The 72,089-nt window shown below is 37.2% G+C and overlaps 3 protein-coding genes across 3 annotated transcripts; all 3 read left to right on the top strand.

Moving 5' to 3' along the window:
- Positions 1-19,099: 19,099 nt before the first annotated feature.
- LOC128856497 (uncharacterized) lies at positions 19,100-22,813 on the top strand. The gene is made up of 3 exons (XM_054091799.1): positions 19,100-19,237; positions 21,227-21,390; positions 21,464-22,813. Exons 1-3 carry the CDS (start codon positions 19,192-19,194, stop codon positions 22,595-22,597), a joined length of 1,344 nt encoding a protein of 447 aa, XP_053947774.1. The 5' UTR covers positions 19,100-19,191; the 3' UTR covers positions 22,598-22,813.
- Positions 22,814-23,823: 1,010 nt separating this feature from the next.
- Positions 23,824-29,906, top strand: LOC128856496 (uncharacterized). The gene is made up of 3 exons (XM_054091798.1): positions 23,824-23,989; positions 24,058-24,221; positions 28,246-29,906. The coding sequence occupies exons 1-3, from the start codon at positions 23,917-23,919 to the stop codon at positions 29,377-29,379; spliced, it is 1,371 nt and encodes a 456-aa protein (XP_053947773.1). The 5' UTR covers positions 23,824-23,916; the 3' UTR covers positions 29,380-29,906.
- Positions 29,907-40,353: 10,447 nt separating this feature from the next.
- Positions 40,354-42,008, top strand: LOC128856495 (arabinose-proton symporter-like). Its single transcript, XM_054091797.1, has 3 exons — positions 40,354-40,515; positions 40,570-40,733; positions 40,825-42,008. The coding sequence occupies exons 1-3, from the start codon at positions 40,440-40,442 to the stop codon at positions 41,959-41,961; spliced, it is 1,377 nt and encodes a 458-aa protein (XP_053947772.1). The 5' UTR covers positions 40,354-40,439; the 3' UTR covers positions 41,962-42,008.
- The last annotated feature ends 30,081 nt before the right edge of the window (positions 42,009-72,089 follow it).

The raw sequence follows: 72,089 nt of genomic DNA, 5'->3' as shown, positions 1-72,089 counted from the left end.
AGCTCACGTTGAAGTGGAGAAACTACCATGGAAAACATGCTAACAAGTTTATTATGCAACGGTACCGTCAAATAAAAACTCTTTACACCCTTTCGTATTCCGCTCACAATTGTGGGAAGTACCTGGGTCACACACAAAAACCGCTAATGTAAATTTACTTATTGGGAATAGAATAGAAAATAGAATCGCCCTACTTAGCATAATCCATGCCCACAATTAAAAACGTTGACGACTTCTCCGAGCGAGGCTCAAAAAACAAACCTCCCCAAAGCAAGATCAAAAGCTCATTGATTTGTTTGTGACAAAGCCGAACTTATCGATTCGTGAAGCGGATGCAGTTTTAAGAAAAAGTGTTGTTAATGTATCCAAAGACACGATTCGAGGACGTACAGAAGACCCCAAATTCGGAAACACATCGAAGAAAACTACTGTTCTCATTATCACACATTGAAAAATGACTTGCATGGTCTAAGGCAAATTCAGAACGGAATTAGGCAAACGAATGAATCTTTCTTTTGAGCGAATAGTTGCATATGTCGGTTCTGGTGCACTGCAGTCGGCAACTTCAACGAACTGTTAAGCATTCAGTTAAGGTTCGTGTTAGGGGTTGCATTTACCGAAGAAAGATTTGTCCATTTATTTGAGTTTGCCGTCAATTTGAATGCAGTTTTGATACAAAAAAATCTACCAAAAAACTGATAAGATGTTTGGAAGGACTAGCCAACCTTGGATTTTACCAGAAGCCAACGATCCCAATCATCGAAGCCGAAGGTGAAATATTGAAAATGTTTTGGCAATCGTCAAGCAAAAACTCAAAGAGAAACAAATATGGACGACCAAACAGTAGTTTGGAGTCGATTGCCTCCCCCACTTGTGCAGAAATTATTACAAATTTTGACTCGAAAGTGCGAAGCCATTGTAGCTAATGGTGGCGGCTCTACATTTCATTGAATTCAATGCTGTTTGTTAGAACCGAATTGGTCAAATAGTTTTTAAGCGCTTCCATTAGACAGGCTATATATTCAGAAAATAGATACGTTTTATAATAAGTTCAGAAAGGCTAAAGTATAAGTGCAGTCTCATTTTATTAAATATATGTGGTATCAGTGAAAGAGAAAATTTATTTTGCCGTTAAGAGTTTAATCTCACATCACCAGCATGGCTTTGTCGCTGGACAGTTTACGCTTACCAACCTAGCCGTCTTTAGCGAATACTGCATTAATACGTTTTTATCAGGGCTCCAAGTGGATTGTATTTACACTGATTTTTATAAAGCATCTCATAAAGTATCCCATTGCATTCCATTGATCAAGCTAGCCATCTTTGGACTCCACTCTATATTTCTGAAGTGGCTGAATTCCTATTTAGTTAATAGTGGCTGTGTGGTCTCAATAAAGGGGGCTGCTTCTATTCCCTTCATTGCATCTTCTGGCGTGCTTCAGGGAAGTACATATCTTAGGACCTATACTCTTTGACCTTTTTACAACTGCTTTCCGTTTTCTAGATACATACTTACATTACGCGGACGACCTACAAATTTTCTCTTCGATTGGGAGTTCTGAAGATGCTTCAAAGATTCAATTAGAGATCAATAGATTGCACTTATGGTGTTGTCGGTCTCACTAACATCTCTATATCAATAAGTGTTTTTCAATTACGTTCTCCAAACTGTGTAACGTAGTAGGATCTTCATAGAGTATCTCTGGTACTTATGCAGCAACCGCATTTATTTTATCATATCTACTTCATATGCTGTGTCGGGCTTTGTTCGTCAAAATACTCCCAATTTCACAGATTCTGCCGTTCGGAGTCGGCTTGAAATTGTAGGTCCCTCCATTTGTGGAACAACATCAAGACACACACCACAAATAAGAGGAGGAGCTCGGCCAAACACTCAAGAAAGAGTGTAAGCGCCAATTATATGTATATAAAAGGTGATCAGGGAAAAAGGACCAGACTGATTACTCGTAACTACCGTCAAGCTGAATACATTTTTTTTTTTTTCAATATTCATTGGCATTTCTTCACGGAAAGACTTATGCTTCAAAAAATTGCCATATTTGGGCTGAAGAATAACCCCAAGCCATTCAAGAACGCCGCTACTTGCCATACAGCCCGTGAAACAAAGGATTTACTGCATCGTCCTTTCGGTGAGCAATACATCTCTCGTCTCGGACAAGTGGATTAGCCACCAAGATCGTGTGATATCAAACCATTGGACTTTCATTTGTGGAGGTACGTAAAGTCTAAATGCTTTGTGGATAAACCAGCTTCGACTGAGGCATTGGAAGCCAACATTACTAAAGTTGTTCACGAGAGACCGACCGAAGTCCTCCAGCGAGTCATTCAAAATAGATGTTTATGGATGGCCAAACTACGGCGCAATTACGGCCAATATTTTAAAGCGATTATCTTCAAAAAACAAATATAATGAATGGTTCTATACAAAAATTATAAAGATTGCCCAATCAATTTGAATTTTCGTTGTTTTATTTCAATTTAAAGCATAATACCTCTAAATTTATCGCCTTTTATATACTTACATAGAAGTCCTTTGAAAGCAGAAGGAATATTCTTTCCTTGTCCTTTGTTCACGGTCTGGTAAGTAGTATAATTGATTGCTCGGCTTTACTGCTAGCTATTCAATTTCTTATTCCTGCGAGAACACTTCGTTTTAATTTCCCTTTTTATGTGAAGTCCCTTAGTACAAATTAGCGCGTTCACTTCAAGAACTTAACGAAAATTCGAATTACATTATGCTTGAATTTGTTTTGCCGAATTTTTTTGAAAATTAATACAAGATAACATCGATTAGAAACAAACGCTTTGGCTAAAATTATGATTTTATAGGGCCTACGTTTAGCGTTCTGTGTGACTTTATGCATGAAGGAACTATTCGGATTATATTTATTAAATATTTAAAACCTCGAACAATTTCGCTGATCATAGAATTGAACTCTATAGATAGGGAATTGACATGGAAGTCAAACATCTTAGAAAGAGTTAGGAAAGCGAGCCTAGCTTTTTATGCCTATAAGAGAGCTTTAGGTGATACTTGGGGAATTAAACCTAAGATTGCTCATTGGCTTTATACTGCTGTCGTCAGACCCATTCTCCTATATGGAAATCTTGACTGGTGCTGTGCTATGCAGAAAAAAACCTATTCTAGTTTATTGAATAAGATGCAGAGATCAGCGGAATTAGCAATATGTGGTGTCATGAAAACCTCGCCATCCATGGCTATGGATATCATATTACAGCTACCACCCCTAGGTCTCTTCTGCAAATACTCAGCGGCCTGTTCCGCTTTAAGGCTTAGAGCGAGCTCACAATAGAAGACTGTCACACATGGACAATGAACCATCTTAGACTCCTATATGGATATACCCAGTGATTGTGACTATCACCCTCCCATTCTCTACTGCGAAAAGAATTTCTTAATGAAAATCCCTTCTAGACAGGAATGCCTAGAAAAAGATCCATTACCCAACACATCCGTTAAGATCTACACGGACGGATCTAAAATGGACACCGGTGTAGGATCAGGGTTATATTGCGAAGAGCTTTCTATCAGTGAATGCTTTAAGCTACCGGATCACTGTAGTGTTTTACAAGCGGAAATAAACGCTATTCATGAAGCCTTAAAATGGTTAGAAATAACCCGAATATCATCAACAGATATCTGCATTCTATCAGACAGCCCTGGATGCATTCCAAATAACATCAAGGAGGGTCTTACATTGTTGCCGATCCGTTAATGAGATGGTCAAATAATATCGTATTATCTTATGCTGGGTTCCAGGCCACAGAGAAATACCTGCGAACTGTAGGGCTGACCAACTTGCAAGAGAAGGTACCTGAATGCCAAACATAAGTAATTTTATGGGGTACCACTCGCAATTTGTTAGCCTCTTATTAAGGACGCACTAATCAATTATGTAAATCAAAGATGGATTAGTGCCAATACCTGTGGAACTGCTAGGCAAACATGATGAAGGGTAAATCTACGCCTGGCCAAGAATATTATAAAATTGAGTACACTTCCTAATTTGATTTTAATTTTCCTTAGTAATGAGGGCCTCACAGGGCATTGTCTCATAGGAAATCATGCAAGGAGATTAGGCGTTTACATGCATGATTTCTGTCGTAATTATAGGAATGAGGAGGAGTTGGAAACAATTCAACACTTTTTTTGCACATACCGGCTCAAGCCAGGAGCAAGAACCGATATTTAAGATCCTACTTCTTAATGAATATAGATAATCTATACTCTTTAGATATCAACAGCCTTTTACGCTTTGTCAAAAGCTCAGGATGGTTCAATATGGAGAGGGAAATGTAGCTCAGCCCTTGCGGCACACAACGGACCCATTTCATGGTCTAAGTGGCATTGCTGTCTCTATGCCAAACCTAACCTAACCTTTCCCGCGAGTGCCGAGCAAATTTCGAATACATACGCACAAACATGTGTAGGTTTGATCTAATCTCACCTGTTTAGTTTGGTTCCCATGTCTGCTTCCCATACTTTCATATATACATATAAGCAACAACAAAAAAATAATTACATATGAACAATATGTTTTTTGTGCACATTTTCCAAGAAAAACGAAAACTATTGTTCCAACAAGATCAACGTTGTTGTAAGTTTGTTTGTTCTTTGTTTTCCTTTTTTCAGTCTTTACTCTTCTTTAATACAAGTCCCGAAAAGAAGACCACCGCACCATTGCATGCCACTTGTTTTTTGTTCTTTAAACAACATCTAAAGATGTGTATGAATTATTAGGAAGCGTTTAGAATTAGAGTTATTATGAATTGTTGTTTATTTGTTTTTTCTTTTTCTTTTTTTTCCTGCTGGCGGCTCGCTTGATTTCACTTTGCCTATTGCGGCAGCTGCCTATTGTTAAATAAATTCTGGCCACTGCTTCTTGCTGGTGCTGCTTGAAACACAAAAACACCAAGAAAAAAGATACGTAATCTTAATCATTTTCATCCCACGCAATAATTTTTCGGCTGATTTTAGACAGATAGGTTGAGCGTGTAGGAACAACCTTTTTCTAATATTTGTTAAATGAACAGCGCACACTCACACATGTACATATGTATGCACTCTAACACACAAACAATTGTACGAGCTTTGCTTTTGTGAGCTACTTGCGCACTTTATTTAGAACAAAAGTAGCGCTACTCTTTTTTCGAAGTTGTACACACTTCACAAGCTCACTTAAGCAAATACAAAAAAAAAATAAAAAATAGGAAAAAAGCATGGAGATAAAACGGCTTTCACACGATTTGTCAGACGCTGAGACTTACGCACACATCACAACCCATCATGCGATACCATCAAATAAACTGACAAGCAGTCAACCTACGCGGAAGTTAATACGCCAGATCAGTGTTACTCAAACTTTCCTAAAGGAGGGCCAAAAAATCACTGATAATAAAGCCACACAGACCAAAGAAAAACAACTTTTTCACGTGTCGGAATGCGGGGGTCTGACTACGTATTTTGTATTTTTTTGAGTATTTCCTGTAAGAACAATGACGACAATCTGGGGACTGATATCCAGAGCGTACTTAAATTAAAGAGGAAATACTTCTCGAACTTGTTAAATAGTGACAACTCCGCATGTCACAGAGGATGTGAAGAACCCGATATCGCAATCGTTGACGACGGGACTGTTGTTGCGCTACCCGACCATTAAGAGGTGAGAATAGCGATAACGCCGCTAAAGAACAAAAAAGCCGCGGAGCTATTCAAACATGGCAGCGAGGAACTTGTAAGGTACTTGCATCAGCTTCTATGCAAAATATGGTCGTATGAAATCATGCCTGCTGATTGGAATTTAAGTTTGCTCTGCAAAATCCATAAGGATCACGCACCTGCAATCTGTGTCAATTACTGCGGAATTGGTTTTCTAAATATCTCGAAGTTCACCATCAATCAACTTATTGGAGCTTATAAGTGCCAACTCACCATATCTTCACAATACGCCAAGTCTGGAAAAAGCATTCATGCAAGGATAATTGCGACATATTAGCTTTTCGTCGATTTTAAAACCACCTTCGACAAAAGAAAAGAAGTTCCCTATATGCTACGATGTCTGAATTTGGTGTTCCAGCAAAACTAATACGGCTACGGCTTTTTTAAACTGATACTTGAAATGAGCCGCAGAACTTAATCGCGTAGGCACTTATAAGAGTCTTAATAGTCACGCTGTTAGAGCTGACTTTCTAAGCTGGATAAAGAAGCAAAGCAAATGGGTCTGGTTAATTACAAGGGCAAAACGAAATGATTCCTGTTATCAAACAAACTGTCGATGCACTCGCATATCAGCCTTGAACTCCAACAAACTAAGTAGACAATTGAGTAGTAAAGTCCTCTATCTACACACGAAACTAACACTTTATTAGTTTCTTATTATGCCCGTCCTATTATAAGGCGCAGAAGTTTGGACGATGACAACATTCAATGAGGCGTTCCTCGAAGCGTTTGAGAGAAAGATTTTGCGGGAGATTTTTGGACTTTTACACGTTGAATATGGCGAGTATCGTAGGCGACGGAGCAATGAGTTGTATTAGCTTTACGGCGACATAGATATTTTGAACCGGATAAAACTCCAGTGGCTCCGCTGACATGGCAATGGTGAATAGTTTGAGACGCGCTGCTCAGTCAGTTAGAAAGTTCAGACAGTTGATCAAATTACGAGTAAGTAATAAAGAGTATAATATTATTTGTTACGGAACTATAACTTAAACGTTTAAAGCCTCTAGATGAAAAGTGTAGATTTGTTGTTTTGATTTCCAATGTGAGATTGTAAATATTTCAAAGCCTTTAGTAATGAAAAAGTAAAGAAAGGAAATTGAAAAGGTTGCATCAGAAAAGCTTTTTAATTGCATTTATTAAGAATTGGAAAAAATCGGTAGGCGTAGTACCTCTTCACTACCGTTGTTTTTTGCTAAAAATGAAGTATATTTTTATAAGAAAGATGCGGGCTTGCTTAGCTATATATTTCTATTGGAATCTGTAGGGATTAAAACTATCTATATCGCCCCGCATATCTGCTTAAGGTGCCCCATTAAGTCCTGTCCACCCCTCTCTATCAGTTCTTTTTTGTTGATTTTAGCCACTCAAGCACATTTTTAAGCAATTGTAGGTTTCATACCATCACTCAATGTTTCAAGTATATTGCGCGCATGAAGGCACCGCACTCGATTAGCTGATATGTTTTAGTACACATATGTTCTGACACTCCGACATGAACGCAAGGACAATTGATTACAATGTTTTGCCACCCAAGGCAAAATTGTGAGAGCAAAATTGTGAGGGTGCCACGTCACCGGGAGCACACACGTTCATTAAATACGTATTCACACACTCGTCCAATCAAACGTTGATTCTCTTCATATATCACCAATACAATCACAGTTTTTTCGTAAACGAACAGCTTCCATGACCCCGACTACGTCAGCTAATCAGGTGATTGCTTCAAAATCGCTGAGAGCTGATTAACGGTCTAATGTTGGCCACACCGGTGGCATGAACGAAAACCACTTAATTCGGGCATGCAGACGTTTCTGGAAAAGAATTGAAGCCATTATTGATACAGATTTTATTGAATAGATCTTTAGAGATCGTTTAGAAGAAATTAGTCCAGTAAACATTATTTCGCTCCAATATTATAATTAATTTAGGAGTTAGACGTGATAAAATGGTGAAATCATAAGGTACTCATTTAACTTGCGTCCGTATATATATTTTATAATTGGCTCTTTATTAGGTATTTGCATGAGCACCTCCTCCTTTTTGTGGCGAACAATTTGATGTTGTTCCGCAAATGGAGGGGCCTACAGTGTTAAGCCGTTTCCGAACGGCAGATAGTTTTTATGAGAAGCTTTTTCATGCCACAAATACACTCGGAGAAGATTCGAAACCGAGCGCTTTCGAATGCTTATCACTCACTAGCCCATTCGCCTACGGCGGTCGCCTGCACGTCCTGTATACCGATAAAAAATCTTCATACCCCTAGCATTTGTTTTTGTTACTTCAATTTATAATATTTATCTTCTTCTGGATAGGCGCAGTAGACTCTCAACCGATTTCCCAATCTAACTGGCGCCAATTAGAAACACGTGAAGCGACACGACATCCTTCCCTGTTGCTTCTTCCCTCGTTCAAAACACCACTTACATACATACCGAAGTACATACATATGAACCACAAAGCTGCGTTAGACTCTATTGTTCACTTAATTAATTTGAAAAAAGTTTGGTGAACATTTTATGTCTTGTTTTATGTCTCGGAAAGGTTTCTCTGTGAGATAGTTGTATTTCATAAATTTACATTTTGTTTCACTCCAAGTCACTGTAGTTGCCAGCAAAATAAATAAAATAATTTGTTTACTGCTCTTCTCTTGTAACATTTTCCACAGAATTTGTTAGATTTTTTCATCTCCTCCTTTGTATATACTTGTAAAGATTTACGATTAAACTCATTAAAAGTTTTACGCTAACTAATTATTTTGTTCGTATGTAGGTAGAGACGCTTCAAAATACTAAAAAGTTCAGCTGTCATGTTTTTGGTGAATAAGTAAAGGTGTTGCTGTGGGAAATGAATGACCAAATGAGCTAAGGTGTTCAGGGCTTATCAAGCAAATCTAACATCGTAATTTAGGGCTCATTCTCATTTATTCATAAATTATGCTCGAATTAAATAATTTTGTCTTACATACATAAATAAAAAAATTATGTCATCTATCATCAATAAAAAATCAAAGCAAGAATAAATGGCAAACTAGTATTCTGGGAAGAATCACTGGATTGAAAATGGGGGTGATTTCCGATTCCCTTCATTGTTAAGAGGAAACGACCTACAGTATTCTGCCAGCGGCAGCATACACATTTCGCATGATTTGAAAGCCGTGTGTATTGTCATATTTTCCAAAAACCATCGACTATCAGGAACTTATCCAATCAGACTTTCGCTTATAAGCTAATAGGAACACTATGAAACTCTTCATCTGACATAACGGAAATTTTTTCTTTTCAAGAAAGCCAAAATGCAGGCTACCGGACGGGTCACCTGCGATTGCGGATGGTGAAGGACAGTTCGATTTAGTAAAAAACAAATAAGTAATCCCGGGAAAACAGCGGCGGCTGTATTAGTTCGTAGTGTAGATGGCTAGTGGGCCATCCAATTAAATTCTACAAGGACGAAAACAGCACCGACAAGGCGAGAAGATGCCGCCTTCAAATAAGCATCAAGCCCAAAACGCAAACCCCGCAGCGTCTGTTCTATAGTGAGCGGCAGCAAGCAGGGTCTGATTTGTAGGAAGCGGCTGAATCGGAAAAGCTGCTGCCTCCAGCTAAATCAAAGATGCTAGCTCCATCATGTGGATTGAGACTCTAGGCTAACAATCTATCGCTTCGGAAACTTAATTCTTATCGAAATCGAATCGAATAACAGAAAATAGAATCGGGTTTTCGCAAAGAATTTTGGAATGAAAAATGGATGCATGTATTTCTGACATGAAAAAACTTCTCTTGAAAGCCGTGTGCCATTTAAAGTTGACACTTACTTGTAGGTCTATTCATTTGTGGGATTATATAAGCACTTACAACACAAACTGGAAGAGCAGCTCAGCCAAACACCTAGTGGCAATTACTGGAGTTTATTACAAGGCCTCTGGAAAGCACACCTTTTTGAAGACCACTTTAGCTTGCCAAGAAGAAATCTGCTGAATTAGTTTCAGAGCTTCCTACCCGGTCATCGGCATCTTTTTGACTATTGTTAAAAAAGTATTGCGCTACTTACTTCTCAGGAAAGCACAGATCAGATGCAGCTCCATTTCTTCGAGTGCTATTTCGAAAACCCTTTGGCCCCAGTACATTAGACGCAGTACGCAGATAGTTAGTTCTGGGGACTCCTCGCCATTCAATCTCTAAACTCGTAGCTCTAGTTACCGGTTATTGTATGATCGCCAAACGTGCGGAAAAGCTAACTTTACCATTTGCAAAAGCCGCGGGGACGTTTCAGAGAAGGAGACTGTTGAGCACTTTTACTGTAAATGTCCAGGTTTGGCAGCTAGACGATTAAGGTCACTGAATGCTCCTTTCTTCAAAAGCTCTGTTGTTGTTGAGGAGGTTGAACATTTCCACTGAAATACTCCTAATTAGTGACCAGCACCGTTTTACTACCACTATCTCGTGTGACGATGTATTTGTGTTTTCTTTTTTGTCTCCAAGTCAGGTCCATTTAGTGAGGTCCAAGTATAACAGCAAATCCTTTATCTCGATGTCTGAGATCTCCTTAATTTGCTGTAGAAAAGGCTTACTAAAGGAGCGGAGTCATGCCCTAGCTAGCCCCGGACATTCACATATATAGTGGAAAAGACATACCTTCACCCCTTCCGCTTGACAGCTTCTGCAGATAGGATTGAAGGGTAAATTGAGTCTAGCTGCATGATCCCCTACTTTAAACTAGCCTATAAGGGTTGCAGTGATGAGTGAGATGTTTGGCCGAGAACATCCTAACAGACATTCGTCCTTTGGATTTTGTATGACGGTCATGTGCTTTTTGTTGTAATGCATGTAGTTAGTTGCTTCCATCTTCTTTCGGCTAAAGCATGATAGTGTGAAGCAATGAATGCTTTTAATGTGTTCAGTGGGGTGGAGACTGCCACCGCCTCTGCTATTTCTAGTGTCGAACCTTTTCTTGCTAGCTCATCCGCTATCTCATTGCCCCGTATGTTCCTATGACCGGGAACCCATATCAGAGTAATTTCAAGCCAATGGCTGAGCAGTTCCAGGTCCTCTCTACACTGTAAGACCAGTTTGGATGATATGTAGTTGGAGTCTAAAGCCTTAATAGCTGCTTGACTGTCTGAGAAGATAGCTACTCTTGCACCAACTTCCTTATAGAGTTCTAGGGATTTGCATGCTTCTCTAATCGCTAAGAATTCTGCCTGGAACACGGTGGCATAGCTCATAGCAAAAGCTCTAGTTGGCTGTAGGTATCTGCCCCTTTGAGATCTCTAAATGGTATCAAAACGGCACGTTAGTGCTACTTGGAGAGTGCCAGAGTGGTACTTCAACCATTTCACCAACCTACCCTTAGTAAGAATAACATAAACTGATTGGATAAAATCCAGTTAAGGACACGCACAGGTGACCTCGCCGGTGATAATCGTCTGTGTTCATTTCTACACCGAATAGGTCTACCTACTGAAATCTGATTGTTGAAATAGATTTCGGACTACGTCTGGAGATCATTGAGACACATTTTACGTGAATGTACAGGCTGAGCTGAAACTATATTAGCATTCTTTAAGGATAGTTTAGCTGATGCATTGGATTTAAAATATTTACCTTGTAATGATATATTAAACTTCTTTAGAAAAGGTGATTTAGGTAGTGTGGGGTTAGGAATGTGACGTCGAGATACAGATAAACTTTTAGGTAACATGAAGGGTCGTCTATATTTTTGGGATTTTAATTTTCATAGTGTACCAATCTCTCTCGCATAAAGTTTATGTGGAATTAACACCTCATCAAATCTCAGTTTGATTTTTATGTACAAGGGCGCATACGCCCCTTTTGGGTGTTGTGCCGAGCTCCTCCTCCTATTTATGGTGCGCGTCTTGATGTTGTTCCACAAATAGAGTTTCACGCCGACTCCGAACGGCAGATATTTTTTATGAGGAGCTTTTTCATGGCAAAAATACACTCGGAGGTTTGTCATTGCCTGCCGAGGGGCGACCGTTATCAGAAAAAACGTTTTCTTCATTTTGTTGTTTCACCAAGATTCGAACCTACGTTCTCTCTGAACTCCGAATGGTTGTCACGCACCAACCCATTCGGCTACGGCGGCCAATTTTCATGTAAACAGCTTTAAATTTCATTACATTTGAGTCTACTGCGGACATTTTTGTGATACCTAAATAGAAAATTCTATCTCTTAAAAACAGGTAAGCGAAGAAATTAGACCTTATCATTTGGTGGCTACACGCAGCGAAATACTACAATAAGGTCCTCGGTAGGACACTCATACCAAGAGTCTAACGCCACTCTACGAATCTACAGGCTCTACTTCTGATAATCCTTATAAAACTCGAAGGCAAAATTCCGAATTCAAGCTACGCAGGTAACTTATTATACTGTCAATCACTACATTGCAGGAAAATAGAATTTATTTTGAAGCAAGGTTAAATAAAGACTGCAAAATTTATAAACAAAATAACCTTTCAATTTCATAACGGGGGTATGCCTATTTGTGTACGAATACTTAGGTGCTATATTAAACTCTTCATTCAAACGCCGGTTTACCTCTCTTCAGTGCATTTAACGCACTCATGATTTTTCCAAAGTGACTCATCAATAAGAAGTTGATTGAACCGAAGAAGCTCCAACAAAGCAATGAAAGCCCAGGCGCCAGATTGTTAAAGTTTTTAACTCAAATTTCAACTTAGCTAATTTAAATATCTTCAAATAAAAAATACAATGAACAAAAGTAGTTCATTAACATTTTGGGGCGTACGAAGTGGAGCTAAAAATACCAACACAGATGCTTACAAACGAGTATGGATGTACCGGCTAGATATGACAATGCAAGTATTTAGTGATTGGCGCTCCCGGTGTTTCGGGATATTTTCAATGTAATCCCGCGATTACGAGACATAACTTTGTAAAAAATTTAATAGCTTAAATGATGTTTATAAAGACTAGATGCATTTGAACTTTCTATGTTATGACATTTTAAATAAATTTTGCTGAGACTATATATACATAATATACATGTGTAGCACTTGTGCTCTTTTTTGGACCGAGCTTATCCTCCTATTTGAATTCACAGAGAGAGCGTATGTTCGAATCTCGGTGAAACACCAAAATTAAGAAAAACATTTTTCTAATAGCGGTCGCCCCTCGGCAAGCAATGGCAAACCTCCGAGTGTATTTCTGCCATGAAAAAGCTCCTCATAAAAATATCTGCCGTTCGGAGTCGGCTTCAAACTGTAGGTCCCTTTATTTGTGGAACAACATCAAGACGCACACCTCAAATAGGAGGAGGAGCTCGGTCAAACACTCAAAAAGTGTGTACGCGTCAATTATAATAAAGTCCCCTCTGGCATCGATGCACTGTTTTGCGCAATCTAAAAGCTTTTCGAAAGAGTGTTTCAGGTCACTGACCGGAAGGTGCTTCAATGATTGGACTAATCGTTAGAGACAAAATAAATTTCAATGATTAAACAATTATATTGCGTTTTACTGAACAATTCCCGGTACTTTTTAGACGGAATGTAATAGTCTGTAAAGCTAGAAAGTTTCGTTAAAATAGTTTTTGGCTCAACAAAAGGCGAGCATTTTTTTTCATTTAAATTAAATGGAATTTTATTTTAATAAGATTTTATTTCTAAAAAGACAAAAAAAAATTATCTCAGACTTCTGAGATTTTCGTTACTTAAAAATTACCTGGACCGCGGGACTCCCATCCCTAGTAGTAGTGCACCACCATACAGCTCTGCTACATATCATCAGCGCTAATACAACTTCATACAAACCTTTACTATTTTGTAGCTTATCTTCCCCACTCCACCATTGTGTACACATTATTGCTCATTAATCACAACTTCCGCCCCAAAAGTCCAGCTAAACGATATTCTCAACATAAACTCTTAACCAAATAGCCTGGTGGTGAATGTAGCGAAGAACTGACCAGCCACATAGCCAACCCAACTGCACACTCAAGCCGCGTCCAAATTTAAGCCTTTTTAATGGCTTCACTTATTTTTACCAAAAACTAAATCACTTCAGTTAAAGCCCGATATTTTACGAAAACCTTCATGTGTGTGTGCTTGTGTGTACTCTTGTAACGCAATAATCACTTTAATGTGAATTCATAAAATAGTTTTACGAGTATGTCTAAGATGGAGGTAGCCAGAAATTGTTCAAAAAACTTGTCTAGAAAAGCGAAAGCCATAAAGCAAAGAAAAGTGTTAGATTGTAATGAGATAAGCCGCAATTATTGGTATTAAAATTGTGCATTACCCTGTCCAAATAAAAAAAAGAAAAACAAAAAACACACAAATAGAAATAGAAAAAGAAAAAATAAATAAAAATTATGTAAGTGCGCAAGGTTAAAGTGTAAAAGCATTATTGTGTTTTTACCTTTTGTATATAAATTTGTCTTCCACAATAAATGAAAATTTACATTAAATATTTTTGAGAAAATTGTTCAGTTACAACGCTGTGAAGTGTTTGAAAAAGATATCGCTTTATATTATTCCCAGTAAGACCTTTCCATTAACCAAGAAGCTAACGATAATTGTAAATACGAAAGTTTAATAATTTGAGAACACCGTTGTTGATCTTTACAAACACTCATAATGCCCTATTGGCCACTTTAAAGGCTGGAGCATTTGCGTTTACTTAGTTATGTGGCGCTACAAACGTTTGCCGGTTTTGGCCGAATCCATAATAGCGCGTCAGCTAACAGGTCATGCAGCAATTTGTGCTTCCAACGAAGATGTGGCCTTCCGCTTCCTCGTCTTCTTTTTTCGGGTACCGAGTCGTAGATTTGGCAAAGTCAAGCCAGCGTAGACGCTGCATTTTTACACCCTCAACAATATCTAAGCCCCTATAGAGCTCACACAGCGTCCTGTTCTACCGTACACGATACTCCCCACCATCGCGAAGGTAACCGGAGATCTTACGGGGAATTTTTCTCGCGAAAGTTCCCAACACTTTCTCACCTGCTGCTGATATCGTCCATGCTTCTGCAACATAGAAAGGGTTTTCCAATAACAAGTGTTACAGGTGAATACATGTCGAGAGGTGGTTAACGATTTTTTATGGCCGCAATTGGATGATATTGATCTGGACAGCGTTTATTTTCAACAAAACGGCGCTACGTGCCACACAAGCAACGAAACTATTGATCTTTTATGGGAATAGTTTCCTGACCGTGTTATCTCTCGAAGAGGTGTTCACAATTGGCCACCGAGATCTTGTGATTTAACACCTTGTGACTTTTTTCTTTGGGGTTACGTGAAAGAGAAAGTCTATGCCAACAGCCCAGGGTCGATTCAAGACCTCAAAGATGGAATTCGTGAGACTATCGAGGACATAGGGCAGCCACTTTGCAATTCGGTTATGGAAAATTTCATGAAAAGGATATTGCCCTGTAAGCGTGGTCGTGGTGGTCATTTGCCTGATGTTATTTTCCACTATTAACGGCATACCTTCTTCTTTATAATGAAATAAACATCCGATCATTTATATTAAAAAATAACACTTTTCTTTGAATATCAAAATAACACCTCTTATTAAAAACCCTTTAGTAGGGCGGGAATGATGAGCCTTTTTTAAAGTGTAAGATTGGTCCTCAAGAAAGAGCTCTACTTCTCAATTGCCTACTGAGCCCAAAGTAGCACCTGTTGGCAAGAGTTATTCTCCGCTTGATCTCCAGGCTGATGCCATTCTTGTTGTTGATGCTGGTCCCAAGGTAGACAAAGTTCTACCAAAGTTCATTTGGATTTACTCAGAGTCTATTCATTGTTAGGTTCAGTGAGGTTAAAGGCATTTCTCTCAGAAAGCGTTCATTTGATAGTCACTGAGAGTAAGAAAGGATTTATTCAGTCCTATACCACCAAGCACTTAAGCCTTGCAGATTTTTTAACGAATCCTATTAGCATTTAGCATGCCCAGATTTTCGAAGAAGTGGTTGGCTACAATTCCGAAATGCAAATCTATAGATCTAAACCTTTTCAGAGAAAGTGCTGAATGGGCCCTTTTCCTGCAGAAATTGTTATGGAGGTCTCCAAATCTGGTGACCAAATCTGATCAGTATTTCAGTGTCTCTATAGGAATCACATGAGAAGCCGTATATTCACTTTTAAGGTCTCAATAAGTTCTGCGTTCTTCGTTCAATGATCATTGGTCAAAGCAAAGGTGACCCGTTTAGTTCATCCAGTGCTAGTAGCGACTATAGCCTTTTCCTCAGCTTGTGAAAATAGGCGATTATATGCCTTGTTTCGAATCTCAAAGTCCCGCCCCGGAACCTCTGCGCATTCATTCCTTTGTTTCCTCATTTCTCGAAACACTTTTAAGTTCAAGTTACTCAGACAATAAATATGTAAGTATATATAAAATGAAAATAAAATCCAGTTTTGTGGTTTGATTATCACGAGATTTTAAATTATTGCAATATTTCATACATTTTTCAAGTTATGCGCACTTACAGTAGGCACTGGTTGAAATTAGCCGCTGTACTTGTATTTAGAACTTTAAGTTACGTCAAAGCGTTATGACTCATTACCCACAAAATTGAGATTCCAAACGTGATATGCCAATATTTTGTATGACGTGATAAGTATGTATGTATGTATGTATGTATGTATGTATGTATGTATGTATATGTACACATGTAATCGTACTTTACCTCCAGTGAGTAATCAAGCAATTAGTAAGCTGCAAGTGATAAGCCTGATAGCCAAATTTGGTTGACATTCTTCCACTTTTTAGCAGAGGTGGTTTTTTTCTGAATTTGAACTAAAATAAACTAAAAGTATGATTTTTTTTTTTAATTTTTAAAGGGTACCACCTAACCAACCAAGAAGAAGCATTTGTTTTTGCTTTGCTTTGAATATGGGTCTGAATAGGGTCATAAATGGGATTTTTAGAAATATGTCGAAGTCAACGCCCCCTGCAGGGAGATATTTTAAAATAAAAAGGAGCTTAAAACCTTTGTAGAAAGTTGCATGGCTTTTCAGCCGTCGAATTCGGTTCATATGTTCCAAAGATTGGCTCGCTCTTAGAGAAAAGCAGGCAGACAAAGCTTTTAAAAATCGTCATTACACGTTTTTATACTCTCTACTGTAAACAAATTTTTTTTGTTCTTGATAAAGATCTCAAAATTCAAACACGACGCACAGTGTGATATTTCGGCAATGTAGTTTTATGAACGCTCCGGCTCTGAAAGTATTCGATGCGGTATCAGCTGGTGATAGCAGAAGAGGAGGAAAGATCAGGTGACGAAGTGGCGCCAGTTAGCAGGAGAAAGAAACGACTGGAGTTCTTTATTAAACTTGACCAAAATCACGTAAGCAGTTATCGCACCAATCAAAAAAGAATAAGAGGTAGACAAATTTATTTCCTTAAGTTAAATAGAATATAATTACAATTAAATCAAATTATAAATAAATCAAAGATATTAAATTGTGTGTTTTCATTACTTTTTAGAAAAATATTGATGCTCAAGGCATTTCAGTTTGAGAAGAAAGTATACTACCACCTTACGAATAACCTGCTAACTAGGCAGCGATAATTTACAGCCCTGCTTTTGATTTGAATTGCAAGCGTCAAAACTATTTTTGCGCCTAACTCAACCACTATTTGAGGTGTAAGATTGTGATAAAGGGTTTCCTAAAGCAAATTGCCATTATCTGGCATAAACTTGAACTCCGAAGCAAAAAAGTATAAATTCTTACTTTGATTGAGAGTGGGGTCCGGTCTGGTAATTCAAAGTAATTTACTACTTTTAATGTTAACAATGAATCAAACCTAGTCGAAGTTAGGGTCTTAGCCCGTATATCAAATATAGTCTGGTTTGATGTTTGTAGAGCCATTTCTATATAAGCATAAATATTGGCAAAGCGAAGAGTTTTTTCTTCAATTTATATAGTAGATGTACCCAGTTGTTTGCCAAATGTAATTTTAAAGTTCAATAATGCTACATATATTTGCAGAGTTAAACTTTTTCACAACAACAATAATATTTTACTCACTTATCGGAAGAATAAACTGGATGCTTTCTCAAAGAAAATTATTAAATGGTTTGTTAATATTTGGTGTCTAATATTTGTGACTACTTCGCGTGGGTGAGAATCGAAATGCACAGAAAACAAATTAAATTGCGCAACCTTACACATTAAAAAAAATTGTTACGAAAATTTTTGAAGTAAAGGGTGGTTAAATTTTAAGAGCGGATGTTGAATGTGAACCACACCTAAACGTCAAGTTTTTTTCTGCATTTCATTTGAGATTTTTCAATTTCAGACTAACTCAACTTGAACCATGGAAAGATAAATCACCGAGCAACGCGTTAAAGTTATTCAGGCTTATTATGAAAACGGACGTTCGAATCAAAATGCATATCGCGCACTTCATGAAGAAAATCATCTTCAGTGATGAGGCACACTTTCACCTCAGTGGATTCGTCAATAAACAGAATTTCCGCATTTGGGCGAATGATAATCCAAGAGTGATTGCCGAAAAACCAATGCACCCACAAAGAGTGACTGTTTGGTGCGGTTTATGGGGCGGCGGCGTCATTGGACCGTACTTTTTTCAAAATGAGGCCGGTCAGGCAGTTACTGTGAATAGTGTTATGGCCCGAATTGGAAGATATGGATGTGGACGATATGTGGTTTCAACAGGACGGTGGCACTTGTCACACAGCTATCGAAACAATGGCTCTTTTGCGCGAAAAATTTGATGACCTAATAATCTCACATCGCGGCGATGTCAATTGGCCGCCAGGATCATGTGATTTGACACCGTTGGACTTCTTTCTTTGGGATTATTTGAAAGAAAAGGTGTACGTCGATAAGGTACCAACAATTCAATAGCTAAAGGATGAGATAATTCGGCACATTAACGGCATAGAACCTCAATTATGCCTCAGCGTTATCGAAAATTTGGACCATCGGATGGAGATGTGCCGCCGAGGACACGGCGGCGATTTGGCCAATATTTTGTTCTATAAATTGAACCATACCAATATTATCATTATAAAGAGGTATGACAACAATTTCTTAAAAAAACTTGCATTTTATTCAAAATCAACACCGGCCCTTGAAACTTAACCACTCTTTATATATGCATATTCATGTTTGTTTTAATTCTACCCACAAATATTGTTTAAAAAATAATTCAGGCAAAGCACTTTAGTTGGCTATGGCTTTCTATAAAAAACTCTTTATCATCAATGTGTACATAGTTAACGAAATATTGTTAACCATAATACCACTGATAAGGCTGGGAGCTTTCGATACATTCCCATCTGTTAAATGTATCGGCCAATTCAGTTCTAAGTTGTTAACACACAATAGTGCACGTATTGCCATTACGGTTTAGTTGGCTATAAAACTTCATATTTACTTCCGTACTCATTCAGTAATAGTATTTTGGGTTTAAAAAATGACATTTTGGGAAGATCGACCGCAAACGATCGCCGTAATTCCAGGTAAGTGGCACAACCAGTAACCCAGCAGGAAATCTACGAGCACGGAACGGGTGCCCTTCTAGTGAATTCATTACCAAAAGTAATGCGGGTTCTTCTATCTATGATCTAAAAGCAATTCTTAAATTTTGTATGCATAAAAGCTTGCCACGTTGCTAAATCATACAATCATAATTTTGTGGTGATTTCTTACTTTTTCACTTTTAATGGCACTGAATCGTGATTTACAGTGCTTGCCAATTGAACCGAAGCTAAGACTTATAAGAAGATAATAAGGAAAAATTATGATTATGAATAATGAAAACGAATTGCGGTGCGTCGGACTTACTTTTATTAATTTAGAACAGCCTGCGATTAAGGAAAGTCTGCCGTTCGTGCAGCTCTTTGGTTTCATTAATTTTAAGGCGAGCGCTAGTTGGCTTGATAAACATAAGGCAAGTTATTGAAAAAAGTATAAGCGAAAAAAGTGTTCCATCAATGTCGTTAAACATGATTTTAAAGCGATAACAATTTGAGTGGTTAATCATAAGAATCCATTTAAACAGCAATACCTCTCTAGTGGTCATTATTTTTCAAATTATCTACTTTTTACCATTCATTTTGGGAGTTCGGAAAGCAGACTATATAAAATGGCGGTAAAAGAGGTAATCTTTTCATTCGCATTTTTTAAAACTTCTATGTACATAACAGGTTCGATTCTTCCCAAAGTGTAAAAATGAACTAATGCAAGAAAAATGCCTTAATCTATGCAGATTAAAAAAAATGTATATATAGAATAGTAAATTTCTTTAAATTAGGTAAAATTGTTTGGCTCAGTTGCGAAATGACCATAAACCTTTTGAATTAGGTAGCCCAGTCTTATGGCCAATCGTGGAAGTTGAAATAACGTTCGCAATCAACAAAATCAGAAACAACAAAAACTGTGGACCCGACCAGATACCGGCAGAAGAGTGAAAGCATCTGTTTATCAGAATATCAGATACGTGAGCCATATAGCGTTTGCTTTTTGAACCACCTATTTTTTTGAGAATGGTTACACAAATGACATGCCAAATGTGTTCATAATTTACTTAAAGGTTTGACATTTGCGAAATGGGACGCTATACGCTTGAACAAAAATGGGAAATATTGAAGTCTTCTTCTTCTTTTCTGATTTTCACACCGGTGGCTATGTCAATAAGCAAAATTGTCGAATTTGGGGCTCAGAAAATGCACACGTTACTGGAGAGAAGCAAATGCATCCACAACGAGTCACTGTTTGGTGCGGTTTTTGGTCTGGCGGCATCATCGGGTCATTTTTTTCGAAAATGAGCGAGGAGCCGCGGTTACAGTAAATGGCGAGCGTTACCGTGACATGCTCAACGAGTTTTTGTTTCCAAAAATTGAAGAGGATGACATGGACGACATTTGGTTTCAACAGGACGATGCAACTTGTCACACTGCCAAAGTTACATTCGAACTTTTGGCTGCCGTTTTTGACCGAATAATCAGCCGAAATTCCGATATCAATTGGCCGCCTCGGAACTGTGATTTAAGCCCGTTGGACTATTTTTTGTGAGGAGCCGTTAAAGACAAATGCTATGCGAACCATCCAGAGACGATTGATGCTTTAAAACACGAAATCGAAGTTGCCATTCATGAAATTGGAGCCCAAACAATCGAAAATGTGCTTAAAAACTGGGTTGATCGAATGGCCAGTCGTGGCAGTCATTCGAACGATATTATTTTTCATTCATAAATGCCAATGTTCAATCTTCAAAATAAAAAAAAAAGTTTGAAAAAATATTGATTAGTTTTTTTTTTTATAGCCGATTCAAAAAGCAAATTTTACATGGCCCAACGTATATTAGCAAGAGTACAGTGTTTTTTAAATATAGGGTGTATGTATATGTAGACTCCCCATATCAGGTGCATATTATTATTATTTTTCTTCTTGAAACTTAAAAAATTATAAACACCATTAAACCCAATATCTCTTTCTCTTCCACTTAGATGCCTTCATTTTTCTGACATCTGGCATGAACTTGGCGCTTAGCTTAGGCTATAATTATTACTCCGTCACAATTCACTTCCAGTTCTCTTGGTTCATTGGTGTAGTAATTGGCGCCCTCCTGTCTGCGCCTCTTGTTCACATTTTTATCAAACGCTATTTTGTGGTAAGTGAAACTATTTAAGGAGTAATCAAACAGCAATAAAATTTAGTATAACATTTTTGTTTTAATCCCATAGCTGCTCAGCAGTTTCCTGGTTGTGGTGTCTGGAATTTTGTACACTGTTTGTCCAGATGATCCCACAGCATTAATGGCAGCGCGTTATCTAAACGGCATCGGCACAGGATTCATCACGGTTCCCTTCATCGTGCATTGCAGTGAAATCAGCGCCACCAGGAAGCGCGGTTTCTCTCTGGGAATCGAACAATTTTGCACCGCTGTGGGCATCTTTATACAGGCTACTTACATAGCACTTTGGAATGGGTCTATCGGCATTTCACCGACATGCGTACACGGCATTTTTTGTCTCAGTTTCGGCTTGATCGCATTGGGTTTAGCTTTCGTTGTGATCGAATCGCCTATTTTCTTTATACGTCGCGCAAATGACGCAGCAGCGATGCAGTGTTTGACATATCTACAATTGCCCACTGTGCTGTCGGACGAAAAAAAGTTGTTGTTGGACGAGCATAAAACCTATGTCTTAAATAACGAATATTTGGGCACAAGTGGTAGTTTTGTGCGTGGTGTGGGACCACTTTTGAGAATGGTTCTATTGTCCAGCATAATTCCATTTACATTTTCGTTGCCCTACACCAGACAACTGATAATTGGAACTGTTTTTGGCATGAACACTACTCGCCAATGGACATCGGTTGTTTGCACTGCACTACGTGTTTTGGGGGCACTCGGTGCCATATCAATGCTGGACATTATCGGGCGCAAAATCGTCAACTTAATTGGGCTGTTGGTGATGGCTGGTCTCGGGATTGGTGTAGCTGTTTTGTTTGCTTACATCGGCAATTGGCAAAACGATTATCAGATGAGCATGACTTGTGTGTTCCTGATAATTATTCAGTTTTTCGGAGGTTTGTGCGCACCCACAAGCACTGTTTATTTGGGAGAGGCCTTTCCCATGCTGTTGAAACCATATTTCATAGCATTCTGCATTTGTGTGCAATGTGCGGTGCATATTATTGTAATCTGTACATTCAGCATAAATCTTAACTCAATTTGTGTGTACGACACATTTACCTACGCCTTTTTATTTGTATGCTTCCTTCTGTTCATATTCACAATACCCGAGACGAAATTAACGACACTGAGCGAGGCTCAGGAACGTTTCCATGCCTGGAATCACCTGCGCTCTTGGTGAAGTGAAAACACAATCCATTTCGAGTTCCGAGAATTAGAATTTTCGTTCAGTGAAATCTCGATTATTTTTGATTACAAAAAAGTTCTATAAACCGTAGCAAGATTTTGTATTTTTTTATTTGTTGTACTCTGACTTATTTGTTATATCTATAATAAATTTACATGATATTGAAATAAAATTTTTGCGAATAATACTCAAAATACGAGATTCCATAACTTAGTTCAGCTGCCAGTGGAGATATTAGTGACACAGGCGCGGAATCAGAATTTTTTTTCGGGGTCGGATTTGTATAAAATCCTCTCATAAATATAAATATTTATTATATTTCTTTACACATAAAAGGAAATAAAAAACACGCTAAATGTTCGAAAAAAAAAAAACATTTTTCATTAAACAAAAAAAAAACATTTTTTATTGAAAGCAAATTAAATCTAAATCACAATGGATGATTGAATCCTTTGCAAGTGAGCGATGAGCAACGACCTATGTATATGAGATGTACGATAACGGAGCGAATAAAGATCCAGCGGTCAAGTCTTCCGAATGGAAACAAACGCTCCGGCTCTGAAAGTATTCGATGCGGTACCTGCTGGTGGTAGCGTAGGAAGCAGAAGATCTCCTCAGTGTTGGAAAGATCATGTAGAGAAGGACTTAGCTTCACTTGGAAGAAACGACAGGCGTGGCATGCTTTGTTAAACTCGGCCAAAATCGCGTAAGCGGTTATAGTGCCAATCAAGAAGAAGAATAATATGATGCCGATTGTAACCGTTTAGAAAAAATCGTATGTGAACTTAATTAAAGTTTAATATTTTACTTTATATTTATTAATTTATTCTACTTTAATTTCAACCACACTGTTTGGCTCAGTGTACATTCCTCGAAATTAGTTTAGTGCTTCCTATCAATTTTCAATTAGAGTCTTATGCAAAATATATTTCTTGTTGTCAGACGTGTAGAATGGGCGTAAAGTCACTAGGATTCAGTGTTCAGCTTAAATGTAATCAGTAAAAAGGATTTAAGGTATTTAGCATAAAATCAGAACTTCAATGAACTATGACGTTTGCTGCATTCTTTAACCAATGTTGTTAACTATCAAAATATTGGCAGGCGTTTCCATGTGTCGCCATATTTCTTGTACTTACATAGATAAACGAAAAAAAACTAAATAAAAAGGCATTTATATAAGAAGACTACCGAACTGACTATCAGTTCTTTTTTCACGCTTGCGGTGGTAGCAACTAGCGAAGCTGCCCTTACCAGCCGGCTAACGGGTGGCATAACAGTTTTTATAGTAGAGGTTTTTTTCCTTGTCCATAAAGATGACCGTAGAAAACGTGAATAGTTACAACCGCTTGTGGGTAGATCGCCCACAAACGTTAGCGGTCATATCGGGTACGTAGTTGTTGTTACGTTTCGTTGTGGTCAAGTGAAGTGAAGTAATGCGATAATTTTTTGTACAGATTTCTTCATCTTCATGACTGGTGGCATGAATCTGGCTGTCAGCGTCGGTTGGTCAAAAAGAGAATACACTCAACAGTTCCGCATCTGTTGGTATATTGGCGTAGCGATTGGGGCCTTCATTGCTCCGCCACTTGTCCAGTGGAAACGCAAACGGTTGTTTATTGTAAGTTATGCGAATTTTTTAGGTTGAAGAGGTCAAAGTTATTGAGTTTAAGGAGGGGGAAGTTATTGAGTTTAAGTTTTGCAAAAATGATGGGTTTTCAAAAAGGTTACATCTACTTAGACATTGTATTGGAAGACTAGAACTTACGTCGATGATACTACTAATTCAAAGTGTACAATATAAAAAAAGAAAAAGGGAAAGAGAGTGACCAAAAATTATTAAATGATTAATCTCCAAATCCTTAATACAGAGCTTTGGACAATTATCTCAAGTATAAATAAAGTGGATAGTGAAACTGCAGAGGACTTACATAATTTCAAAAGGTCGTTTCGGCATCCATCTCAGCTACTAACACAAAAGTGCTAAAAGATGATATCAAATCTTACCTCATGGACTTCCATCTGAAATCGTTCGATTAAGGAAAAAAGAAAACTGCGACTTGGTTAGTGTGAGCCTCCAACCTAAGGTCAAAAAAATACCATTCTTTGTTGGTATGGGTTCAGCACTTGCTAAAAGTTTACTTGAGCGCAAGCAAAGAAAAGTAATCCTCATAGGCCATTTGCTACAAATAAAATCATTCCAGGGCTGCTGAGTCCACTTGGGATTGTGTTTGTCTACAGGTCAAATATACTGCACTAATCTGAGGTTGCTAGTAGTAATGCTTCTAGTAAAATAAACCTTCAATTCTGCCATACCAATTCAAGTGATTTGCGACTAGGTTCCATTGAACTTTGTTCAAAATATTCTACTTCACCGAAACGGAAGTTAAAAGAGTGATTGTGGTCAAGAAACGGATTGAGAAAGACGCTGGTGCAATCTGATTCATTTTAGCTGTGAAGAAGTTGAAGGTTCATGGGATTGCTGACTGTCCATCCTACGAGTTCAGTTCACAATCGTTTCCCTTTTTAATTTTTATTTGAGGTTGGATTGACCTGGCTAGCTGAAGCCATAACTTAGACCAATAGGTCTAGATCTCTACGTTCTTCTATAGTAGACATTTTGCAACAAGCCTGCTTTTGTTAATCTAAGTAATCTCTGAAGCTCTAACCCCGAGACACATTTAATTTTTACTTAATCGTTTGAAATTTTATCGCAACAATTATTTTTTCGCCATATCCACAGGTTACGTAAAATGCCAGAGTAGTGAGAGTGCAGCGAGGAAAACCGATTTCAATTACAGTGCCTTCTAGCGCTCCCTCTAACTATTCAACCATTATAACGGTCCAAAATTATTTTCCTAGAGAGGCTTGCTTTCATTTAAAGGTCGCTTCCTTTAAATTCTATTTTACAGCTTGGAAATCTGTTTTGAATAAAAGACTGGTTTATTGGGTCTCTCGCTCTCAGTAAAAGTTTCCCATTCAAGTCAAGTTGGTTTCTTGGCCCTCTCTCTCTCTCTCTGTCTCTCTGGCTGACTTGACCTGCATATTTCGCCACTGAAAGTTAAGTGGGCTCGCCTAAAAACTTTATCACTTCGACTTTGCTGAAATTTGATGAGGATGCTCTCTTACATAGCGTTAAATAACTACAGCACAGGGACCTATGAAAAGTTTTGACACTTAATTCTAATTTTATTTTGTTGTTTCTCTTTTAATTTCAATAATTTATTTATGAAAATATAGCTCGTTCTAGTAAAAAAAATATAAAATTGTCATCAAAATTTCACACTTCTTAATCAAAATTTTGTGAAAATTTTCGTAAAAACTGTTTTGGAGTACATTAAATTTTAGCATAACAAAGTACAGACTGCAAGTAATTAAAAAATCGCATTGATTTTTGACATTTTTGTTTTTTGCTGACGATGCTGGGTGTTTTCTTCCATGCACAAAAAACGGTCGAGCATTCGCTGTACGGAGAAAATGCACAAAAGCGCCAGCAAAACAATTCTCAAAAATGAAATCGATTTCTCTCGAATGGTGTCTGTGATACATACAAGGATTAAAATTTCTGAAGGGTTAAAATCATTTAATTTGAAGTAAAATTCTTGTCATTCTAAGAGATAACAAAGATAAATGTGTCTATAGAATTTTTTTTTCGACCTTTCGGATAAAAAATTTAAAACGAAATTGGGAACAGTAATATAATACAAATAATAAAATAAAATAAAACATAAAAAAATCTTTCAACAAAATTTAACAAGATTGGGAAAACGAAAAACAAAAAATTAAAAACAAAAACAAAAAATTAAAGAAATTTAACAAAAATTTAAATTATAAATAATAAAATAAAAACAAAACAAAATCAAAAATAAAAATAATAAAATAAAAGTAAAAAAAATTACAAATATTTGTTTTTTATTCCGACAAAAAATTTAAAACAAAATTGAAAAAATTATATTAAAAAAACTTAATAATAAAAACAATAAAATAAAAAACTAAAAAATGTATTTTTATAATAAAAAATTTATTTGTTTAGTAAAAAAAATATTTTTTTATTTCTACCTTTTTTTAATTTTATTTTATTATTTTTAGTTTTAATTTGTTTTCTTCATTTTCCCCATTTTGTTTTAGAATTTTTAGAGGAAAGTACGAAAATTTTTTTTTTTAATTTTTTAAATTTCGACATGATAGCTTTTTTTAATTATGTTCAAATAAACTCTTAAAAACAGAATAGTCAAGGGAAATTGAACAGGTAGTAGCAATAGAGCATTCGTGGGATGCCACTTTAATCGCATCACTGTCTCTGCTGGTCTTGCAATAGACCATCCAGTCAAATCAATTTTATTACTTCAGTAATAGCGCAAATAATATATTATAGAGGTCCCAGATCATTTTAAAATTGTCGATAAAGCATCGACCTTTAATGGCACCCTACAAAAAATATCTAACGTTTTGATTTTACAGATATACAGAGGACAACAAACATCACCAAACTTGCCGATTAAAAGATTAACGAACTTAGTGAGCGAAGGATCGATTGTTAGATGACTGGTGTGGCATGTAGCGACATCTGTTGAGGACAGAGCTCATCTACAGCTAATGCTGCAATGCGCTGTCAAAATAAAAATTAGTATGTAATGCTTCCAGCTGAGGACAACAGCCATCCTCATTTGCGAAGAAAAATTTGCTAAAAATTCCGCCGCTCTAAGACCAAATCAAGCAGTCAGGCGCTCAGAATTCAACGAATTTTCTACTTCAAATACTATGCGTGACTTTTCCAAATCCTAAATACGCAGTAAGCAAATTTGTCGTTATTTCCCAGCGGCTCCGAAGCCCGAAAAGCGACATCGCTCTATAAATTTCTCCTTCTTTCGGTGTCTGACAGGCTTAGCAGCCACAGTCATCTACAATATTTTATCTTTTATCAGAGAGACGAAGTAGTTTCACCACATTGAGAATTAGAGGGTAATTTGAAGCAAAACTAGTGGTATCACGACGGACTTCTAGATCTAAATGGACTCCTCTACATCCTTATGGAGTGTGCTTACCACTGTAACATAAAACCCTTACAGGGAAGTGATCTTGCAGTGGATAGTAATTCGCCTTAAATTTCTGAATTACTCGATTCTTACAAGTGAACACGCAGAGGCCTATATGCAGAATTCTATTCAGGCTGGTGCGACTAATGTTGAGTTGCTAAACTTTACGATAAGTTGGTGTTCTCGGGCTTAGGTACAGACAATTGGTAATACCAGCAGCATTCTTGGTTGAGCGAACCGGACGATAAACCGGCAAACCGACGGGGATAGCTTGCGTGCCTATTCGCTAACTTCATGAAGTAGTTTAGCTCTTTAAATTTCCCATTGTTGTGGGAACACAATGTCTACTAAAGCAGAAAGTTTCAATTATTTCCAGTTTCACCACCAGTTTCTTATGAACTATTTTGATTCGAAATAGCAGTTTTAGTTGAATTTTATAGAACTTGCGATTTATGAGTTTTAAATGCTTCGATTTTTTCTTATTTGGGTAGAATTGCAGCGAAAACAAAAATGCACCAAAAAACGTTTGTTTTGAAAGTTACGCCAATGAAATTAATTTATTTTTTTAATTTTTAATAAACCTATTTTTTATCACTAACTCCTTTGCAGATACTTCCCAACATCCTAGTCGCCGCTTCGGCCATTATCGCTGTCTCAGGCTACCAGTATCTAGGCGTACTAATCGCATCTCGTTATATTGACGGCATTTGCATTGGACTTGCCACAGTATCCTTTATAACGCACGTCAGTGAAATTTCCTCTGAACACCGTCGTGGTTTCTGTTTGGCTTTCGAACAAATTGGCCTCGCTATTGGTGTCTACATTCAAATGCTCTACACCGCACTCTGGATAACTGGCACTAACTTTAGCCCAAATCTTCTGATGGGCCTGTGCAATCTATTCTTCGGCTGTGTTGCTGCCTTTATGACATACACCCAAGTTGACTCGCCCGTTTTCCACATGCGAAAAGCTGATGAACCTAACGCTGTAGCCTGCGTAAATATTCTTTACCAGCCACCAATCATGACCGAAAACAAACAAGATGTAATCACCGAAATTAAAATGTATGTGGCCATGAACACTACGATGTCAGTGGGCAAAAGTATATTAAAGGGATTGATGCCACTGATCAAAATGATAATCTATCGCAGCATGCTTTCGTTCATCATAGCGCTGCCGATTATGTTGGCGCTAAATAATGGTGGTTTGGTGAGTGCACCAAACGTTATCAATTGGCATCCGATACTGTACGGATTTCTCGGCTTGCTCGGCCCCGTTGTGGGATCGACAACACTGGGTGGCATAGGACGCAAATGGTTGAGTTTGGGAGCTTTGGCGGTCGCAGGAGGCATGTTTCTCGGCGTGGGTATAATCTATCATGAAAAGTCAAATATGACAAATGAGGTAAAAATGTCAATGGTTTGTGCCCTGCTGATGATCGCTCAATTCCTGGGTGGCATTTTCGCGCCCAGTACAACAGTTTACCTCGGCGAGGCATTCCCGCTCAAGGTCAAACCCTATTTCATTGGAATTTGTGTGATTGTGCAAAATATTGTTGGATTGATTATAGTTGTCACATTCAACTACGATTCGTACAACGAGTTTGTTTTCTGCATCACTGTGGGCGTAATTATGATTTTTTTCGCTATGGTTTTCTGCTTCACTCTGCCAGAAACCAGAAAAACGAAACTGCGTGAGGCACAAGAACAATTCGCATATTTCTTTAATTTTAAGATTTCATAATTCATAAGTTTTGAGCTGTCAGAAAAGCTTTTTTAGAGGGATTTTGTAATTTTGTAAAGCTTTCGTAGCAAAAAAACTGTGCTTAACATTCGTATGACTAATTTTGTAAAGCGTTTTAACAGTGTTTTTACCACTCCGAAATAGAATTGTGCGTTCACGTAAACGATTTCTAAAAGCTTTTGTTGAGTGTTTTTGTCATTTTATAAAGCTTTCATAACCATAAAACTGTGCTCAGCACTCGCTTAACTGATTATTTAAAGCTCGCCGAAAATATTGCTGCTGCGAAAGCTTTATTTAACATATATTCAAAGCTTTCTCTATTGCTCGGCGAAAGTATTACTGTTGTGAAAGCTTTATTAATTTTTTTATTCAAAGCTTTTACTTCAGCGGCATAATAGAAAAATTCAAAAGAGCGATTATTTGTTATATTTAGCTTAAAGATTTATATTTCATTATTTTACTCGATTTAAAATTATAGCAATTTTCTAATGTATTAAGTTTATATAAATATTATTTCATAAGCATCACGAAACAATAGATATTTTTAGAGTATTGTATTTTTATGATAAACTATTCCATAAGTTCGAATTATGAGTATAACAAAAAAAAATATTAAAATAATATACGAAAATAAAGTATAACAAAATATTAAATCTAAACCAGCTTGTGAATGAAAAATATTATTGTCCAGTGGCATTATTTCATGATAATATGTCGGCTCTATGGCGGACGTTTGCCAAATGACCTTTAACTTTACAGCTCATTTTGCAATGCCCAGAAACTCATATGCGTTCCCCCAAAACTTTCTAAGCCCCAGGACCAATATATTCAAAGTTTAGCTAAAGTGACCTTTAAATTTGTAGTTAGGTTTAATGTAAAGTAAAGCGAGGTAAAGTAAATTCAACTAATGTACATACATGAATAAAAGGCATCCGCCAAGTCTAATGGTGAGAGACTATTATTCGGAGGCGTACGGCTTCGAAACCCCATGCAATGGGAAAGGCAATGGCTAACCTCTTGGTGTATTTCTGCCATGAGAAAGCTTCTCATAAAGAAACCATCTGCGTTCAGAGGTGGCATAGAACTGTAGGTTACTCCAATTGTGAAAACAAATCAAAGACGCACACCTCAAAAAAGAGGAGGAGGAACTCAGCCAAGCAGCCCCAAAGGATGTAAAGGTTTGACTTTTTGAAAAAAAAAAAACAAGAAAGCTAAAGTAAACTGATTTGTTTGCTCGATTAGTGATTCAATGAGAAAAGTGGTCCAGGCTCAGCACATTACCGGAGGTAGTAAATTTATCTGGTCAGACAGTTGAAAAAGAGAAAAAAGTTAAAGTTCACTTTAAGTTTGAGAAAAGTTTATCGGCTCGCCTAGTAAAGCGAACTTTACTGGTTCGAAAAGAAAACTCGCCCAGACTCACAAAATTCCTTCAGCGAGTAAATACATTGGTGAAACAGTTAAAAAAGAGAAAAAAGTTTGGAAGAGTTTATCTGCTCACTAAGTAAAGCTCACTTTACTGGTTAGAGGAGAAAATTGTCTCGCCTTGCCGTGGCTCCGGAGCTAAATAGTAAATTTATCTAGTCAGGCAGTTGAAAAAACGCAAGGAGTTAAAGGGCACGTTTTAGTTAGTTATTGGCTCACAACGTAAAGCTTATTTTACTGAGTAGAAAAAAAAAAACAGCCCTACAGTAGGAACAACTATGTATTACTATATTAGCATACGTAGTTTAAATCAAAAACAAAAAGGGCTGAAGAATTTATTCTCGTTGTTCTTGTTGCGAATGCAGCAAATGTAGAAGCAATGCTCAATATAACCAAGGTGTTTCGCCAAGTGTCATTCTCTGCATACTTTGGCTCGATATTTCTAGAAAGCAGGAAGCATACAATGTCTATAGGCTCGCTCCAGTGTTACAAGGCTACTGCAAAGATGATGATAGGCGTGCCTGTTGTTGAGTCTACTGCATCATCTCGCACAGAGTTCAGATGTCGTTGAGTGGTACGCATTTATCTGAAAGCATGCTGAGGGCCGGTCTAACCACATCATTTATCGCTTCGCTATAGTGCGCGCCTGAATTTTATAAACATGACTCATTTTGCTCTATGATAGCTAGGTGTTACTGCATTCACCTCTTCTTATCAAATAATGGGTTCTACTTCTATCAGTGGCATTAAAAACTCGCTCAACTTAATTTGCTGCATTTAAAATGTCTCCGCTTATCAGCGTGTGACAGCGCCTAATTCCACGCTTCATTTGCATTTGATCGCTCAGTGTGTGCGTTACTATTTTTTAATACAATTACTTTAAATTTCAAAATGACAAATATTTTATCATACAGGTGTGGCAGTACATAAATATGTATGCATATATTTACATATAAAATATCATATGGCCTTTTATTTATACCGACAAAAGCGAATTTTTCTTTAAGCCATATGTTTTAGCGGCTAGTAAGGCTTAATAAAAATGTTTATGCTGAAAAGCTCATATAATTCTCAATATTATCCTTTAAAGTAATTTTGTTTTTATTTATAATTTTGAAGTTGCAAAAGCATTTGCCAACTGACGCCAACCTATCTTATCAACGAACTGATATGAAACCCATGATGAGCTTTGTAAATTTAAATATGTGGGTATATTTTGCGCTGTACAGAATTCAGAGGTGTGGCGAACACCTTTAGCTGGCTCTCAGTGATTTTGAACGAATCAGCAGATTTTCTGAGATTGGTGATACACGAAAAAGTCAACGCAGCCATTACTCATGATTGGACGAGTGTGTGAATGCGAGTGAAATGAGCGGGCGTATGAAATACCGCATTCCCGATGACGTAGCAGCCCAAGTTACACTTACAATTATATTTCGAAGGGACACACCTTGTAATCCATCATTCTTGCGTATAGATAGGTAAACACGATGTAGAGACTTCAGAAGAGAGTTTCTAGCGAAAACCTCTACTTTACTTTTAGCGAGTTTGACAATTGAATGACATCCGTACCGAAAATAAGCAAACTTTTGTGCGCAAATCTATGCACGTGCGATTTATCGAATATTCTTTCTATTATTTTTTTCGCTTATTTTCTGTACTGGCGTCACGGTTCATGTGAGGGCGCAATCTTGTATTCTATCGTTCCTCATAGGTATGCGATATACACACAAAATTGGGTACGATATTAACAGCTATAAAAAAGCTTGCGGGCTAAAGCTTTTTCCCTTCTGCACGATCGTAAATAATACAACTTTATAATCGTCAATAATAAAAACGCACTCAATGTCCGTTAATGTGTATTTGTAGAAGATAAATACACTCAAAGCGCCGCAACCAAGTTTATGAGCAGCAGGCGCCTTCTGATACTAGTAGCCAATATTAGTGCTGACAATTCAAGATTTATATTAGAGCTCCCGCACACTAAAGTCTTTTTATCGGCCGATATTTAAGTTGAGTTGGACTACAAGAGCGTACATTGGCCTGGTCTGTCATGAGTACGCACACTAGCTGACTAACAGCCGTTCGATGATGATGAGGAACGCCACATATAATTGCTCGTTACATCCAATGCTCTGTGAAAAGTGTTCAACGCGCGTTCAAGCCAACCTATAGTGTTCAGCGATGAAGTCCATGTCAATAAGCAAAATTGCGGTATTTGGGCTAAAGAGCAACCCGAAGACATTCAAAAACAGCCATTACGTCCATTGAAAACAACCGTTTGGTGTGGTCTGTAGGCTGGAGGAATTGTCGGCCCATATTTCTTCAAAGACGAGGCTAGTGCCAATGTAACGGTGAGTGGCGACCTCTATAGTGCCATTATAAACTATTTTTTGATGCCAAAAAGTGAAGCCCGTGATCTTGTTTCTAACAAGATGGCGCTACCTGTCATACAACCTATGAAACAATGGATTTGTTGCGTCGGGTAGCAATTTATATTATATCTCATCTTGGACCAGTGGATTGGTCGATTGGCCACCAAGATCGTGCGATATCGCACCTTTGGACTTTTAATATATTTATGGAGACATGTAATGTCTAAATGATTTGTGGATGAACCAGCTTCGATTAAGTTATTGGAAGCCAACATTACTAAAGTTATTCACGATACACCGGCCGAAGTACTCCAACGAGTCATTCAAAATTGGTTTTTACGGATGGCCGAAATTCGGCGCAGTTGCGGCCAATATTTAAAAGAGATTATTTTTAAAAAGTAAATTTGAATGGTTCTACACAAAAATAATAAAGATTGCCCAATCAATTTAAATTTTCGTTGTTTTTTTTTCAATTTAAAATCCGATACCTCTAAATTGATCACCCTTTACTATAAGAGGGCGATCGGCACCATTGAACCGCATCAGATTGCACTTCAAACATTTTAGTCGGCGGATAGGTGAGAAGTAATATTGCGAGCTCTACATTGAGCGTCTATCGAATTAACAGCTCGACTAAGCTATCGGCTGAGAGAAACTCTACCTTTAGCTCGGAAGCATTCGAATATGTCGCTCATAAAATTCGAGGCATTCACAGGCAAGTGTGACAAGTTAAGTTTTTTTAAATTTAGTTATAATTGGGGAACCGAAATTGGTTTGCATAGTGTACTCGTATGTATGCTAGCAAAGAGGGATACTTCCTTTTGTTCCCGTTGCTTTTGTTTTCCTTTGTAATGGCATCACAGAGGACGAATCTGATTTTTCGCCTCTTTTTTGGGCTACCATTTAACCTGATCTAGTTTCCGTCAATGTTTGAAGTCGATTGCAAGTTTGATTTGTATTTTATACTTGTTTTGCTAGACTATCTTTCTCACTGGCATTCCGCTATTAAAAGCGGTCACCACTCTGCAGGCAATGGTAAGCCTCCGAGTGTATTTCTGCTATGAAAATAGCCACTATTAATCCCATCTGCCGTTCAGAGGTGGGTTGAAACTGTTTTTTTGTTCATAGGCATTGTGGTAGCTCGCTACCCTCAAGTGGCTAGCCCGTTTATTTTCATCACCTCTCGTCGCGGAGCTAGCGTTAAATATTACATCGCGAAGAAGGCGATTAGCCGTCGCTGCTGTGTCTCAGTCTTTTCAGACGCCTCATCTCTTTCATAATCTCGGCCACTAAATCGCATGCCTCCTCACACTATTCTTTCGAGCGCAGCATATGTTACTCGAATGTTTCCAGCGAAGGAAGTTCTCCAAAAGCTCTATGGAATTTTTCTTTTTCTTTCTTCTATAACGTTTTCGTCGCAGTAAACTCAATAGGGATAGTTGTCGTGGTGTATACCTGTGTATATAAGCTTTTAAGCAGCCATGTCTACTCAAGAAATGGGTCAGGTAAAAGTCAACTTCTCCATGTGACCTCATTAGCCAAAGCTTTAGGTTCGGAATGCATTTGGGCCTCTGTGTTCTCGCTATTTTGGGCAGCTCCCATTACTAGTATGTCTAGCGGATACACGCCAGGCAGTTCTCGGATAGTCCTCGGAAGTATGATACATGTCGCATTTTGTACGTTTAACATCAGTCTCGGCAGCTCTGTTACAGTTGCGGATGCTCTTTTGTTGGCGTACTCGAGGTGTGCTTTGACAGAACATCGAAGTCGCGACTGAGAAAAATGTTGATCATGGTTTTGGCGGCATTATTCACCGAGAATATGTTTTTAGCAGACATTTAAGGACCAAACAGTTCTTTGTTGACATTCTGGAGTAGTTTCAGGGCGCATGATTTGCCTGCAGATAGAAGTCGACAAGAATGACAGAGATTTTGCGCTACTACAAAACACGCCGGCACATTCGTCGTTTATTGTTAAAAGTTTTTCTTGTCCAAAGAAAGGATTTCAACATACTCGTATGTGAACTATCTTCTTATACCTGATATCGTCTTGGTGACTTTTTCTTATTCACCAAAATGAAGTTGCATCTTAAGGAGACTCATCGTGGCAGCGGACAGAAAATGAATACAATGAAGTTGTAGGCTAAATGCTGAATGGATTAATTTTACCTTATCATAAAGAAAATTGTGGGAACATCATTAGAATAATTTTATAAAAGTAAAGTTAGACAATTGCAAAGGTCAATATTAAGATTTTGCTTCGTAACTTAATTTACTTGTATTTCATTGACAACTACCTAGAACGCACACCTCAAAGATAACTCAAAATTTGTGGTGTCCTTAATGAATTGGTTTATGGAGCTGCTCCATCAACGGCGCCTGATTCAGCTCCGCCTTACTTTCGTTTTATTGAAGATTTACAAAAAAAAAAAGAATTCATGCATTGATCACAGCGGTGAGTCAGCTTTTAGAGGTGAGTTTTCTGGATGTACGCTGCTCACTGTTGCAGTTGGTGGTTAAGCAATTTTACCCATTACACCCACTAGTTGATTTATTTTGCTACTTGAGGATTGGTCTCTACCAACACATAAGTGTACTGACTTCAACTGTCGCAAAATGTTATTTCGAATTTAGTAGTGGTTTTCTTTAAAATCTTCTTACAGATTGCACTTCTCCCCGAATAGAATCCAAAAATTGGTTCATTCACGCTTCTGATTCATACATGAAAAAAGTACCGAAAAAGAAAACAAGAGAGACACATATGGATTTATTACCTCTTCTTTTGAGAAATCCCCACGAAAATACCACACATTTACTTATCTCGGTAGTTTTTGTATATTAAGCATACGAGCTTATGTAGGTACACCTGTGTTCAAAATTTTAACAGCGTGACGGATTTCCGAGTTTTAATTATTTTTGTGTACACTTTTTTTATTATTATAATTTTTCAATTTTAAATTGTTTGTGTTTTGTAAGAGACTACGGGGCCGACGTAGCCGTATTGGTTAGTGCGTGACTATCATTCGGAAGTGCATAAGTTCGAATGTCCGTGCATGAAACACCGAAATGAAGAAAGGTTTTTCTAATAGCGGTCGCTCCTCGGCAGGCAAAAAGCTCCTCATAAAAACCACTTTTTATTCTGAATTAAAAAATGTTTTGGAAAATTCTGAGTATGCAGTTTTATAGCCAATTCAATTTTATTATGATAAAGTGAGAGTCGAATTTTTGACAATCTTTTTTTTGCATACGATGATGAGAATTTTCTATATAAAAACCATCTTAGGAAGTTTTTGGAGCTTTGTGTTACATGGTTTTTGTTGTAAAATGTACTATTATTTTATAAAAACATAAAAAACAGGTTAAATAAAAAATAATTAAAAAGGGTTATTCATCCTGCTCGTAGTATTTGTATCAGCAAAGGAATTTCCGTTTAAAATAAATCATTAAATTTGATATATTTGGTGTTTTTTAGATAGGCTTTAAGCTTGCTTTAACCTGCATTGAAAAAAAATACTTTGTACTGGAAAATAGGCATACTAGATTGATTCAAAAGCCTGCGGATATTAAGGCGGGGGTAGGGTTAATTCCACTAAAAATATACACTTATTTATGAATTTTTTTTGGAAAGATGATTCATGTAAATTTATTTATCCAATTAGTATACTGTAAACTCATATTTCAAAAATATTTTCAAAAATTTTCACAAGAAAATATACAAAATTGAGCCGTTGACAGCAGATCTACGCAGACGTCTCGAAAAAAAGGCAATTTGCCGTGGACAGTTTTTCCCAGCATTGGATCATCTGAAATCAAAAAATCAAAGAGTTTTCATTAGGTAATCAATTGTCCGAGGTAACCCTGTCGAGTTTTTATAAAAAAAAATTTTTTTTCAATTTTTTTTTAACATTTGAAGTAGAAGTGCGATTTTTAGACGATAAATCGCATAATATTGTTTATTGTACAATAAAATAAATAAAAATTGAAAAAAAAATCCTCCCATGGTTACCTCGGTAATTATGTAGAGAAAGTGTGTACAAAATTTCAGGAAGATCGGCCGAGTAGATTCAGAGAAAAAGTGTCCACCGACTTGAAAAACGTCGTTTTCCAGAAAATGTGTCAATGGTGTTCGACCATAGCAGGTAGCCGAGTCGGAGCGGCCAACGGTTATAATGCTCTAACTTTGTGAGTTTTGCACCGATTGACTTAAAATTTGGACACAACATTCTTGAGATTATGTACATTCATTTTCTCAAATAAACCAAAATCGATTTTTTTTTACCCTGATTGATTATATGGTACAAACACTTTACGAACCCGTTGTAGGTGCAATAACGATTCTAGGAATAAAAGAAGTAGCCAGCAATACAGCCGTCAGTTCAGCATTGGTTGAAGAAAAAACTACTGTCAAGAAATTTCTGTGGTAAACTTCAGTCGCAGCTCTGATAGCAGCTGTGGGGAATTCGGCGAAGAACAGTTATTTAAAATAATAAGCGAACAAGCAACGCAAATTCAAAGGCTTGAAAATTCGTTACAACACTACTAAACTACACATCAAACGCTATTTAAACGTATCGAGGAGTTACGGCGGGCTTTGAATTTCATACGGCAGAATAGCTCGGAGTTCTCGGACCCAAACACATTAAAATTGTTTCACACCACTTTTATATGTTCTCACCTTGAGTAGGCCAATATTTTTTGGTGACCTTGTCATCAGTTCTCAATAAATATAATAATAATAATAATTGGCGCGTACACTTCTGTTAGGCGTTTGGCCGAGCTCCTCCTCCTATTTGTGGTGTGCGTGTAGATGTTGTTCCACAAATGGAGGGACCTACAGTTTCAAGCCGACTCCGAACGGCAGATATTTTTATGAGGAGCTTTTTCATGGCAGAAATACACTCGGAGGTTTGCCATTGCCTGCCGAGGGGCGACCGCTATTAGAAAAATGTTTTTTTATTAATTTTGCTTTCACCGAGATTCGAACCGACGTCTCTCTGTGAATTCCGAATGGTAATCACGCACCAACCCATTCGGCTACGGCGGCCGAATAGGGGAACATTAAAAAAGGGTTTTCTTAAGTTTGCTTTGCGGTCTTTACGATTAACTGAAACCTTTTCTTCATATGAACTTCGTTTACTTCTTTTAAATCTCAAACCTATAGAAAGATCTGTTCTTTACTCAACTTTTGCATATGTCATTATAAAGAGAGATTTCGACTGTGAAGCTCTTCTGAAAAAAAATAAACATTAATGTTCCAAGAAGAGAACTTTGAAATTTCTACCATTTTTATGGGAGTAATAACAAAAGCAATTTTGCCCGCAACGCGCAAATTGCTCGCGCTCTTAATGAGGTCTGCCGGAGCTCTTCTCCTATCTAGATTGATTTGTCTTTCTCTAATGTTTTTTTCATTAACCTTATGAAACCTTGTATATAATTTTATTTAATTTATGTAGGAGAAGGAGCCCGGCCAAACAACAAGGATTTGCTTGTAAGTATTAGAAGAAGCAGAAACAGGTAGAGAAGATAATCCATAAACATTTTCTATCAAAATGATCGGAACGACGATCTTAGTCGATATAGTCGTGTATGTTTATCGGTCCATCTCACTTTATGATTATTTATATCTGAGATTTTAAATTCGCTTACTGTTAACGACCTCACTTTCCTTTTTGCGTGTCAAATTTACCACAAATAAAATATGTCTAAATGAAACATTTGAGGATTAAAATGTTCCACAAAACTTTTCTGTTCCTATGAATAAAAGCTAAATTCGTAGTACTGTGTAATGTGTGAATATCCAGTGGTATTCAGGTAGTGCAATATTTTTGTTTTTTATCAATAATTTATAGAATATAATTCCAGGAACTTCATGTTGGCCCGTTTACGATAATACTAATGAATCAAAGAGAAGATTATGTGTATACTTATACATACATATATACAAGTATGTATGTATGTATGATACATGATATCGTGTTGACAGAAGAGCATTCCATATCATTACAACAACAATTTCCCAATCAGATATGCAGTATTATCAGTGAAATTAGTTAATTTTTGATAATGAGAAAACCCCTTTCGTAAAAAAAGCAGTACCAGAATTTTAGTTCAATAAAAACTGGTAAGAGTAAACAATTTTAAGTGAAAAATATAAATTTTTTTTTTCTTATTATGCTACATAATTTTTTTTTAAACAAGCCGAGTTCAGCTATGGGGGATAGGATTAATTAATGAGCAAATAAATGAGATTTGACATTAGTTTCATTAAAATCAATGGAAGAAACAATTTTCTTTTAACACAAGTCAACCTACAAATTTCTCTGATTTCACCTTAAACTCCATTTCATTCCTCACTCCTAAAATGGTTTCAGTTTCACTTATCAGCTAGGCGTTGTGTGGTTATTACTCTTGGTATGGTGTCAAAACATTTTATTGTCACATCAAGCGAATAATATCCATCTATAGTGTTTGAAGGGGCGGCTCTTTTTAAAAATAAAGATGGCTCCTTTTAAACTTGAAAATAACCTTTGAGGCTCCTTTCTTATCTCACGATTCTCGGGTTTTGTTAATTAGTCTGAGTTATATGGAAAATAGACGAATTGTTCTTTCCTTGAGATTTATCTACAAGGTAGTCAATGGCATCACTGATTGGTCTGTTTGACTTTTGACGGATAAGATTTAGGGTTTCACAAAAAAAGTCTCTGAAATATTTACCCTTTTTGCGGGGAACACTATAAAACTATTTATACAAGCTATAAACTTAGTTGCTCGCGCGAAAAGAACGAACAAAAAACTTACAGCTCCCTTAGTATTTTGTGGCTTAGGAAGAGAAGCTTCGCTATGAATAACTTTTTAGTGCAGAAATCCATTGGTGATTTTGCATGGCTTGTCAAGGGGTGACTGCTACTAGAACTAACTTTTTCCGCCAATTAATCTTTTATTGGTTCCCGTGGTCCCGTTTGATGTTAATACACGGAGATTCGAGACTAGGCACTCGCGAATAGTAATCATGCACCAACGCATTCCGCTACTCGTTTTCAGTGTAAAGTCGTGTAGTTAAAGAAAATGTATGCCGAATTGATTACCTCCTTTTTTTGGTTGGTGAAGAAAAAGCAAAAAATCAACTAGCCTAGCGCCAATACAAAAGCTTCTCTACTCAGTACTTTCGAACCCTCATACGAGGCAGAACCACAAATGTGGTAAAAGAAAACGTTTTTTGCGTTTTTTTTTTCTTTTTGTTTTAGCTTAGAGTTTATTTCACATTATGGCCACAATTAACTATGTAGACAGCCCTGGACAATTTTGGACAAATCAGCCGCAATCGAATTCTTTGGTATCAGGTCAGCTATTGAATTCATAGCAAAAAGTTACTAAAAGTTACGATTTCTTCACAGATGTTTTCGTTTTCCTAACTGGCGGCTTTCACTTAGCTGTTAGTGTGGGATGGAGCTTCTACGCATATGATTTACACTTCAAAATTTGCTGGTTTATTGGTATCGCAATTGGTTGTGTACTCGCTGCACTGCTTATCAATTGGACGCGTAGACGCTTGTTTATCGTAAGTACAATTACAGTTACAAGTCACTTGGAAAAAAAGCAATACAACAACAAACACTCAAGCAAGCATTCATATTTTGTCTTCTCTACAGGTCTCGCCAACATTGCTGGTCAATGTTTCAGCCATTGTGACGATCGCTGCTTGTGAGAATACGATAGCACTGATAGCTGCACGTTATTTGAATGGCATCGCCATCGGTCTCACCACCGTCTCGTTCATCATACATGCCAGCGAAATTGCCTCAGAGTATCATCGCGGTTTTTGTTTATCTTTGGAACAGATTGGTCTAATAGCCGGTGCCTACATTCAAATTTTATATACAGCGCTTTGGAGTGAAGAGCTCGAATTTAACCCTTATTGCCTTCAGGGTATATTTTGCATAGTCTTCGGCGTGGTTGCATTGGCTCTGTCATACACTTCGATCGAATCGCCAGTTCTTCACTTACGCCAAGGTGATGAACCTGAGGCTCTGAATTGTGTAGTTCGTCTATACCGGCCAAACATAATGTCGAATAGCAAACAAGCCATTTTTGACAAACTCAAAGAGTATGTGACTATCAACGAATCCATATCATCCAAAAAGAGTTTGCTTTGGAGTTTAAGCCCCTTGCTGAGGGTTTTGGTATATCGTTCGATGCTTTCATTTATCGTAGCACTGCCGATAACTCAAGCCTTAATATTGTCTGAAAGAATTAGCAATGTAATATCAATTGTCAATTGGCCGCCGATACTCTATGGGCTGCTTGCAGCGATGGGTGCTTTGGTGGGTTGGGCAACAATGGATGCAATTGGTCGCAAGGCGGTGAGCCTATTCTCATTGTTGTGTGTTGCCGGCATGACCATTGGTGTTGGTATTATCTTTCATAATCCTTTATGGGTGGCAGATAGCACCAAAATGGCAATTGCGTGCGCGCTGCTTATGATTGCCCAAATTTTCGGTGGTATATTTGCGCCAAGTACAACTGTTTATCTTGGAGAGGCGTTCCCGTTACAATGGAAACGCTTTTTCATTGCTCTCACAGTCATCGTTCAGTATATGGTGGATCTTATCATTGTATGCACTTTCACATTTACTACGCATAACGAATTTGTCTTCTGCATCACTGCGGGTGTGATAATGTTTGTTGGAGTTGTGGTCTTCTCATTCACTATGCCAGAAACACGGAAGACTACACTGAAGGAGGCACAGGAACAATTCTCGTATGAGCTTCATTTGGAATTTCGTTGAGTATTTATTTGGAATTAAAAAAAAAGACGTTTTGAATAAATATTTAAAATAAAAAAAATAAAAATAATTGGCGCGTACATTTCTGTTAGTTGTTCGGCCGAGCTCCTCCTCTTATTTGAGGCGTGCCTCTTGATGTTGTTCCACAAATGGAGGGACCTACAGTTTTACACCGACTCCGAACGGCAGATATTTTTATGAAGAGTTTTTTCATGACAGAAATACACTCGAAGGTTTGCCATTGCCTGCCGAGGGGCGACCGCTATTAGGAAAAACTTTTTCTTAATTTTGGTGTTTCGCCGTCATTCGAACCTACGTACGCTCTTGAAATATTAGGTAAAGTAAAAAGTTCTTCCCGTGAGTGGGTGAGTTTAAGAAATGACTGGATGAATACGCCTTGAGGCAGCATCGAAAGTCTTCATACCTATTTTGGAAATACGAGCATAAATAAGAAGGTGGTTCATATATTTGAGCCATGTTGCTTTACTGGCATTTTTTGGAGTCTTAAATTTTTAAGCTCACGTGATTTTTATATGATAATTTGAAATGTAACAAAAACTCTCAAGTATCTGTATTCATTTACAATTTCCACGGGCTCATCTTCTTATATCGAACTGTAGCAACTCGGTATTCTATTGGGTTGGGGAATAAATTCATAGCGTTTTTATATTTTCTTTGATTTTACAACGATTTGTTTGCTCTTTGGCAAAGGGAAAGTATTCATTTGATAGAACTCTTTCTGCTCAAGAAAGCTAAAAATTAATAAAAAATTAAATAACTCAAAAATATTAAATTTTTTATTAATTTTGAGGCTTAGAAATGGAATACCCAGGAGGCAAAAATCAAAATTTTCGACACCTGCTCTTCTTGTTTTTCATCGAGGTCAAAAAGCTGCCGAAGCAGAAGATGTCATAGCCGCGTCTAAAGCACAGAATTGGTTTCCAAAGTTCTAAAATGGCGACTTTGACGTCGATGACACGTGGAAGACCTTTCGAACTCGATGAAGAAGGTCTTACATCACTTTTGATGGGGAACGGTCGCCAAACCAGTCGTGAATTGACGGAAAATGAACTGCGATCATAAAACGATTTTTAACCGTCTTCATTCAATGGGATTAACCGCAAAATTGGGAGTCTGAGTGCCTCACAAGCTCAACGAAGAAAGCAAAGAAAGTCGCCTTCAAACTGCTTCTCAGCTTCTCGCCCGCCATCGAGCAACACGCGGCCACAAACATCGCCATTTCTACCTATACATCAATATGAAGCAAAGAAAGGAGTGGGTGGCGCCAGTAGATACGTCAAAGCCGCGAGTCCAAAAAAGATCATGATATATGTTTGACGCGACTGGGAGGCCATGGTACACTGGAAAATGCTCGAAAAGAATACCACGGTCAACAATGAGCTCTACATTGCCCAGCTACACCGCGTGAATGAGGATATTCAACTCAAAAGACCTGATCGGCATGGTCAAACGACGAAGCCTGGACTCCTGTTGTATAAGTCGTCAAAGCGCACTCCAAGAGCTCGAATGGGAGCTACTTCAGCATCTGCCGTATTCTCCGGACCTTGCACCGACCGATTACAAAGAGTTCCTTAAAAACTGGCTCAACAACTTCTTCAGATCAGGCGACTTTTGACAGAACGGCGTCAACAAATTGGTCGAGAGGAGCGAAGAGGTTGTGAATAGCAATGGCGAATATATAATTGATTAACTTAAGGCTCCGGCGAAAACGCTACGAACTTATTCCCCGCCTTATTATTCATCATCATATTTTGGTTCTACAGCTCTTTGTGAGCTTTGGCCTGCGGCACGTGGGACCTCCATACGTCTCGAACGCTTGCGACTTTTTTCCAGTTCGTTATCCTAGGTTTCTTGATGCCGTCCTCTAGTTCGTCGGTCCATCTTGTTCCCGGATTTCCTATTGAACGCTAGTGTTGAACGCTCTGGCTTTTACGATTTTCTTCTGTGCCCTCGTACCGTCCATTCTTGTAATGTGATCCAGCCATCTTAACCGCTGCGCTTTGATCAACCGTATAACATTTTCGCCCTTTATCAGTTGATCTAGCTCGTCGTTCCATCTTATCCGCCACTCGCCGTGATCTTTGATTGCTCCGAAAATTCTTCTGAGTACTTTTCGTTCGAAGGCTTGCAGTTTTGTTTTATCTGCTTCAATTAGCTGCACTATTATTACATTTTCTGAAAACTGCTACTTTTGGTTTGGTTAGATTAACTTTCAAACCTTATTTCACACTGTAATACCGCATTGCGTTAATCGCGAGTTTTGCGATATGCAATATGGTATTCTAAAAGATCGACCATTTCCAAACAAGTTTCTGTGGTATAAATTCTACATCTGCTTTCCGTCTGGGTATTATTAACTACTGTGATCTGGCGTCACTTTTGAAAGACTCCTTATTTTAACTCATTTAATCAAGATTTGCATACTTATCATAACGGACTGCAAACACTTGTTTGTTCACATTTGGAGCTTTGACTGTAAATACTTACTTTGTTTTGCGCTTTCGATACAGATGCCAGTTGTTACCTCTCGAAATAGTATTACGAAAATGCAAGTAGAGTGAAAAATCAAACGAATATGTACCCACATGTACCCACTACACTTGTATATATTTATTCAAACGCGTTGCAGCACCACCAAAGTGTGTCATCTTGAAAGCACCACTCGCCGTTGCAGCAATTTTGTGCACACATAGCGATGCAGTTAGACAAATAATATCTTTTGCAGCACTTTGCAATTTTCATTTGTATTGAGTTGAGTTGAGAGTGAATAAAATTTTATTATATGAATTGGTTTTTTGTTTTCTTGCACCAAAATTATGTAATCATGCCAATATGCTGCTTGACAAAAACGAAGAGGTTGACGATGATAGTGGTGACGTATGTACATATCTGACGTATAAAAAGTACGTTTGGGGTAAGCTTGTGATTTTGCTTGTACATATGTATTTATGCACACATATCGATAAATGAACATTTGTACTTGCACATAAGAGCGGTAGCATATTGAATTGCGGCTAGTACCTGGCTAAGAGGCACCACGAGTGTTTAGCGTTTAGCTTTCAGGGCTCAGCGTTGGCTGTGGCTGTGGCTGCTGCTATTACTAAGTATATATGAGTGCATATGTTTGTACAGGGTGTATGTACATACACACATTCATATAAGCTATGTTGTAAGTACCAAAAATGAGTGCTACCTTACACTGGCATTACATATGTATACACACATACAACTATACTTACATATATTTATATGAGTGTAAAGCGAATTTATTAAATTTTCTCCAGCCACAATTTTATTGGAGTGCCACAAAAGGTTAACTTAACTGTGCATAACAACCGCCTCATGATTATGATGTGTAGATTGTTAAATACCAATTGTTTATGCAATAACAAGATGCATGCAACATGTTGCAACATCAACGGCAGCTGTACACCATTGTTACGTAACGAGGTTTAATAAACTTATTACACTCATTTTAATAGCAACTGGCCTTTTCTTTATTGTTGCACACACACACACACACACACACACATGCAAACATGTATCCCATTGTTTTAAGTTGAAATTCTTCTCTTTTTGTTTTGATTTCTTGAATGGTCTCCTGCCAAGCAATTATTTTATATTAAATATCTGTTAGCTTATGCGCAATATTTTTATGTCTTAATTCGCTGACGAACAGGTTCGATAAATCAGCTGCATTAGTGCATGTCCAACTTACGGAACGGATATAATACAACAACAAAAACAATAACAGTAATAAACTTCCATTTTAATCATAAATATTTTATTTGCTCTAGCAGAAGTTGAAGGTAAAATGCAATAAATCAACGGATGTTATATGCAGATGTAATAACAAATGTGAGTGTATTTAGCACTGACAAGATACGGATGTGTAGCGGCATATTGCATATTGTATACGTATTCCCGTAAATAGCCATTTTCATATTCGTATTCATATTGGTACGCCCATTCGTACTCGTTTTTTTATTCGTATTAGTATTCATATTCATGTTAATAGTCATAATTATTCTCATATTAGTACTCATATTCATACTTTTATTCATAATTATATTTATACTCATACTCACACTAATAATCATACTCATATTCATACTCATACTCATACTCATACTCATAATCATACTCATACGTTTATTCATAATCATATTCATATTCATACTTATACTCATACTCATGCTCATGCTCATACTCACATTCATACTCATACTAATATTCATACTCATACTCTTACTAATACTCATACTCATACTCTTACTCATACTCATACTCATACTCATACTCATACTCATACTCATACGTTTACTTATAATCATATCCATATTCATACTTATACTCATACTCACACTCTTACTAATACTCATACTCATACTCATACTCACACGCATTCGTATTCACATAATTATTCTCACTTGTATTAGACTCGTATTAGCATTCACTGTACAGAAGCAACTACTGTACTTCGAAGTTGTTAAATAAAGGGTTTTCCAATAACAGGTGTTAGGTGTTAAACAGAAGAGCTGCTTTACGATTTTTTATGGCCGGAATTGGATGGTATTGATCTAGACAACGATTATTTTCAACAAAACGGCGCTACGTGCCACACAAGCAACGAAACCATTGATCTTTTATGGGAAAAGTTTCCGGACCGTGTTATCTCTCGAAGAGGTGATCACAATTGGCCACCGAGATCTTGTGATTTAACACCTTGTGACTTTTTTCTTTGGAGCCACGTAAAAGAAACGGTCTACGCCAACAGCTCAGGGTCGATTCATGACCTCAAAGATGGAGCTCGTGAGGCTATCGAGGGCATAGGGCAGCCACTTTGCAATTCGGTCACGGAATATTTCATGAAATGGATATTGTCCTGTAAGCGTGGTCGGAGTGGTCAGTTGCCTGATGTTATTTTCCCCTATTCACGGCATACCTTCCTCTTTATAATGAAATAATCATCCGATCATTTATATTAAAAAATAGCATTTTTCTTTGAATATCAAAATAACACCTCTTATTGGAAAACACTTTATAATGTTGTTATATAAAAAATGGGCATGAAAAATATTGGTCGGGCGAAAATCATTTAACCTAAAATTTGTATAAGCTATCAAAATAATTTTTCTTTTTTTTTTCTTCCCTATTAAGCTCACTATGTTAAACAAAAAATTATATAAATTCTTTTTGCTATAAATAAAATGGCGGAATTTAGATTTGGCTCCTCTCATTATTTGATAGGCAGACTAGTTTTTGTTACGGCCACTCTCTGCCAATTCGTTTTAAACTGTTGCTCATTTTTAATTTCTTTTTTTTGTTTTTAGCAATTTTTTTTAACAATTGCTTAAGAATTTCCCAATGGCTTGTAATTGTAATGAACAATATTTACCGCATGGTTTTCATACCAGTTCATAGTAAGACGGCTATAATGACACGATGCTAAATCTGGCCAGAACAGAACTGAGTCTTTATGTTGTTTTATGAATGACAGCAAACGTTTTTACAAACATTGCTTCATATAAATTTCTTGATTTATAGTGACCGTGGTGAGGAACGTTTTGCTTTTCATACCATACTGGCACATGGCTCACCAAACCAAATATTTTTCAGGGAACTTGTCCAAGCTAGCTAGCTTTAAGCCACCTGGGACTCCTCCTTTTTTGTTGCAGTATAAAACTCAGCGCCCTGAATCTGCTTTGGCGTATGTGTCTTCACCCATAACTACACAGAAATATTTATGGATGTCTTGACTGTATAATTTTTACGCACGTGCTTTAGCACTCTTATTTGGTTTACTGGTCGATTGGGCCCTACAATCTCGTAACATGACCGTAAACCTTCACTTTTGCACACTTTTTGGGTGTAATCTCTCGACCTGTTTTGCAGCATCTCAAAGTGAATGACAAGTTTTTATTCGAAATAATGACACCACTTCTTTGGCTTGTGACTCCGACACAAATCTTTTTCTTCTTCCACTTTCAGGTATTTGTTTAACCGAAAAGGTTTCATTCAACTTTTGTAAGACATAAGTTACCGTACTTTGGACTATTTACGTTTATTTACTATGCGTTTTTGGTATGGAATTGTGTGACAAATATCCATTTTTGCGCACAATTTTCTCCACAAGCTCACATTTAACCGATCAAATTTTGAAGAATACGTAGAAGTTACGAGAAGGGAGTAAGTACCCAGTTAATAATGACAACAAATACTATGAAAACGTGTACTCATTTCTTATTTACAATTAGTTTTACGCAAGTGATGAGTTAACACAATCGACTAGTTTTTTTCGTGTCCATTCTTTATGTATGTATATATAAGTATATGTATGAGGATATGCATGTTTTATATCGAGTACTAGCATTCAATTAACCCTATTGGACACCTTTTTTACAACCTTCGTTTGGACACCCGGGTCTAGCCTTTTTTTCGCCCTGTTCGAGCATCCTTTCTAAAAGGTTATATCCATAAATCATTAAAAAAATAAATTTTAGGAAGCTACCTGGAAGCTCAAGTCGTTAACTAGAATAGAAATTTGTTAAATTTACGACCAAAAACAAAAAAACGCTGACCGGACCTGGGTGCCCAACGGAGGGTTAACGGTTTTCACAAACCTAAGTGTCTGATGCTAATACCCTTTTCTGCCTCTCCTGTATAAAATAATAATACACACCTCATATGTGAATCCATATTTCACTATTAAGTATAAAAATGCCTCTGGACAAAATTATAAGCACATAAAAGTTATGTTTACTTTCTTTGTTTTTTGGTTTTTTTCACAAGGGTCCGCAATATCTCGTCGAAAAGGTAGATTTCCATCTTGATACTGGTTAAGAAACACCAATAGTTTTTCATATCACTCTTTTAAACTCATACATACGTAGTTTGAGCTTTCCGAAAGTTGCTGTGATAAATTTCTTCAATCGTTTTTAAAGCTATCCATACCAGATTTCACGCAAATCCTTCCCATTTTATTTTATGTTCTACGATGAGTCTAGAACTGGTTCATTTTTGAAGGCCTACTACAATCCACATATTCTAAAATGCAGTTTATTGTATTCCAAAAATCATTAAGATCCCATTTGGTCTGTTGAGCTACTCGAATTACATTCCGCACTTCGCAGTTACCTAAAACTTTTTTCGTTCACGCTGATAGTTTTTAAATAGTGATTCAACAAATGGCAGTCAGGCATAATTATACTGCTAAAAAGTTGTGTATTAATGTACATACGACGGGGGTCCGATTAATGTTGCTGTAAGAAATGAAGACAGCATTTTTTTTTTTTATTTTTTTTATTTTTTTTTTTCAACATAGTCCCCTTTTAGAAAGATACACCTTTCCCAACGCTACGCCCGATTTTTTAACCCCTCCAAAAATAGGATTTGTCAAACTCTCCGAAATACGCCTTTATCTCGGCGATGACTTCCTCGTTTGAACTAATTTTTTTCACCGCGAATCATTTAGTCATGTTAGGGAACAAGAAAAAGTCGTAGGCAGCCAGATCGTGTGAATGCGGGGGGTGCGGCAGCAATTCATAACGCAATTCATGCAGTTTGGCGGCGACAACTCCGAATGAATGAGCTGGTGTGTTATCGTGGTGAAACAGCATCTTCTTTTTCGCCAAATGCGGTCGCGTCTCCTTTAAATTCTTGTGAAAGCGGTCCAATAACTCACTGTAGTACTGTCCAGTGATTGATCTTCCTTTTTCTAAAAAGCCTATGAAACCCAACCCGCTCCCATCCCAAAAAATCGCCGCCATGACTTCTTTCACCTTCTTTGGAGCAGATTCACCGGGAGAAATCCATAGTATTGATTGTTGCTTAGTTTCTGGTGTGTAATGATGCCTCCAGGTTTCATCAACGGTGACAACTCGACTCAAAAATTCTTCGGATCTCGCTCCAAACACTGCTTCGAAGTTAACAGCCGCATCCAATTGTTGTTGCTTGTGAGTAATCGCGGTATCCATCAGGCCGACAATTTTTTCATCTTCAACTTCACATATAAAATATTAATTGCCGTTCCGATCGACACACCTATGCACTCTGTTACTTCGTGCACTTTCGTTCGCCGATGAGCGAGAATCATGTCGTGAACGTTTTGAATGATTTCCTCAGTAACCCCGTCTTCCGGGCGTCTTGGCCGCTCCTCATCAAAAACGGATGTTCGCTCACGTTTCAATTCGTTGAACCAATATCTTAGTGCTTTTATTTTTTCTCAGGAACGCCCTCTGTCATCAAACACGGGTACTTATTCAACCGTACTCGTACATACATAAGAGACGTAAATGATTTTTTTTAATTAATGAAAATATCAAAAGAACGCATTTTTAAAGCAATACTTCAATTCAAGGCTGTAAAATTGAATTAATTCATTAGTTGCAACAAACACTTGTATATTTTTGAATACATAAAAGCAGAAAGAATCAGATGAAGCGTGACTTGATTAATACGTAGCATACACACACTTTGTTGTTGTTTTTTCTTTTCAACTGTGGCTCGAAATAAATTTTATTGAGGCACAACTAGAACCACTTCGAATTTAGTCACCTGAGCTGTGCGGCGTGTAGAGAAAATTTGTATACACCCCTGTGTGTTTGTGCGGTAATGCAACTCATATCACATCACGACATATCGAATTGTCCGAAGCAATCACTGCTTTGCTGGTGTTGCACATGTCAAATAACAACTAAGAACGTCGCGTTCTTGCGTGGAATCGAAATTTGATTTTCTCTGCATTAAAAATCTCAAAAAAATGGTATTTTCTTAATCTTAACAAATAATTGTCAGTTTTATAATCTTCAACCACCATTAGCATTGTTTTAGATTAACGAATTGGGGCACGACTGGCATTTATGGGCGCTATTCTAAAGAAGGCCCATTTATGTGACTTTTATCCTCTAAGAATATTTGTGTCAAGATACAAAATCTGTCATATAAACCATCGCTCTGCCATTTTGAAAATTAGAAGGAAAAGGAAAGGGAATAGATATTTCTATGATTTATGGAATATGATTTCATTCACATGGCTCCCTTGGCTATTTTCTTAGTAAACTATCGTGTGACCCACGACACTAACTATTTCACGAAAGCGTTGAATGGAAAGCTTTAAAGGTCTTGATTACTTCTAGATTAACCGCATAATATCGAACTTTAACGATATCCACAAAAAAGAGATTAACGAGGTAAACTTTTCGCACCGAGGTGGGCAAATGACACCGCTAAGACAGCTGATGATGTGATTATCGAGTTTGGTTGGGAAAAAGATGTACAATTTGACGATATGTATAAGCATCGTCCAGCTTCAACCAAAAATCGTCCAAGCTCAAAGTCAGCCATCAAGAAGATATCGCATTTTAGCAAAGGAAAGTTACCCAGTGATGTCACCAGTTCTAAATCCACAACCAAAAGCACTCTCTGGGATGGAATCGACCCTTCATAATCACGTGCAGTGTTTCTTATACTCAGGTGTGTAAATTTTGTTTATTGTCAAAACTGCGGCGGAGATGAAAAAGTATCTTAACAGAAAATATTTAATTTTTCGGTCGTATTCGAGGTTCGTGAAGTTCAAAACTAGAAACGATAACGAATTGAATAGTGATTTCTTTGGATTTTGTTATCGAACCTGACCTGATCGTTGACTAACCGATGTTCTTGGAATACGTAGCAAACTCTCTCTCTCATGGCAGTCACATTCGCTTCGGTGTGGCAAAATATAAAACAATGAACGGGACCTTAAATATTATCCACAGGTAAGGGAGTTACGCGACATTTTACGCAAACTTGCGTACGGCGTGCACGATGCCAAATATGCAAAGTTCGAACAATACGGCACTCAATTCTGAAACACATCTGTAACGTTTCCCATAGTTAATGCAATAAAATTGCTCTTTTTGCTATTATTTATTTGGAAATACCGGACTTTTTCGAATAGCTCCTGCAGTGAACTATCGATTTGTGTTTCTTGTCATCGAAACGTTCGCGGTAAAGATTTGGTAAAGAGGAGCAATCGATTCATAAATGAAAAATGGGGTATTCAAACAAAGATTTCCAATATGTCCTACGCAGCCATTGTAAGACCAATGCTAACATATGCGGCACTCGTCTGGTGGCCCGCAATGCAAACAAACCAAGCTGAACAAGATACAAAGAACAGTATGTATCTTAACCACAGGAACCACGTGCTAACACGTCCATTACCATTAGGCTTACATATAAAAACAATCGCTAAATGCACTGGGGTGAGCCTCAGAGCTGAACAACAAGATCGTTCGATCACAGCAAGATCCTCCTACAGAGATCTTCGCTGCTAAAAAAAATCAGATTTCACAATCTCCGACCGTACCTTACCTTCAAGAAAGATTTTACGATACGTTTTCCACCAAGAGCCGAATGGAAGAAAGGGAAGGTAATTGGTAGACTCGTTATTGAAATCTATTAGACGGTGTGGGACCTGGTCTCTATTCGGAGCCGCTTATATAATCAAAATCAAACTTATATAAATCAAATCGACATTCAGACTGGTGCAAGAGTAGCTATCTTTTCAGACAGTCAAGCAGCTACCAAGGCCTTAGATCCCAATTCCATTTAGTCCAGCTAAGTGTACAGTGGAGAGAGGACCTAGAATTGATTGGTCATGGGCTTCAAATCACTCTGATATGGATTCTCGGTCATAGGATAATGAGATAGCGGTTGAGCTAGCGGAAAAAGATTCGTCTAATACATAACAGAGGCGGTGGCAGTTGCTACCCCATTCAACACAATAAAAAACATCCATTGCTTCACACTAATATGCTTTAGCCGAAAGAAGTTGGAAGCAATTAAGAACATGCACTACAACAGCAAAAACATGACCGATGTATAACATCCAGAAGACAAATTACCTATTAGGACGCCATCTCCTAAGCATCTCACGTATAACTGCAACCCTCACAGGTCACTGGAAGGCATAGCATCATGCAGACAGACTTAACCTTTCTTTCAGTCCCATCTGCAGAAGCTGTCAGGCGGAGGGGGTGAAAGAAAGTCTTTCCCACTATTTATGCGAATTCCCAGGTTTAGCTAGAGCAAGACTTCGCTCTTTCAGTAAGCCGGTACAGCTAATGAATGAAATCTCAGACAAAGAGATATTAAGTTTGTTTTTATTCTTGGATCTCACGAGATGGATCTGACTTAAAGAAAAAAAAACAACAAGACGTCATACGAGAGCAGTGGCAGTACAACGGCGCAAGGATTACTTCAGTAGAAATACTCAACAGCAAAAACAATATAGGAAGTGCCCAGTATTCAGTTGTAAATCTACCAAACTCAAATGACTTGACATGGCGTTACGACTTCTGGAATGAAAATAAACAAAAGACACTTGGGCAATCTTTGTGTAGATGTTCGGCTTCATAAAGGAAACAAAGAACCAATTTAAGAGCGTTTTAGCAAAATTCTATGTTAGATTTGTTTAACCACAACCTCGTTAGCATTCTTAACTTTATCAATTGCTCTCTTTGGTTTTGCACAGTCAATCTGAGGATTGGGTATCAGTTGCTAATTGAACGTTGAGCCACTTCGGCGTCATCTTGACCTAGTCTAATCTTTACAACGTTAAACTGTACTGATTTTGAAAGGGAAAAACTATTAGAGTTGAAATCAAGTAATTCAATGTGATTTAATAACAACTACCTTTTGATCACCGAGTGGATCAGCAGAAGGCTTTAGTCAAAAATTTAGCCAAAAAGCTTAAAAGTAGTAATCTTAATTTGCGTTGAAATAGATGAACCCGCTGAGTTCGTATTTATTGTAAATAGTCATTCTAGCTGTCTTTACATTCAATTTCCGTTGCCATTCTCCATTCAAGCATACCATTCATGCTGAGAAATGGCATATAAAACAATTTAAATACGCACGCGAAGCATATTGATTGGCAACAATTTCGTATTAATCAGATAGGTAAGTGTTCGAAATTATTGCAGTAAATCAAAGTTAATGGTTTTTTTTTGTTTTTTGATACTGTGACTGCAAAACAACTCAGCAGCCAGCAGCCTTGACAAGGCCGTTTTTGCATTTTAACGCCTTTCAGCTGTGTAACAGACAGTTTGGCACTTTTGGGTTAGTTTTCAGAGTTAATTATTGATTTAATAACGCACAATGTGATAAGTGAAATATTTTTAATAACCATTTTAGAGCCGGTTCGGATGTGGTCGGCTTCTAATAAATAGTTTTTGATATTTTTATGAGAACGTACAAATTTGGCATGCCTACAAATTGGATCTATTAGAAAGGAACTTGGATTGTGAAATAAAGCAATTTGTGGAGTGCATATTAAATAGATCGTACGACGCCAGCCAACGACGATTTAGTGTTAACTTTTCAAGAGCAACCGATAATAGGAAAAATTGGAAAGATGCAGTTCAAGTCGGCGCTCTAGATGAAATATGTAGATAAAAGCTGGCCTATAGCTTTCGGTATACAATAATAGATTTGAACAAATTTGAAAAAAAATACGACTATTTCGTTAAAAATCTAAGGTCAATTATTAAAAGTCCAACCTTGTTAAAGTGTCAATATCTTTCAATATAATATCGAGAATTTTCGATAGATTAAATAAAAAATTAATGCTTCAAAAACTAGGCCATAATCTATCATTACAATCTGGATTTATCATAGTGGCTGATATCTTTCGACATAATATCGATAATTCTCGATAGATTTAACAAAAAATGAGTGCTTCTGCCAAAATCTAGATCCATGACTTATCATTACAATATGAATTTATTATACTGACCGATATCTTTCGATATAATTTCGATAATTATCGATGGATTTGACAAAACATGAATGTATCTTTGGCAATCTAGATCCCTGATCTACCATTACAATCAAGATTTATTATAGTGACCGATATAATTCGGTATTACATCGATAATTTTTGATAGATTAAATAAAAAATTAATGTTTCTGCCAAAATCTAGGCCATAATCTATCATTACAATCTGAATTTGTTATACTGACCGATATCTTCCGATATATTGTAATATTGATAATTCTCGATAGATAACAAAAAATGGTTGCTTCTTCCAAAATCTAGATCCCTGATCTATCATTACAATTTGGATTTTTTATAGTGGCCGATATCTTTCAATATGACATCGATAATTTTCGATAGATTCGGCCAAAATCTAGTTCCATTAAGCATCATTACATTCATCGATTTATTAAAGTGGCCAATATATTTCGAAATTACGATATTTCGAAGAAAGTACAAGTTTTAACTGGCCCAAAAATCCATGATTATTTGACAATTTTTTTTTGTTTGCTGATGGCCTCGAATGTTTGCTTCCGCATAAAAAAATCCCGAGCATTCGTTAATTGGGAAAATCCACAAGACCGATAGCAAAAAAATGTATCTAAAATCAACTCGATTTTTAAGCTAATTAAAAATTTCACTCTATTACAGCAAACTTAAGTGGGCTATTACTTACCTGGAATTCTTCCAAAAAATGTTCATTAAAAATTTAAATTATAATAAAAGTTTGTTGTATTTTCTTTTCTGGTTTGTACAAAGTTTGAAACCTTGAATTATATAGTTTTTGTAATAGGTAGAATCAACTATATTTTTTTTAAAACATTATTCAAATTAAATAAAAAAATAAATAAGTAATAAGGTGGCTTAGCGTGAGGTGAGTTGAGTTTGGGTGATGTGGCGTTTTGAGTTTTTCGATCTGCCAAAAACAAGTACAAATCAGAAACTTGTCTTTATTTCTGAGGGGAAAAATAACACACAAAAAATTAGTTTCACTTCGATCTAAAAAAATGATCATTATTTTTGATGAAAAATTGAAAACTCTAAAAATAACAATTATTACTGATCATAAAAATAACAACCCTCAAAATAATCATTATCAACAGATAATCTTTCAAATCAACGCGAAGAATAAAACTCGAAAAATGTTTTTTTTTTATCAAAAAATATAACTCGATATATGATTTTATTTTCTGAGTACAACAAATAATTTTAGAAATTAATTATTTTTCTGATCGCGAATTTTGGAATCTCAAAAAATTATTAAATATAAAATTGTTTGGTCAGGCCGGTAGCCCCGGCTGCTACTTGATTTTGTAGTATGCCGATTTATAATTACATTACAAGTAAATAAGAAAATAAATAAATAAATAAAATTGTTCGAGAAAACTCATCGCAATTAAAGTATGTAAATTTTATCACCGAAACAAAGCGAAAATAGCGTCAAAAATTTTTGCTTGACTAACAACTGGGCTTAGTATGAAATCTTCAGTTTCTTCCAAATTTGTTCTTTGTTTGTTTACATTTTCTGTTGACTATCAGCCGTCAGCTACACGTCAGCTGTTTTATAGTTAGTTTTGTTTGTTTGACGTGAGTAACACAGGAAACACGTTTTCTCGATTTGGTGTTTTTTCTTCTTTTCATTTTACAAAATTTCCATTTTTCTTTGCCTTGTTTCGCCTTCATATTCATTCAACTCGTTGCGCCTCTAACCGCTGACTGCAGCCACTGTTCGCCCTCATGTTCGCCGGAGTCATTGCACTCTTCTTATTCTCACCCGCATAATTTTAAATTGTATTGTAGTGGCCGTTCGTGTGGATACCCATCTGCTTGCGGTTTCACTGGTCACTGCGCTGTGTTGTGCCCCTTTGCTGTAAGTAGTTGTCGACACCGTCAGAACTTCTGATTACTACGAGTGCAGAGGTTCCTACATGTGTGTGTGTATGTATGTATGTATATGTATGCACACAGCTATTACGTCAAAAAAATTAATGCACGTTCACTCGATTTCGATTTCCCCTTTGGTAGTTGTGACGGCGGCACCATGTCGGTTTATTGTTGCACGTTGAGGAGGTATCATGACGTGATTTTAATTTCCAAGCCACACTCTCTTTTCTTAAGAGCTTTGAGCTTGCCGCATGGTTAGTGTTGCATTTATTTGCCTATTTCAGTTTAGTTGTCTCGAATACTCTTAGTACATTCAAATTTATTCTCCATTCCGATTGCCACATGGTTCAATTGCCGAAATGCAGAAACTTCAATATTGTATGGCTTGCAAATGCTTTTGGTACGGCTATATACATTTATAAGTCGGTTATAAGGTATATATATAACGTTACAGGTATACGAGTGTGTAAAGTATAGACCTGGTCTTCCTTATTTCTCCAGGAGCTGATTTTAAAGTTTAATGTAATATTGAATTGTACCCGTATGCCTGCAGATCTCTGAGAATGAGCAGCTACCGGAAGTCCCTTAGTTATCCAATGAGAAAGCAAAGATAAAAAACATAAATACCAAAGTAAAAGGCAAATAAGCAGGCTTCTGCAAGACTCCCATTCGTAGAGTCCGGCTTCGAAGCCCACTGTGAACGAGAAACATAATTGGTCTTGAGCCTTTCTGTGAACTTACAAAGGGCCACATAAACGAATTTCTCAGGAGGTAGGAGGAGAAGAAGTTCATTGAGCACGGGCGAAATTCTATCGGTCAGCATTAAGCGAAACAATTTCTAATGCCACACAAAGGAATTTCTGATAAGCTACTTTCACTCAGCAAGTAGACTTCTAACTGATTACTTGGCAGGCCACAGTAACCTATGATGCTACTTAAACAAAATTGGTCTCTCTGGATCATCATCTGCCGGTTCGATGAAATGGACACTGAAAATTCAGAAAACAACCTTTGTAAATGTTCTGCACTAGGCAGGAAACGACTATATCACATTGGTGGTATTGTCTTGCATTCATATAAATTATGGAACAATAAGCCGCAAAATATGCTAATATTTTTAAGAAGCCTTAAAATACTGGGTACCTCAGCAAGCTTTGCCCAATAGATCTCTTTTGGTTACAGTGCCCAGTAGCCTAATAATAATAATAATAACCTTAAGTTATGGAAAAAATTCTTTCCTTTAGCGTTCACCATTCGTCGGGCGATGGTAAACTTCCGAATTTCTTTCTGCCATGAATGACGTCAGGAATCGCTAAGTATATAAGTGGAACGTTGGGCACTCATATTTTCCCACTAAAAGCAGACTCACAAATCGTACAAAAAACAAAAATTTACAATTATCTCTTCAATATAAATTGTGACCTCTCCTAACGACCACTCTTAGGCGAACACTCCCCTTGGGCGAACATGTTTTTCCTAAAACAAGTCTTAAGTATTGGAATAAATTATACTTTCTTGAACGGACACCTGTATTGGGCGGACGAAAGTTGACTGGATGTGAGTGTCAGCTCAAAAGAAACTTCAGTGTATCTTATTCACAGATTCGATACTAAGACCTTTAGGTCGTTCGCTATCTACTGGAAAATGCGTCTAAAACAAGCTCCTCATAAGTTATTTTGGTTACTTAACCGGCACCTACAGCGGAAAAAAAAACTCCTATCTAGGCTTAGAGTACGAAAAAAATGTAATATTTCTAACTCTGCAAAATTCATCTCCGACAGAAAACTCCATTCTGTTCCTTGAGAGCCACCGGCAGGCACCATAGGGCTGGAGTGTTTGATCTATTTGGATGACATGACCTACCCATCAGAGACGCTGGATCTTTCTTCGCTGCACTATGTATTTGTCGCCGTAAGCCTCATACTGGTTACTGTTCCATCGCCTGCGATACTCACCATCGCCAACTTACAAAGTTCGAAAAACCTTTCATCTTTCTCTGAAACGCTCCAAGAGACGCCTCGTCGGATGTTGTCTATGTCCAAGCTTCTGCGCCCCGCAATAGGACGGGCATGATGGCAGACTTATAAAATGTGGATGCTTTTCATTGAGAAAGAAATTTACTTCTCAATTACCTGCTTAGTCCAAAGTAGTTTTTGTTTGCAAGAGATATTTTGCGTTGAGCTTCAAGGCTGATAGTATTAACGTAATGGTGATTCCCACGTAAGCGAATATCTCTAATACTTCAAATTATATCTGTCAACAGAGAGGTAGCAGGCGAGTTGCGGAAGCGCTGTTTGCTTATTTGATGACTGGAGATACTTCGTTGTTGCGTACTCTTTGCTTTTATGTTCATCCAGTTTTAAAAGGGCAAAACTAACAAATTGTTCTGCAACTCCTGGGCAGAAGTAGACGCAAGTGGGAAAGTTTTGAGTGCAATTCAGTTGGAAGTGGCACATTAATGCCCAATTCGGTCCAATATCCACTGTGTAGCAACTAAGCACTCGCTTGGCGGTGTGAAGGCGAACTAAGGTGATGTAAAGCGCACTTTGCTGGGACCACATCGATTTATTGGGTTTCAGATCTCAGTAATGTTGCAGTGACTCTTCAATAGTAGGTGCGATTACTTGAGGGTGCCCTTGAAATGTCCTTACAATAAATCATGAGTATATTGGCACACTCGGCTTGAGATGCGCTACGTAAAACCAATTTACAATAAAAACAAAATCTTTAATATGGAAAAAATCGTGTGAAAAGTGATGCTCTAGGTAACGTAAATACTTATTTGCATACGTTCCTAGGGTAGCTATATGTGAAATACGTTTTCATTAATATGTGTTTTTTTATATAGGGCCTTGTTTATATAGGGTGATTCAATGGTAGTTAAATGGTTTAAAATTTGTTTTTTATCTTCTTTCAGACAATTGGTATTACAGGCATTGGTCAACTTTGTCGTGGAGCGATACACAGTTGAACAACACTCAAAAGTGAACCAAGCATTTTATAAAAATGCGAAAATGAACGATGGGACACATTTTTTCTTAAACACATACGTTAATAAGCAAAACTGATACTTTTGGAGTACTAAAAATTCACATGTAAATGAAGAAAAAACTATGCACCCACAACGAGACACTACTTGATGCGACGTTTGGGCTGGCGGATTCAACGAGTCGTACTTCTTCGAAAATAATGTCTGTGACATGATCACAAACTCTTTATGGCCTGAAATAGGACGATGCCACTTGCCACACCGTGCATGAAACAAAGGGCATATTGCGAAAGAAATTCCCAGGACGCCTTAACTCATGAAGCAAATGTATTAACGAAAGTTGAAAGTGTATAAGCACTTTTCGGCATCTCTTAGTACAGTAGAGAGATGGGTTGCTGAATTTTAACGAGGACGTACAAGCCTTGAAGACGACCTACGTTAAAGACAACCAAAAATAGCACCAACACCAGAAATCGTAGAAAAAATTCGAGATATCGGATTGGAAAATAGCCAAGTGACCGAAAGTGTTGGGTTTCAGAAAGCTGTGTGCGCAATGGGTGCTGCATTCGCTAACAATAAAACAAAAACACATTCGAATGCGACTTTCTCAGCAAGCACTTGGAGCGTTTTCGAATGAATAAAGTGAATTTTGTTCGCCCATTCATCACTTTTGAGACTTGGACCTATCACCGTGATGCTAAATCAAAACAGGAACCTAAAGAGTGATGTGAACCTGGTTCTTCAGGTGCGAAACGAGCCATGCCCAGTTTTTTGGGATGCGAAAAGAATTTCGTCTATAGATTGCTTGCAAACTGGTAAAACAATAAAATTGTATTATTGTAACTTTTTAGACGAGCTGAAGGAAAAAATTTGTGAAAAAATACTTAGTTGCAAAAGAAAAAAAATATTTTTCATCAGGACAATGCACCGAGTTGTTGGTGCATCTATTCAACAAATTTGGCTCCTAGCGACTTCCATCTGTTTCTAGACCTAAAAAAATGCATGCATGGAAAGCGTTCTTCATAAATTGATGAGGTCATAACGGCTGTGGAAGCATATTTTGCAGCACTTCCAGATTCTCAAAAAGTGTATTGTTGTTCAGGGAATTTTTTTTCCTTGTTCATTCCACTCGGGAGCATAGGGCCCCGCCAAGACTCAGTCTTGGGCGAATTTCATTAATCTACTTTGCTTTCTGGCAGGGTAGGTGATTATACCTGCCGCTACCAGTCCTAAATAGTTGGAATGCCCACATATCGTTGCTTAGGAACAACACCTTCTAACTGTTTAGGGCGCCATCTGTCTTACAGATTTTTCTGCCAGAAGGATCACACAGATGGTTTCGCTAAATTGTGGTGTGTCTGCGCTATTATCGCGATTGCTCGCTTCCTTTTGGTGGCGCCACTGATGCAATTTGTAACTGTGTCTTGGTCTTTGTTGTTTGCTTGTTTATGCAGCCACAATGCAAGTAATGCGCTGACTTTTGTGCGGGAGTAAGGATTGGAAGGATACGGTTTTTGGGGTTGAGGGATTTTTTTTTTAGAAACTATGAAAGTAGGTAAGTTTAGAAGAGTGCGCGGACCGTGCTTTACGTGGCATTCGAACCCACAACCTACCTCTGGGATGGCAGGCTAGTGCACTTAAGTTAGACTACCGAGGCCAGTAGACAAACTATACTGAATAATAAAGTGTATTTGGAACCATAAAATTGTGTTTATCTTATCCAGCCGCAAAACTTTTAAAACAACCTAGTATTTTGTTTCATACATAAATGTCAAAACATATAGAAATAATTAAAATTCACGGGTTTATTTAACAAAAAAAATAAAATTACAATAAAAAAATAAAATAATATTATATATAAATATGAAATTTACGACCTTACTCTATCACCCTGTACTAGGAAAAAACTTGCAACTCTGAACATCCTGGCATCTCCTGGCAGAGTAATATATCATTTATATTTAAAACGTATAATTGAAATGTCATTTCCCATCAACTTTGCGGTGCGTCACTATTCGCATCATTATCTGCCGGCGAAGCAGACACTTGGCATTCGACACCACCTGTAAATCTTCACTTTGCCTAGACGCTATTCTATATGCATATGTATGTGTGTGTGTGCAACCTATTGCACTTATTGTATTACAAAGACTAATTTTGCAGTTATAAATTGAAATGTCATGGTAAGAATTTATGGCAATATTTATGTTTTAGGCTTACAATAACAAACAGTGAAAACTAAAAAAAAAAATAACGATTCTCTTAGTTGAGAATTATTTGCCTGCGGTCCTTTACAGCAACAAAGGAAGGCTTTGACTTCGAATAGAATTCATTGCATTATAGAAAATGACTAATACAATATTCCGATCCCTTTTCCTTCCTTGCCTTCCTTTCGCCTAACCCAGCTTCCAAGTAAAAGCAGCCAATTTGCTTTCGCGCATTAAAAATTTCACTGCAATTTCTTGTTTGCCACTGTTAATGTGAATGTGACTGTGAGAAATAATTAATTTCCTTTTCATTAAAAACTCATTAGCTGCAATGCAGGCAGTGATTTGGCGAAATGCAGCTGCAAGAGGGAAAATGCTATTGGCAAAATCACTGAATAGTACCGGCCAAAGCAGTTTTATTATTTAAGATACCAGGCCGGGCAAGATGTGTAATTAGGTTTTCGTGCTGCCCGCTCCTCAAGGAAGAATAAGACCAGCTAACAGAAAACAACAAAGATTAGAATGCAAAAATAGTACCGAACTGTGTGTACGAGCGCTAATTATAGTTACGCTTAGTTAGAAAAATATATAGAAAAGTACAAGATTTAAAAAAATAACAGTGGCCACGTATGCTCTGAGGGGCAAGGGTGGGTGAGTGTGCTGCATTTGTGAGTATGTAGTTAAGCAAGCGCATGCAGCAAAAGCTATAAAAGTGGTGATAATCAAATGAAAATGAAGAGAAGTTAAATGTTGGCTTGCATATTGAAAAGTGTTGGAAGCAAAGTCATTGCCCTTTGGGATAAACTACTCGATGGTTTGGTATTATGGGCATAGGTACAACCAAAGACTTCAAATTATATTTCTATACCACGCGGTTAGAAGCAATGCCCCTCTCTCTCTCACGTCATCTTACACAAACTTAGTACAGGGTGTGCGCCAGCAGAATTAGGATTTAAAGCTAATTTAAATTAGAATTACTAAAGAAATTTATTTTTTTCAATAACTGTTACAAAAATTAATTATGGGCGGCCTCTGTAACCGAATGCGTTGGTGCCTGATTATGATTCAGGAATGCGTAGGTTCAAATCTCCGTTCATAAAACACCAATATGATAGAACAATTTTTTTCTAATAGCTGTCGCCCCTCGGCAGGCAATGGCACACCTCTGAAGGTATTTCTGCTTCTCATATGTAAGAAATATCTGCCGTTCGTAGTCGGCTTAAAACTGAAGCTCACTTTATTTCTGAAACACAATCAAGATGGACGCCACAAATAGGAGGAAGGGATTGGACACCTAACAGAAGTGTACGCACCAAGTATTTATTTAATTTTTGTATTTTCTTCAAATGTACGCCGTCACGTCGGATACACTCTTGAAATCTGGGATCCGTACTCCGTGCCACTCGCTAGGAAAGTGACCTCGGGATGCCATTAAAGTCGGGAACTATATTTTCGGTTAGTACTGAGTTAATCGCTGGGTTTGTTTCTTGGGTTTTACTTTTGAGGTTCCTACGCAGAGCTAAGAACGGCCGACCGAAAACAGCTTATCAATTTTTTATCAAAGAAATCACGTGTGCGACGTGGCGCCCTCTTGCTGAAACCGTGTGTGTGTATTGAAAAAGGAGGTTCTCTCATTACTGGCAGAAAATAGTCGTTCAACATACGCCGATAAGAGATATATATCTCTCTCTCTCTTAGCTTCAAAGTCTGTGGTGAACCATAGCTTCATCAACAATCCTCCTCCAACTCAGTTTCTCATTGCCTCATTTCTCCAACTACGAGCGTTCATCGCTTTTAAGTCTGCTTCTACGTCCTCAAGCCATCTCTCTCTTGGTCGGTCTCTCTTTCTTCCTCCAATTGGACACAAAGTAAACACCCTTTTCTGGATTCTTTCGTTGGGCATTCTTATGATGTGGCCAATCCATCTAATCCGCTGCGCCTTAATAAAATGCCGGGATTCCGTCTTCACCACCTGTTTTATTGGTTTTTTAATAAGAGATATCGTCCACAGAAATTGCTTGCAAACTTTGCCAGTCACGTCGATCGGCTCTGTAAAGTGGCTGTTGATGTTTTAATAGAGGATTCTGATCATTAACCCTTTTGCATCATTCGACGGAATAAAAACTGTCTCTGGTCACCAAGAACGGAATAGTCCGCGCGAACAAAAACTCTCTCCTATTACCAAGAACGGAATAATCCGCAATAATTATTTTTTTTTTTTTTTTTTGTGAAGGTTTAAGAAAAATAAATAATTTTGGTAATGCTGTAAATTTTTTTTTATTAGAACAAACAGGAAAAGACTTGCCGAGGTATTTTGAGTATATCGCGTATTTCGTGCGACGGTGGTTAATAACCGCTATTTGGCTATATTACACTTCCATTCGAAAGAAAATGGACTGCAAAATTGTCTCACCGAAATTTTTACGCAAATTGTAGTCGTTAGGCTTAAGCGCTTGCACGTTTTAAATTTTTAAGGAGTGAATTCAAAGACCAATCCTCAGTAGTCCGAGGCCACCCTCTCTCTAACGCGCGTACTGAGCTCGTACGCTCAGCGGTTAGGGAGAAACTTTAAATTTAAAGCCTAATTCTGCCACCAGACACCCTATACATTTACTAAGAAACCCTGCCTACGGATTGGAATGTGGTTATTAGTGCTATCCATAAAAAAGGTGAAAAAAGGAATTGAAAAACTGTCCCGGTATCTCGCTTATTAACAAAACTCTAGCGCGTATTATAAACGATAGACTTAATAAATACGCTGAAACAAATGTACCGGAATACCAATGTGGCTTCCGCCCGTTTCCGTCCTTCAATCCAAATATTCACGCTTAAGGGGTTAGGGGTAGTCAAAGGTCCGAAAAAACGATGATTTTCAATAATTTTTTTTTTTGCTAGTCAGTTGCTTTACTTTACAAAAATAAAAACATAGCATTAATACATCATCTTTCGACTAGACTTTAACAAAATTTCAAAAAAAAAAAAAATTAATAATTATAAAAGTTATCGCTGTTTGTGTGGAGCTCGTTTCTCCAGAAGTCCATTGCGGTGATCATCACAAGTCCTTGGAGTTTTATCTAAAATCAATCGGACAAGAGAAATTAGTTTTATTAATAGATAAACTTGTGCTTGATCGAAGCTCTTTTTTCAAATTAACAATGTGTCGACCTCAGGAAATATGTTTCATATTTTCGAGAAAAAAACCGACAAGTAGTTGTTTAAAAAAATCTAAATTAAAAAAAAAATCTCCGAGCAGACTCCTTTTTATGTTTTTTAAAAACAGTATACATTTTATTGAAATCTACCAAACGGTTTTTAAGTTACCACGATCAACAGTTCAAAAAACATAGTTTTGAGAAAAACGCTTCTAAAGTTTTGCTATCGAGCTCCGGAGGGCCTGAGCGTCCTTTGTTAATTGTTGAATTACTCAAAAAGTTCTTGTCGGATTCTCTTCAAATTTGTTAATATTTTTAAGATATTATACAATGAGAAAATGCAAAACAAACTCAATTTTGGAAAATTCTGACTACCCCTAACCCCTTAAGCCGTGAATGGAAAAATGCAATGAACACAACATTGAGCTTCATATGCTTTTTATTGACTTCAAACAAGCATATGACACCGTCAACCGAATGACCATCCCAACAATATTCTAAAAATGCAAAATCCCAGAAAAACTAATCAGGCTAATAATAATGACCCTACGAAGCATTGAATCCAAAATCATGATAATAAATCCGAAGCCTTTCACAAACAGAGTGGCAGAAGACAGGGCGACTCACTTCCGTCAACAACTTTTAACTTAATGCTGTGCTGTGCAATAGATGAGGTAAACGATGCCAAAAAAACTGGACATATAATGAATAGAACAACTCCGTTATATGCATACGCCGATAATATAGCTATAATCAGCAAAACTAAAAGTCCACTAGACTCAACCTTTCCAAAATTGAGGCAGCAACGACAAAATTTGGACTAAAGATAAACAACGAAGAAACCTGATACATGCGGCTCTCTAGACTGACTGAAAAACAAATAGCCACCAAAAGAGGTTGATATTGGGAAACACAAATTTGAATTAGTAAGGCTTCAAACTGACCACAGATAATCCGATGAGTCTTACAATTACGCAGCTCATAGAGCGTACGCATAACTTACAAAACTTTTCCAATCAAAAATCTTTAACAGACCTTGCGAGCTGTCACTATCTAAAACCGTAGTTCGTGCTATGGAGCTGAAACATGAACGTTGAGTGAAAAAGATAGAGAAAAGCTGCAAACATTTGAAAGAAAAGGAAGTTTTCTGAAAAATATTTTTCGCAGTCAGAATTGCACAAGTTGAATGGCGCATACGATGAAATGATGAACTGAACGAACTTATTCATGGCGAAAATGTAGTGCGTCACATTAAAGCGCAACGAATACGATGGCTAGGCCACGTTATGAGAGTAGAGAGTTAAAGAGCCAAAGAGTTCAAAGGAAAATTCTGGAGGCGCATGCATACACAAATAAAAAAAGAGGAAGGCCAAGCTCGAGATGGATATATGAAGTGAAAGAAAACCTGGAACAGCTTAATCTAAAGAACTGGAAGGAAACGGCAACATATAGATTAGCATGGTGGTGCACTATTCAACAGGCCAAAACTCGCAGAAGTAGTAGCGCCAAGCGATGATGATGAAAATATTGCATCCAACCGAATTTACTTCCTACTTTGCTATTCTTATAGTTTTTTTTTTTTCTAAATGTGAAGTGCAACGCTAACATATTGACAGCTAGGGTAAATAAAATTGAAATTCTCATTAGTGTTAGCTACACTTTCAATGCAATAATCTAAGATCAAAGCAGAAGCAGGAGAAATCGGGAATACTGCTGCAGAAGTGACATAATGACGCTCACTCCCTGTGCTTGTGTCAACGACACCGTTGAGCGGTTACCGCATTTGCATTCATAGCGCTCTACTACGTACGGATATGTATGTTCGTATGGATACATGTGTGTTTGTATGTATGCAGTAGACGTATTGTAAAATCAATAACCGATAATGCAACTTCACGGTAATAACACGCCCATGTCTGTCTTTCCACACTAGCGGCTAGGCAGTCTAGGCTAATTGTGAGTCAATGGGATGGATGAGGGCGTGTTGTATTTTCATTGTGGAGTTTTGAGGAGTGAGAAAATGAGTGCATTGACTTTGCCACTGTTCAATGTGTTTAGTATTGGCCGATAGCCAGCGCTATAGTTCAATGAATTTCTTTTATTATGTGCATGTATACATACTTGTATATGTGTGTGTGAACGTATATATGTTATGTATATACAGTTATCATATACCCGCAAACAAGGTGCCGCAAAGCCATACATTTTTGTTTTTGAAGAACTTTTTTACTAACTAAAAAAATTATTTTGAGTGATGAAAGCTACTTTTCTGTTTGTTTCTGCAAACAGTCTAAATCTCAAATGTGAAATATGATTGTCGTGCGTCAGCATTTGCGAATATTATAAATCTTCCGATAGGGTGATTAGTTCAGGGCCACCTTGTATCGAAGTGTAGTGTAATTGCCCTTACTTTTATGCTTTACTAAAAGTCAGTCACTCGTATATTAATTCATTTACTACAATCAAAAAGACAACAGGTGATGAAATAACTCTTAATGACCCCGATTTGATAGAAAGGGAAAAAGGGAACGAGATTTAGTGAAACGGACATGAAGTCACTTTTTTATATTCAAATGTAATTTTTTTATTACACCAGATTAGTTATTATATTTTTATGCAAGGCCTTTTATAGTGAATTTAACAAAAACAAAAATCTACACTCGTGAACGCGGCAATAATGAGGGCCGACAAAATTTGATTGACTTTCAGAACCGCAAACTAATCGATCATTTTCCGAAGGTTCTTGATGAGCTAACTCCAAATGCAACAAACATTATCTCAGAGACTTATGCATTTTTCTTCATATCACCAAGGGTTATGAAAAAAATATCGCAAGATTTTTTTAAATACAGGGTGGCTGATGAATTTTGCTACATTAAGAAACTCAAATAACTTTTTTTTTAGTGTATGGAATTCATTTTTTTTTTTTTTCAAGTTGAAGGTCATTAAATTGTATTAAATGTAGCTTAACTAGTTTTAAAAATAATTGAATTTAAATGCCCCCCATGCTCGTTGACACAAGTGCGGCATCTTAGTAAAAAGTGGTTCATTGCTGCTTTGAGAGTTGCGACAGGAATAGCCGCAATTGTTGCCCGAATGGATTGTTTTAGTTCATCCAAATTTGTTGGCTTTGTTTTATAAACTTCTTGTTTACATAAGCCCCACAAGAAAAAGTCAGGTGCTGTAAGGTCAGGCGACCTGGGCCAACGAAATTCGGAGTTTCTTGAAATCAGTTTATTGGGAAATTTTCGTCGCAACTCTGTCATAACAGTCTGGGCTATGTGAGACGTTGCCCCATCTTGTTGAAACCACACAGAGTTGAAAGGAATTCTCTTTCGGCGTAGTTCTGGATAGAAAAATTCTTTCAGCATTTTCAAATAACGGTCTCCAGTAACCGTGACGGTATGACCATTTTCTTCAAAAAAATAAGGCCCGACAATGCAGCGTGAAGAAACCGCACACCACACTGTCACGCGAAGAGGATGCAATTCCGACTCGTGGAGTATCTGTGGGTTAGAAGTACTCCATATTCGACAATTTTGTTTGTTCACATTGCCGTTTAAATCAAAATGGGCCTCATCAGACATGAAAAGGCAGTTTAACATGTTTTGGTCTTCTTCCACCATTTGCAGGATCTTCTGGCAAAATTCCAAGCGAATCGGCAAGTCTGCTGCATTCAGTTTGTTAACCATTTGAATTTTGTAGGCAAATAAGTCTAAATCTTTGTGCATTATTGTTTGCAAAGACTGTCGGCTGACACTAAGTTGAGCAGATAAGCTTATTGTTGAAACCCTTGGATTGCTTTGTATAGCTGCAGCTACAGCAGCGATCGTTTCCTCCGTCCGAACTGGTGGGTTTCGATGATAAGGCCTTCTTGCGACTGTTCCTTGCTCAGCAAAATTATTCACCAGTCTCATTATGGTCCATCTGCTCGGGGGATCGCCGCCAAACATCCGCCTGTACTCTCTCTGTACCAAAACTACGGACTCCAGTGCGTTATAGCGGCGGACTATCCAAATTCTTGTTTGCGTGTCCCAGTTATCCATTTTAATAAATTTTAAAGATCAATCTGCAAATTAAAACAAAAATGGAACAGATAACTTAAAAAGAAAAAAAGTTATTCAATTTTTTTTTGGTAGCGGCTTTCATCAGCCACCCTGTATAACCACAAATAAAACAAACAAAGAATTTTTGCACCCTTTGCACCACTTCAAAAGTAAGTGTGAGTACGAATTCAACATTCGGAAAAAAGTGGTTTGTTTTTTAGTGCAAAATTTATGCTGCGCTGTGTAAATAATAAAGATACATATGCAGGCATAAATTTTGTTTAATAGCCGAAGGCCTTAACACTGCCTGCTTGTTCTGTTTTTATTTTCCTTCTTTTCTCTTGCAACTGGCATAATTGTTTATAATTACTCTTATCAATAAATAAATAAAAACATATTTGTTTAGTGCAGGTATTTCTCAAAATCTTTGGTCACAAGTGGACTTGAAAGATAAACAGAAAGCTCACTTTCGAATCAGAAAACATTCTCCATTAAAACTATTTCACAAATAAAAATTAAAGCGTTTCTTGGAACCTATCTCACATACTTATCTATGCGTTTATATTTTTGAAGTATTTTTCATTGAAGTCTAGTGAGTACTTACAAGAAAGTCATAACAAAAATAATCAGCAAAATACTTACATATATTTCAAAGGCACGAGCGTACACTGCAATTAACTGTATAGGAAAACTGTGTTTGTCAGCATTTCCACACACTTTAAAGGCACAAATTGAAGTCAACAGAAAAGCAGACGAACATCAGTGCTTAAATAATTTATTAGCATTAATTTTCTATGGCTTGTTATTGGTGTTTTTCTTTCAGGTGTATACATACACAATACAAACAGACGCACCCTAAACTTAATTGCAGTATAAATTTTTGAATTACTACTTGGCACACCTCCAAAATTTAAGCAGAAACGTAAACAGACAAAAGAGTAATAAAAAACAAATAACAAAAAGAAACTTAAATAAACAACAACTTTATATTCTTGCAGTTTAATGCACTGGCGCGTATGTTGCTTAAATCTTTTGTTTATCTACTTCAATATGAACACCAACAAATATACTAGGGTGATCTCGTTAGATTAGGTTGGGTTAAAGGGCTACCCATGCAAGAGTCCACTTGGACGCAAAATCAAAGTCGTCATTTGTGATGACATACAGTGGAAAATAGAGGGAAAATAATAGAATAGAGAGGAAAAAAGATATGGGGCTTTGGGTGGGTGGAGTATGTCCAGCGATGGCTAATTACATTTGCGTTAACCGCTTTAAGGGGTTAGGGATAGTCAGAGGCCAGAAAAAACGAAGATTTTCAATCATTTTTTTTGCTAGTCAGTTGCTTTATTTTACAAAAACAAAAACATAGCATTAGTACATCATGTTTCGGCTTGTGTGGAGCCCATTTCTACAGAAGTCCCTTGCGGTGATCATCACAAATCCTTGAAGATTCATATAAAATCGATCGGACAAAATAAATTAGTTTTATTAATAGATAATCTTGGGCCTGATCGAAGTTTGTTTTTTTTGTTTTTCAAAATTAACAATATGGCTGCCTTAGGACATCTTTTTCAGATTTTCGAGAAAAAACCCAACAATTAATTGTTTAAAAAAAATCAAAATTTTTGAAAATAAAAAAATCCTTCCAGTATACATTTTATCGAAATCTACCAAGCGGTTTTTAAGTTACAGGGCTACTATATCAGCAGGTGTAGCGAAAAAGTTAGAGCGCCAACATACCTGAATCGTAGTCCGGCTAGAGCAGAACAGCTGAGGATAAGCTGCAGAAAGTACTCGAAGCAATACAAAGTCTCCCCACATGGGTACCTAACGAAGTCCGGTAAGGGTGATCGGATATTTTTTTCTTTTTTTTCAAAAAACCGACGATTGACAATTTGACTAAAAAAAGTTCTTAAGGGGGGAGCCTGCTTTAGAGGCTTAAAAACATCGATTTTTTTTTTGCATAAATGTCTTCCCAAACTATCCAAGAATGTGTCCTCAAAATTTCAGAAGCAAGTTAAAAATATTTTCGGAGTTACAGAAGAAATTGTGAGCAAGCGTCGAGCAGGTATACGAGCGGCCGGATCGCTCGAAGTGCGATTTCTCGGTTTTTTATTTTTACGATTTTTCCTAATTGGCAGGAAAGATAGGGAAAAAGTTAAACGTCCTATTGAAATGAGATAACATTGATTGTATTCGGAATTAAATTTTCTTCTAGTTGAACCCAAAAAACATTAAGACAGTTATGATTAACCCACTTTTTAAACAATCTAAAGTGAATTTGTTTTTCCAAAAAAATTATTATTTTTTTAATTAGCGAAAAATTGTTGAATTTCTTACTTTTTGTTTAATTTTTTTGATTTAACTAGAAGATATACTATACTAAAATAAATTTTTTTTTTGGGTCTTTGGTTTCAGATGAAAATTGCGACCTACATCTTTCCCGCCGCAAAATGCTTGTACCACGCATTATATGACATATATTTTAATGAAAAAAATTGACAAGACTATTGAAATATATAACAATAAAACCTGAAAGTTTCGTTTCAATCGAATATTTCTTACCTTCCCAAAAAAATCCACGAAAAAAACGATTTTTTGAAGCCTCTAAAGCAGGCTCCCCACTAAGCTAGCAAAAACCGCTTAGACCAGTTATTTTTAAAAAGTTTCCATGAAATGATAACACACATACAAATATGCTAGAAATATTGGGCAGCCGTCAGCAGCAGAATACATTAAATAAAATATATCAAAAAAGTTCATCTGAAACACAGGTTAAAAAGATACGCACGAAAAAATTTCAGACCAAAAAAGACGAATATTAAACCAAATAACAACATTAAAAACATAAATTCAACTCGAGCTGCCTCTATTTTTCTCATTTGTAGTTCTATCTCCAAATCATGAAGATTAACAAAAAAACTTGAGTGTTGATTTATTTTCTTCTCTTTCTTTACTTTATTTAATTTAGTATATATAATATTATTTTAAATATATAATATTTTAAGGGCAGCTTAATATTATAGCAGG

The sequence above is a fragment of the Anastrepha ludens genome, chromosome 3, assembly GCF_028408465.1.
Source record: "Anastrepha ludens isolate Willacy chromosome 3, idAnaLude1.1, whole genome shotgun sequence".
Classification (NCBI taxonomy): domain Eukaryota; kingdom Metazoa; phylum Arthropoda; class Insecta; order Diptera; family Tephritidae; genus Anastrepha; species Anastrepha ludens.
The sequence above is the reverse complement of the archived record's forward strand: the minus strand, read 5'-3'. Positions and strand labels throughout refer to the sequence as shown.

Coding starts and splice junctions, on each gene's coding strand:
- LOC128856496 (XM_054091798.1), top strand. CDS start 23,917: ATGACCGTAGAAAACGTGAATAGTTACAACCGCTTGTGGGTAGATCGC. Junction 23,990..24,057: donor AACGTTAGCGGTCATATCGG/GTACGTAGTTGT, acceptor TTTTTTGTACAG/ATTTCTTCATCTTCATGACT. Junction 24,222..28,245: donor AACGCAAACGGTTGTTTATT/GTAAGTTATGCG, acceptor ACTCCTTTGCAG/ATACTTCCCAACATCCTAGT.
- LOC128856495 (XM_054091797.1), top strand. CDS start 40,440: ATGGCCACAATTAACTATGTAGACAGCCCTGGACAATTTTGGACAAAT. Junction 40,516..40,569: donor ATCGAATTCTTTGGTATCAG/GTCAGCTATTGA, acceptor ATTTCTTCACAG/ATGTTTTCGTTTTCCTAACT. Junction 40,734..40,824: donor CGCGTAGACGCTTGTTTATC/GTAAGTACAATT, acceptor TCTTCTCTACAG/GTCTCGCCAACATTGCTGGT.
- LOC128856497 (XM_054091799.1), top strand. CDS start 19,192: ATGACATTTTGGGAAGATCGACCGCAAACGATCGCCGTAATTCCAG. Junction 19,238..21,226: donor AACGATCGCCGTAATTCCAG/GTAAGTGGCACA, acceptor TCTTCCACTTAG/ATGCCTTCATTTTTCTGACA. Junction 21,391..21,463: donor TTATCAAACGCTATTTTGTG/GTAAGTGAAACT, acceptor TTAATCCCATAG/CTGCTCAGCAGTTTCCTGGT.